Genomic DNA, 72,089 nt, shown 5'->3' on the forward strand with positions numbered 1-72,089 from the left:
ACATTCTCCCGATGTGTGAGTTAACTAAATAAGATGAATTAATCATGCATGACTAGGATAGAAAGCCTATGATCTCAATCCATTGCCATGAATGTCTCTCTTTATTACTTGCTTTCTTTAATTGCTCTCTTTACTTTTCTTGCCATTTATTTTCTTGTCCTCTTATCAACCAAACCCCCCTTGCATCTTCATAGCCAATAATTGACCACTTCATTGTAACTCTTTATGAGACGACCCAGAGTCTAAATACTTCAGTTATTTTTCATTGGGGTTTGTTACTTGTGACAACCTAAATTTTTGCATGAAAGGATTATTGATTGGTTTGGAAACTATACTTTACAACGAGACTTCATTAGTTAAATTCTAAACCGTCAAGAGTCCGCTCATCACTTTTGTATATAACTCATAACTCATAGTTATAAAATCGAACCGGACCGATTAGTTCAACTAAAAAACTGGATCTCTATCCGATTCGGTTTGATATTTTGACCGTTTAAGATAACAAACCAGTCAAAACCGGTACAAATCACAACTAAACCGATCAAACTCATTTTAGACCGGTCAACTACAGCTAGTTTGCAAAAATGCCAAAAGCAAGGTTTAAACCTGGAACCTCAGCATTGCTTGCACATAATTACACCACTAGGCCAACTATCTTCCTACTACATAATGTGTTTATAATTATATATAATCAATATCTAGTGCAACTTACATTACAATATAATTCTATATAATTCTATATCTTCTTACTTTTAATATGTTTATATATTTGTTCATATAATATATATAAACTTATATTATATTATAATTTATATATAATTTAATTAAGTCAAATTTAATTTATATCAAATATTAATTTTATATTTCAATAATAATATTGTATTTTTAATTTTTATTATTAATATTTTTGTTTTATTATAATTTAAATATATATTTACATATTAAAATGTTAGTAAATGTATGTATTTTAAATTTTAATTTTACGTTTTTTGTTATTTTATATTTTTTATTTACGTGCGACTGATTTTATCAATTCAACTAATAACTTTTTGGGCAATTTACCCAAATAAATAAACTAGGAGAAATGTTTACCCAAATACAAAAAACTGAATCATCATACGTGCATGTGCAAAAACCATTTCTATGTAATCCGTGGCAACCAACCACGGTTTCTGAGTTGTACATAAACCGTGGGAGGTTCTAGCGGTTTATGGGGAAATTTGGTTGTGTATAAACCGTGGGAGGTTCCAGCAGTTTATGAAGTGGGCATGCAAGGTATAAAACGTGGTAGGCTACCACGGTTTATGAAGCAAATGCAATGGTCATAAACCCTTGTGGTCTATAGCGGTTTATGAAGGATCAATTACGGCGAGAAAACCTTGTAAGTTCCCACGGTTTACAATAAGGGGAACTCTATATATATGTGGGTGATTCAAGCTCCATTAGAGATCATTCTCACAATGGCAAGTGAGGAAGAGAGTTTTCTTGCCTTAGTGCATTGCTCTGGGAAAATTAAAAAAAGCAAAAGCTATGGTGTGAAGTTCACTGACAGAGAACCACTGAGTATTTTTATCAGTTCGTCAATGAGTTTGTCAGATTTGAAGAACAGCATCTTGCAGAAGCTTGGCGTGTTGGGTAGCAAGTGGGTGAAGAAACTATTCTACAAGATTTCCATCGCAGTTGTCTCGACCGGTGTTCAGTATGATACCTTTGCGGTTAAGGCTGATGAAGATATTAGGGTTTTGTTCTATTGTGTAAGGAGTTTTCCGGAGATCAGAATCCATGAGTTGTTCGCGAAGTTGGAGGTCGATGTCGATAGTTCTGGGGCATCCGCTCCAGTTCCTAGCTCTACTGCCGCGGGAGGTGCATCTAGTTCAATGCCTGCGGTCAGACCGTATCTTCCGCCAGTTCCATCACCTTCATTCGCTGCTGATTTAGACCGAACAGAGGTTGTTGGTTCTGTACCTTTGGAGAATGCAGCAGTCTTTGAGCCTCCTACGTTGTGGGCACCGGTGGTGGCCTGTTACCTTATATGGAAGGGTTTGGTGGACCTGATCAAGTAGAGAATGCAATGTGTGACGATGACTCTGACCAGGAGCCTGTTGATATCGTAGGTGACAGCGACGATGATGCAGGTGCCGATCCACATGCGCAGCATCGGCCTTCAAGTTCTGCTTCTCAGAAGTACCCTCCACACTTCTCCACACTAAACTTGGATGCTCTTGGTCAACAGGAAGACGGTGGTAACACAGTGGGGGGCTCTTCTACAGAATTTCAGATTGGGCAATCATTCCAGAATAAAGATGAAGCTGTGCTGAGTGTCAAGGACTATAGCATCCGGCGAGGTGTTGAGTACAGAGTCATCGAATCAGATCATTTGAAGTATCATGGAAAATGCAAGGAATTCGGCAAGGGTTGTAGTTGGTTGATTCGTGTAGCGCTGCGTGCACGAAAGGGCACTTGGGAGGTTAGGAGGTACAACGGGCCACACACATGCTTGGCAACCTCTATTTCAAGTGATCACCGTCAGCTGGATTACCACGTTATCTGTGCGAGGATTCTTCCTTTGGTTAGGGCAGATGCTGCGGTTACGGTAAAGGTACTACAACAAGCGACAGAAGCCTACGGTGCTGGTCAACTAGTATCTCCGGATGAATGACATCAGCAACCTCAACAGAAGAATAAGGCTCCCACACAAACTATATCGAAACAGTAAGAGTTTCATCAGACAATGACATTTAACAAAAACCAGTTCAAGTATCAGCAATAAATAAATGACTCACATCGTGGACACGCAATCGATCCAATGCAAGGCGTGCGGAAACTAATCTTTGTGCCCCTGCATCGTTCCTCGGCATAAAATTGGCCCACCTACAATTTTAATTGAAATGATGTCAAAACAAAGCATAACACATGATGTTCAACAATTTATGAATCGAAAATAATAAACCCTACCTGGAAGCAAGGGGAAACCCGAATCGGTCAAACCCAGTGGGCCTCAGAGTGGAAAACCTCAAGAAAATCCAAGACTGTAGCAGCTGTAGCGGCCCAGCCAAGTTGACAACGTTTCGATTTGTCCCACGACAAAGACATCTATACAAGCAGGCCAGTGCAGCCGAGCCCCAGCTATATCTACCCAAGTCGTCCAACGATGCCAAATAAGGCAACCAGCGAAGGTGGACCCGGTTTGCATTCTTGTCCGCAAACAGCTGAGACGACAACAGCATCAGAATATAAGCACGTGCGTATATACGCACGGTCTCATCACTAGCATCTGCTGGGAGAACCCGGAACCTCTCATGGAACCATGTGTAGCACACTGTCATCTGCTTTACTTTACTCTATGGAGGTAACTCCCCAAACAACTCCCGGAACCACACCCATGCTGGTCTACCGTGTTCCATCAGATTCTCAAACTCAGTCAGGCACCCACTAACGGGCGCACCATCGATCGGCAAACCCAGCTGATATGCCACATCCTGCAAAGTAATGGTGCACTCACCAAAGGGCATGTGGAAGGTGTGGGTCTCAGGACGCCACCGCTCAATAAATGCGCTAAGGAGAGGCTCATCAACCCAGAACCACTGACTGTTTAGCCTAGCCAAATGATACAAGCCCGCGGTCTCAAGATACGGTATAATCCGGTCATGTAAGGGCATATTCTGTTGTCTCCTAAGGGCGCTAATAACCCTACTAGGCTGCAAGATGTGGGTAACAAAATCACTCAACATACAACCATTACTAATAACATCAAATATAATTTAAAAAAAATTATTAGAATACTCACATTAGTTTTATTGATTCTCTTATTATGATATTAACAATGAAACTACGAGTACTATGTACTCATGATTACAATAAAAATAAAGTAATAAAATATTTTAACTAACAATAACCATAATAATAGCGATATTTACAAAAATACTATTAATCAGAATAACAAAATAAATAAACATAATAAAATATTTTTACTAACAATACCGATAATAATATCAACATTTATATAAACAATATTAATAACAACAACAATAAAAATAAAAATAATAAAATATTTTTACTAAGAATAACCATAAAAATATTGATTTTTATATAAACAATAAAATTTTAATTTACAGTAACCATAATAATATCAATATTTATATAAATAATATTAATCAAAATAACAATAAAAATAAACATCATAAATTATTTTTACTAACAATAATCCTAATAATATCAATATTTATATTTATAAGAATTTTAATAATAATAATAATAACAATAATAATAACTAACCTCTTCGTCGATATATCTTGCCACGTGAGCAACGCCATTTAGTCGGTACAAGCGATCCTCACCCTCTATTGGCTCCACCACCCACGCCTCGTTCAAACCTTCTAAGCTTTTCCCAAATCCTCTCAACACAACAAGCTTCAGAATTTTTTTGCTGGGACAAATGATCTGTGCCGAGCTTCAACGGATTAGGTATTTATAACCCCTAACACATAAATCGTGGGAGGCTATAGGGGTTTCTGTTTATTGCGCAGTATTCATAAACCGCGGTGGGTTACAGGGTTTTATATTTAATTCGTTTTTTTCATAAACCGTGGTAGCCTACCACGGTTTATGCCTTCCATTCCAACTTCATAAACCGCTGGAACCTCCCACGATTTACAAAGAACAAAATTTTCTCATAAACCGTCCCTTGCAGCCACGGATTATGTATAATTCAGAAACCGTGGTGGGTTGCCACGGATTACATAGAAGTGATTTTTGCACATACAAATAACATGATTCAGATTTGTGTATTTGGGTAAACATTTCAAGTACTTTATTTATTTGGGTGAATTGCCCTAACTTTTTGGTTGAACTAATAAATCAATAAATCAATAATTTAACCAATTCGACTACCGATTCGGTTCTAACAACTAAAGTATAACTCCTTCACCCTTAGCCGTTTTAGAGTATATAGGGTATAGGGGGAAGGAATATAATAATATTATATTATTATTACTTCTAAATCACGTAAGTAAAAATTATTTTTTACATTAATACACATTTATTTTGTGCAATTGTGCATAATCATTGTAAAAACAAAGTAAAAATTCACGTGCAGTACTTTAATAGCAACTGAAAATTATTACATAATTTTACATATTTAATTAAATTATTATTTAATAATTTTTAATTATTAATTTTATATAAAAAGTAACTACATATAAATTTTTGTCTTGTAAAACACATACGATTAGATGTTTGAATTTTTTTAATAAAAAATTCAATATTTATATATTTGCTAAAGTTTAGAAATTAGAATGATTTATGTTCTAGGTTCCTATGTATTTTTCCTAAATTTTGCAGGTTTCTTGAAAATGTTTTAAATGCGAAAATGACCAAAATATTTGACTGGAGTTTCTTTACATAGTCTAGGATTATTATATAAAAAGTGGTCCACGGTTATATAAAATATTTTTTATTTTATTAAAATTAAATTAAAAATTAATTATTGTCACAATCCACAACAGTAGTGCTCACATATGAACCAATGAACCATATATTAAAGAGGTGATAGTTTTGTAATTAAAAAAATATTATAAACTATCAAAATTTATTAATTTTTGTTATTATTTAATTATTAATTTAATTTTTTAATTTAATTCTTTTAATTTAATAATTTAACAATATATTTTATTTTATATTTTTAGAACTAATAAATTTTAATAATATTTTAATATATCTCTTGTAATTGTATTAATTTATTTTAATATACATATAAACCATATTCTTAATCAATTTATATATCTATAAGATTTTTTTTTTTAATTTAGCGTCTCTTTTGAAAAACTTTTGTGTGTTTTTACTTTTTTTTCTTGTGTTTACTCGAGAATTTAATTAAATTCCTTAATTTGAAAGTATAATAAGATTTTTAAATATTTTTATATAATTATCTAACTTTTAGATAATCGGCTATGCTGTTAGAAAAATAATAGAAATCAACTCCAATCTCATTATCATGGTTCTTTGCTTTGGTGTCAACTATCAAGTCTCAACCAACCTTTGTTTCCATGACAGTGATTGTTTCCACCATTCAATTCGCTCTTTTCTCTTCCAAATCCTTCTTCTCATTTGATCGGATTTTACACAAACATGTTGCGAGCAGCATCATTCTCGAGGTTCAGCTTCTCTCTTCATATCCCCTCTTTTCTTGTGCCCTATGTTTTCCCTTTTCGCTTTCCTTCCTGTTCATGTTCAATGTCAAGCCTTCACTCTCATTCTGAGCTCACATCCCCTCGCCATGTTGATGAAGCTGTTGATTCCTTCACTCGCATGCTCTCTATGCGTCGCCCTCCATCCATCATCCAATTTAACCAGATTTTGGGGTCTCTTGCCAAGACGCACCATTTCCCCACCGCCATTTCCCTTTTTCAGCAATTGCAAGCCAGGGGAGTTGCGCCCAGCATAGTTACTATGAATATTTTAATCAATTGTTACTGCGGCATGGGTCGGACCACTCTCGCTTTCTCTGTATTCGCCATGATTTTCAGGATGGGTTTTCAGCCAAATACAATAACATTGACTACACTCATTAAAGGTCTCTGTCTATGTGGTAAGGTTGAAAAAGCACTGCACTTTCACGACAGAATGCTGGCTCAAGGATTTCAGTTTAATCAAATCACTTATACCACCTTGATTGATGGGCTCTGTAAGACCGGACACACAGCAGCTGCTATTCAAGTGTTGAGAAAGATCCCACAGTATGGCATTGTTCCTGATGTCTTCATGTATAGCGCAATTATTGATAGCCTGTGCAAGGATACACTTGTAAGTCAGGCTTTTCATTTCTATTCTGAAATGCTTGCTAAGGGAATTTCTCCTAATGTTATCACCTATACCACTCTAATTTTTGGATTGTGCCTTGTGGGTCAACTTAAGGAAGCCATTGATTTACTAAATCATATGATGCTGAACAACATTACTCCAAATGTTCATACCTATAATACTTTGATTGATGGACTATGTAAGGAGGGAAATATCAAAGATGCTAAGAGTGTGTTGGCTGTGATGACAAAAGATGGTGTGAAAAGAGATGTGGTTACTTATCATTGTTTAATGGACGGGTATTGCTTGGTTAACGAATTAAACAAGGCAAAATGTATATTCGACACAATGACCCAGATAGGAATGGCTCCTGATATCCGAAGTTACAATATTATTATTAATGGCTTGTGCAAAAGTAAATTGATGGACGATGCCTTGAATCTCTTTGACGAGATGCGTCGCAAGAACTTGGTTCCTGACACGGTAACTTACAATACTCTAATTGATGGCTTGGGAAAATCAAGGAGAATCTCTTGTGCTTCAAAGCTTCTTGTTGAGATGCATAATAAAGGTCAACCTGCTAATATAATCACTTACAATTCCTTGTTGGATGGGATGTTCAATATCAAACAACTTGACAAGGCACTTGTGTTATTTAATCAAATGAAAGAGAGTGGCATTGATCCAGATATATGCACGTATAATATACTTATTGATGGCCTATGCAAATGTGGAAGACTTACAGATGCAAAAGAGATTTTTCAAGATCTCTCCATTAAAAACTATCATCCAAATGTGAGGACATACAATATTATGATCAATGGGCTCTGCAAAGAGGGCTTATCTAAAGAAGCATTGGCCCTGCTGTCAGAAATGGAAGACAACGGTTGCTTACCAAATGCTATGACTTTTGAAATCATTATTCGTGCTTTGTTTGGAAAAGGTGAGAATGACAGAGCGGAGAAACTTCTTCGGGAAATGATTGCTAGAGGCTTATTGAATGGATGAAAGAAAGGAAGATACATCAACTCAAATTGAAATCACATCTCTATTATTGCTGAATATGTATCATAGTTCTGTAAATTCTGTATCTGTTGGGTCAGAGAACTTTGGCAATGCCATAACATCAATACCACTGATGTCTTGACTATCTCATTTTTATTCAATTAATTTTGAGCTTTCAATTTTTGTAATTGTTATCATCCTTTTTAATCCCACTATGCTTTATTGATTCTTTAGAGGATATTCCTAGTTGTAGCTTACAGGTTTAGTGTTTAAGATCTCTTTATAGTAAGAGTAATACCCCAAATAGGTCCCCAAGAAATTTATCATCCGACAGTTTTGTCCCCCACAAAATTTAACTAAGATTTCGATCTTGAGGTTCTCAGATATCCCCCAGATACGCCCCCAAAACCGTTTGATTCGGTTAAAGTGGTGACGTGTCAGGTTAACCGTGACATGTTACCTTTAGGACATTTTGGTCCCCATCTACGCTGGATAAAACGACGTCGTATTGGAACCAGGGGCAAAACGACGTCGTATTGGAACCAGGGGCAAAACGACGTCGTTTCGGGAAGGACAAATTCGTCCCCACTTAGACAGAAAATGCAAACGGCGCCGTTTTCATGTGGGGGACCTATTTGCCTTATAATAGTATCTTAGGAGACCTATTTGACCTATAATTCGTGATGTCAAAAGAAGTTATATTTACTTCAACGCAAACCTTAAAAACACATTGACATTGATCTGTTCATTTATCAAAATGGTAACATAAACCTGAGAACCCAAACATGTTAACCACACAAATATTTGGCTTCAATAGCAACACAAACCAAATCAAGTCAAAAGAAGGTTTATTTTCTTCAACACAAACTAAACGAAACCATTCTAAATAACATAACATCTTCGTCCTCCAACATAACAAAAGGTGGTAATATAACTAAGACAACAACTTTCACACTAATTCTTAGAAGCATCATTTCTTAAAAGACTGGTTCAACCCTCGTGTTGGAATGAATTTAAACAACTTAGATACTGTGCCACTAGTTGCAGGTGATATTGTCTCAACACTAACACTCCCCGAATTCTCGGCCCTAATTACTGTCTCCTTTGAACGTCTAAAAGAAAGCTAAGCTTGGAATAAATAGTATTATTATCACCATGTTTCACACAAAATTTCAGTATTGCTAAAACATGGTGATAACAATACTGTTTATTCCAAGTTCAGCTTTCTTTTAGACGTCCAAAGGAGACAGTAATTAGGGCCGAGAATTCAGGGAGTGTTAGTGCTGAGACAATATCAGCTGCAACCAGTGGCACAGTATTTAAGTTGTTCAAATTCATTCCAACACGAGGGTTGAACCAGTCTTTCAAAAAATGATGCTTCTAATAATTAGTGTGAAAGTTGTTGTCTTAGTTATGTTACCACCTTTTGTTCTGTTGGAGGAAGAAGACGTTATGTTATTTAGAATGGTTTCGTTTAGTTTGTGTTGAAGAAAATAAACCTTCTTTTGACTTGATTTGGTTTGTGTTGCTATTGAAGCCAAATATTTGTGTGATTAACATGTTTGGGTTCTCAGGTTTATGTTACCATTTTGATAAATGAACGGACCAATGTCAATGTGTTTTTAAGGTTTGCGTTGAAGTAAATATAGCTTCTTTTAACATCACGAATTATAGGTCAAATAGGTCCCCTAAGATACTATTATAAGGAAAATAGGTCCCCCACATGAAAACGGCGCCGTTTGCATTCTCTGTCTAAGTGGGAGACGAATTTGTCCTCCCCGAAACGACGTTGTTTTGCCCCTGGTTCCAATACGACGTCGTTTTGTCCAACGTGGATGGGGACCAAAATGTCCTAAAGGTGACATGTCACAGTTAACCTAACACGTCACCACTTTAACCGAATCAAACGGTTTTGGAGAAGTATTTGGGGGATATCTGAGAACCTCAGGGTCGAAATCTTAGTTAAATTTTGTGGGGGACAAAACTGTCGGATGGTAAATTTCTTGGGGACCTATTTGAGGTATTACTCTTATAGTAATTAATAGTTCTTTACTGTTATCCTATGTGATCATATATCTTAACTATTATCATGCTACAAACTAAGAAAAACAAAAAAGAGTGCTATAAACATTTGCAAATCCGTTGCATTCTGTATAAGGAAAATTACATTATTATGAAAAATATGTGGTTCTAAAATATGAGTGTGTTAATAATTCGGTTATGGTTTCCCAACTTCAAATTTTATGTTAGTTTGCTTGTTGATCAATGACTTCTCTATGGAGATTGGCAATATTTGCTTTACACTGGATTTTGACCTGCTTAAATGAGTGTGGTTTGGCCACCTAAGTATTTCAAAGCAGATACATTTCTGTATCAATATTTCTCTTGCCTTGATTTTAGTTTGTAGTTTTGTACATCTAAACTTGTGTCGCAAGAACTTAATTCCTAACACGGTAACTTACAACACTCTTATTGATGGCTTGGGCAAATCAAAGAGAATCTCCGGTGCTTTGGAGCTTTTTATTGAGATGCATGATAAAGGTCAACCTTCTATATTCATTTACAATTTCTTGATAGATGCCTTGTGCAAAAACCGACTACTTGACAAGGCACTTGTGTTATTCAGTAAAATGGAAGAGATTGGCATTAACCAAATATACACTCATACAACATACTTATTGATGGCCTATGTAAAAGTGGAAAACTTAAACATGCTGAGGAGATTTTTCAGGATCTTCCCGTTAGAGGCTATTGTCTAGACGTCCAGACATACAATATTATGATCAATAGTCTTTCTAGAGAGGGTCTGTTTGAAGATGCATTGGCCCTGTTGTCAAAAAAGGAACATGATGATTGCATTCCTGATGCTGTGACTTTTGAAACCATTATTTGAGCTTTGTTTGAAAAAGATGAGAATGATACGGCAGAAAAACTCCTTCGGGAAATAATTGCTAGAGGCTTATTGAATAGATAAAAGGTAAAATACATCTCAAATTAAAATTACATTTCTATTGTTGTTGAATATTTAGAATAGTTATATAAATTCTCTATATGCTGGGGCAGAGGACTTTGGCATTGCCATGACCTCACTATCACTAATGTTTTGACTATCTCAATTTTATTCAATTAAGTTTGCACTTTTGATTTTCACAATTGTTAATAATTTTGTTATGGTTTCCCTGCTATTCCTAAACTGTGCAACTTGTTTTTCTTTATTTATGTAGGTGGAGTATCTAACTAATTCCCATGACTGTTGACATTTATCATTAGCAACCGTGAACTGTTGTTTATTTGACCGAATTCTCCAAGAGCTGTAGTAAAACGAATTTAAGTGGGGATTAAGGATGTATTCATAAGCTATACGGTTTTCTATTCCACCTTAAAAACAAATCCAACTTCTAAAATGTGTGTCGCCTCTTCTGATTTTCCTTTTTATCTTTATTTCCTTTTCAGATTACAACCTAAGCGAAATCGATTTAGGTTATCCATCTAAAGTTTAAACTTCCCAATTTATCTCGTTATCTTTTTTTTTTTTTTTGGTAATTATTATTTATCTCGTTATCTATTAGAAGCAGTTCCACACATCAAAAATTCAAAATTGTCTTTTTTATGCTAAAGCGTGTGATGATGACACTTGATGTCAAAACAAAAGATATCGCGTGTGAAGAAAAGATAGAGAACATGGAGAAGAAGAAGAAAATGAAAGAGGCCATGATTCTTGTTACTATTGTATTTCTGTGGCAATAATTATTGATAGGAGTCGGAGCTGTAATTACTTTTGATGGCTGCCAAATAGCCGAAGGGAGTTTTGGATTTATTTTGTTGAATGCATCTGCTGACTCAGGTTGATTCTTATAGTGGATTTTGGAATGCTGGTTTTTTGTTACTATTATTTTCAAGATAAATATTCCTCCATATTAGTTAGAGTTTAAGGGTTCGACTAATGTGCTCCCTTTTATTTGCTATATTCCTCAATTATCATATTGGGAATATAGCAAGACTAAAACATAACGAGAGAAATAAAAATACTACTCTTTTGCTTGATCTTACAATTGCTCGAATTGATACTTCAATTGACATGAATTTTCGTCTTCGTATATTTCTTCCTTATTAAGTTGGAACATTCACATTTCACGAGATTCAATCCAACTCCAGATATATTAGTGATGGTACATTACACATCGTTAAATTTGCTTCTAGATCTGTACATGATCATATTAAACATCTTCAATTACATTCAAATAACTCTCTCTGATTATATTGCAGATGTGTATCTTTCTAATGAAATGACTATAAAATAAACTGGAAAGAAAACCCACATTTGACTCCACCATGCAAATGCCGCCCTATGGATCTCTTCATCAATATGATCTTTTCCAAACATGCTCCTCATGCTCATTGGTTGGTTGCTCTTTAGGTCGTTCAATGTTGCACTTCAGACAATTCTTATTTCTTGCATAATTGTAGAAATTACACCTAACCAAGTAATATGAAACAACAAACTTTAGCATGCTAGGAAAAGAGAAGAGACAACAGGATCAGGTGGACTTGTATGCTCCTTAAACACGTTTAATATGTAATTCAAAAACATCTATAGCCACTTATTTTCATTTATGCTGTTTCAAAATTATATAACACAAAATGAGTAGCCATGAATGTTCCTGGAGCACACATTAAGTATGTAAGAGCATACTAGAAAATTCTTGACGATAAAAGAGAAGGAAAGGAGAAGAAGAAGAAACAATAAACTCACTTAGGACAACTCCAATCCCCGGGATGTTGATATTTGTTGGAACTAGGACTTGGCTCTTGACAATGCAAGCACTTCACTTTACTAGCAAAATTCATGAAACCACACCTACATACAATAGAAATCCTATTAACAATTTTTTAAACCAAACTTTGAAAGTCAATATGAATTTCCACATAATACACAAAGCAACATATAAAACAAGAAACTCGAGGGTCAGGTGGAGAAAGAGAACTTACTTGGAGCAACTCCAGTCCCCGGGATGTTTCTTGGGTCTTTGCTCAGAGCAACGCAAACACTTCGATTTACTAGCGAAATTCATGAACCCGCACCTATATAAACGAGAAAATTCTTGAAACTATTGCTTATAAGTCAACATTCACGAATTCTGTTCCTAATCTGTTAGTGCTATGAATCCAGCCTTTGCTGGTACTCAAGCCAAAGCTCCTTTAAGCTTTAAGTTAAAGGATGCTTGCGAATGAGAGCTGTGTGATTACAGATTAGCAATGTTGGTAGCTAGTATGATACCAAATGCAATAGTAGGCAAATGCAGGGCATGGTTTTGTCAATTAAAACAATAATATATATAACAATCCATTCATCCACAAGCTCAAAAGGACAAAACCATCATCCCAACATTATAAAACAAAGACAGCTGAAAAATGCATATAATAAATTACACAGCACAACAATAGAGGATCCACAGAGCTTATAGAAACACACAATTCTACTGTATACTAAAATATTTACATAACATGAGATTGTGTATGTATTCTAGCGATTGGACGAGTATATCATATGAACAAGCTTAATAGATGATAACTTTTGACATCTAAGTTGTATGTTTCACCATTTTAGTGCAAAGAAAGACCGCATCCTAAAATAGTGCCAACTGCAGCTGTTCGATAGGGTTTAGACAATTCAAGAATCCTGGGTTATAAAATATAATAAATAGCATTCTTTGTGGAGTTCTTTGTTCAGCGTGTTCCGAGAATTGTGGGTGCGTCTCATATCACTAGCTCAGTTTCTTTTGATGATGTTTGCAGGTTTTGGGAGAAAGAAAGAGGCTAAATTTTTGTGGCAATGTGCAATATATTCCACTATTTGGAGCATTTGGCTAGAACAGTCTTCGTACATTTCATGACAGATTCACAGGAAAAGTTGTTTGTTTGGGTTAGAAAAAGGTGTTTAGCATCTATGTGTCTAAAATATATTATTTTTTCAGATGACTTTCCCTCTCAAACATGATGAGAGATTGGAAGTTGCAGTTCATTGAAGCTTCCGAACTTGTTTGTATTTCCAATGGTTTGTAGAAACTCTTTCCTCCACCCATTTGTACTTTTCTCTCAATATAGTAATGATATTCTTTCTTTTGTTATCAATTAAAAAATATATAAAATAAATAGCTAGAATGATGGTATTGAGAACTCCGAAATAAATGTTTGTAACATTTATCGGTGGATTTATCTATCTATAAAAAAATAGAGTTGTGTTTAGTTTCAAAATGATCCCAACCAAAATGAGAAACAGATGAAGCATGAAAAACTCTAGAAGAAATTAAATGCAATATATATTATCAAAAGGGTTAATGAGTGCAAAGTTATCAATGTGCCCAAGTTATAGTGTTGCTATCAATATGATTTATTCACCTTTGATCCAGGAAAGAGATAATGATTCATTTTCTATCACAAAGGTATCCTAAGGTATAAACAATTCCCTGGAAATGTAACAGTTAGCAAAAATAGTAAAGCAATATAAAAGATAGGAGACTCACTGTGGACAATTCCAATCTCCTTTTTTCATTTCAACTTCATCTAGATTGATCCTCTTGGGCCCGGTTGTCTTACATTTTAGACACTGAAAATTTCTGGAAAAATTCATAAAACTGCATCTGCAGCAAAACCAACAAGAATATGTCAGCAGATCATAAGGAGCAAGTGAAACAGTTACACATGCATAATTGCATATGGTCAACTACAAAAGTTAGAGAAAAAAAGATCATAGAACAGGGTAATTCATATAATGCTATTGTTATGAACCAAAATTATATGACTTCAGAAAAGGAACCTTCATAAATAAATGGAAAACGTGACCATGCCCTGGGATAAAAGCTAGTAAAAAGCAAGTAAAGCAGCTAGAGGACTTACTCTGGACATATCCAATCTCCTTTACTCATTTGATTAGTAGGCAGATCAACATCCTTTGGCTTATTTTTTTTACAATTTAAGCATTCTGTATTCCTAGAGAAGTTCATAAAATTGCATCTGCGGGAAACATGGAAGCAAACAAAAATGAGAGAATCAACTGTTACAAATGAATTATTAGGTGGCCAATAGGTAAATTGCAGATGTCAAAAAGTCATGGAAATATGCACCAAGATTTTGAAAGCTCTTCATCTTGATTCATGTATAGCATTATTAACAAAGGTAGAGTAAAGTATCTACAGGCCTAAATTACTTCAGCTTTCTTCAGAATGAACAATATCTCTTAAAGCAATTTGCTTGAGAGAAACCTAATTAGACAGGTAAAATAGGTAATCATCTGACAACAGATTTTGAAAGAGTCAAAGAGATGACGTTGCTTTAATATATAAAAAAAATAGTAGATAGATCACTTGCTTGAATTCATGAGCAACATGCTTATGAACAAAGAATATCTTCCAAATTTCATGTGGAACTGTGGAAGTGGAGAAAAACTATAAATTCACTGAAGATATGACTGCATCAGCTAGTATGACTCACTTTTGGCAAATCCAGTCATGTTTCTTCATCTCCGCTTCTTTTGAAAATTTACTAGTTGTTGAAGTTAGTGGTTGGCCTTCTGCCACAGCATTTTGGGCAGTGGGCTTTGATCGAGCAGGAGCATGAGGAGCTGGAGCAGGAGATGACTCACTCAACTCAATCAGCTGGGAGAGAAGTTTTCGCACAGATGATTCAACAAGTTCTCTCCCCGAGGGTTTCTCTCCACCAGAAAGAACAACTGGATCTAGTGCGTAGAACAAAAGTATTCTAACTACATCCACAGTTCGAGCATCAACTCCAAGGGTCTCCATAATCACATAAGCCCTATCACAGGAGCCTCGCAGGTGGCAAGCACTACAGACCTGAACAAAAACAATAAACTTGAGTGAAGAATAAAGAACTAAATCGTATGGATTAACAGGAACATTTGAACGTCATGCATTTTAAAAGCTTAAAGCTTGAAACAAAAAATCAAAAAATGAACTGACATACATCCCCTTCATCTAATTGCAGGTGGGCTCTCAACCTTTTAGCCGAATTTACAGCTTTTCGGAGAAGATTAGGACATCCTCCCTCCACGATTGCTTGAAGATCACTCGAGGACAGCAACCTGCATGCATAAGAAGCAAAAGAACTTGATGCTAATTCTAAACTCTAACTCTAACATACCATGATGCTAAATTGCTGATGCTTGAATGTAGTGTGTGTGTTAACATTAGCTTATTTGGAGTTTGAAATAGCTAAATAACCTCCCCTTTAGACCCTCCTCAATGTGCATTTTTCTCAGTTCTTACATAACCAACTTCAGAAACAAATAGAAAACTTCCATTGTCACCAAACAAGTAAAGAAAACTACTCATGAACTCAAGCTAGTTATGAAAAATGTGCTTCCCGCTGCAAACTCAACTTAAAAATTAAGTACTTTCTCGCATTCCAATAATCTAATGAGACGCAAATATATAAATGAGAGAGAGAGAGAGAGAGAGAGAGAGAGAGAGAAGAAAACGCACCTGAAAAGATCGTAGCGGTCACGACCGAAGCTGAGACAGGCATCCTTCAAGAGGTTCATGTTGACGTAAACGGCGTCGTCTCCATCATCGCCAGAAGAAGAGGATTTGGTTAGATAGCCTTTGGTACTCAAACGGTCGACGAAAGAGATCCATTCGGGCCAAGGATGGTGGATTTGGAGGCGGTTGTCCTGGTCGACAGAGGTGACGGCGGTAGCGGCGGATGAAGAAAAAGCGCGGCGGCGTGGCGGGGGTTTGAGAGGGAAAAGGATTGGTTTAGAGAAGGGAAGAAAGGAAGAAGAGAGGAATCGATGGGTACGGAACAGGGTGGTTCCGAATCCGTACAGTGCGAGCTTTGAAGCTGACATGGTTAGTGGTAAGTGGTAACTACTTCTTCCTCTTCTTCCTCAGCTATGCTTAGCTGAGAGGGTTTATCTTAAAGTTGGAGTTCACACTCAGGGTTTTGCAATGCACCAACCCCCCAAATCCCAACGTTTTTGTTTCAGTTAAAAATAAAATCAGAAATTTATGGACAATAATTATTGGAATAATACTATATATTTAAATTTTTTTGTTAAATTTTTTTTTTACCAAAAATAGGAAAACTTGAATCTGACACCTATAAAAAGATTATGCCATTTGAGTTATAACTCATTAGTTAATTAAGTTGGTTTAACATAACCAAATCAATTATAATTAATATTATTCTAAATTTTATTATTTAATTTAGTTAAACTTAGTTCATAAAAGACTTGAATATATAGTATTATTCTTGTAAATAATACTGCACATTAAAATTTGTTTACTAACCGAGTCTAATTAAGTTGATCGAATATCAATAAAAATTAATTATGAATAACATTATTCCAAATTTTATTGTTTAACTTAGTTTATAAAAAAACTTAAATGCATAATATTATTATTTTATTTATTCGTTTAAATAAGTGTTAGAGACTCAAATCTTATGTATGTAATAATTTATTGGTAAAATTTAGATATAATGTATATACACAAATAGGTCCTGAAAAATTTTGCATCAGACATTTTGTCTTTAAAAATTTTTTATTACATTTAGATTCTTGAATTTTATAAAAGTAAAATATATGAGTCCTGACTTTAGTTATATATGTTATTTTTATTTGGACAAATAGATCTTTAAAAGTATGACGCAAAGACCTATATATCTTATTTTTATAAAGTTTAAAGATTTCAACATAATTACCTTTTTTTAAAACAAAAATATCCAATGCAAAATTTTTTTAAAAACTTATTTGAATGTATATTCTAAAATTTTTTTTTGGTGACAATGTATATTCTAAAATTTAAATTCATAATAAATTAGTCTTTAATTTATCAAATTAAATAATATTATAATATATTTTTTACGTAAACTTTTGGTATTGTATTATATATAAATTTATAAAAAAAATAACATTATCAAAATAAAAAAGACATTATCATTTTTATGTAATATAATATATAAGTAAATAAATAGATAGATAGATTCAAAATTTCAAATAACATTGTTTAATAACAAAAGGATTGGTAATAATTTATAAAAAGATGTGTTATGCATAAAAATTGAGGTAAAAAACATGATTGGGATCATACGGTAGGATAAGATTCATAAAAAATTAGTTGTAAAGTGGATATTACTCGATGATCAAAGACTTAGTATTCCAAAAATATTTTTAGAGCAATAATAGGGCCAGTAACTTTTGTGATTGATAGTCATCAAATAGTCATTAATGATGATTTAATGGTGTGATATTGGTGTGAGATTTCATCCAATGGCTCACCTTTCTCTGCTGGTTACATGCTGGCCAAAATTCAATAAAATTGTTGGTCCCTAGACTTTTCCATATTTTTATATTTAGAAAAAATAATAAATAAAACCTTAATCTTTTGATTCACCAATATTTAAATTTTTAAAAATTTAAAAATATATTTAAGTCCTTGATATTTTCAAAATTTAAACACATTAATTTTTCTGTTCACTTGAATCTATCAAATTCAACGAAAAAATTAAACGTGGCTTCTGTTGTATTGACATTGCCGATATACGGATACACACATGGGAGAGTTTTTAAAATGAAATAAATTAGATTCAGGAATTGATATGTCCAGATTATGAGAAAGTCAAAACTTAAATATATTCTCAAATTTTTGGAGACTTAAATATCTCCAGACTAAAAAGTCAAGAATCTATTTATCTTTTTTTCTTACATTTATAAATAAAGCTAGTGTATTGTAATTTTTTTCATAATATTACAAATAGAAACTTTTAATAAAAAATATAAATTATTTTAAGTCCTTTATGCATTGAATATGCTAAAATAATCAAAATCCTCTACTTTTAACTGATATCCTTAAGCCTTAAAGCACCATTTAATTAAATCTACCATTTAAATATCTCAAATTGAAGCTTATCTTTTAAAAACATGTTTTGGTAGGCTCAACAAGTACCAAACTACCAATTATCCCTATTTTTCTTTACCATATGTGCCATTATTATTCTGACAAATTATTTGCTTTTATACCTAAATAACAGAAATCTTGCCTTAATTTGCTCGAGGCATTACACTTGGAATTAGGCATTTCAAAATGTACATAATGCTCACAGTTTGAGCAGGCCTAGCAATCTTGTGCACCAAGAAAATTATCTAATAGGAGAATTAATTCTTTGTCCATAAGCACATTAGTGCTGAATTCAAGCAAGTGATCTATCTCCTATTTTTTATATATTAAAACAACGTCATCTCTTTTGAAAATCTGTTGTCAGTGATTACCTATTTTACCTGTCTAATTAGGTTTCTCTCAAGCAAATTGCTTCAAGAGATAGTGCTCGTTCTGAAGAAGAAGAAGAAGTATTTTAGGCCTGTAGATACTTGTCTATACCCATGTTAATGATGCATTTATTATAGCATGATGAATATAGATAAAGAGCTTTCAAAATCTTCTTGGTGCATACTTCCATGACTTTTGACGTCTACAATTATATTGGCCACATAAAATTCATTTGTAACAGTTGATTCTCTCATTTTTGTATGCTTCCACATTTCCTGCAGCTGAAATTTTATGAACTTCTCTAGGAATAGACAATGCTTAAATTGTAATGAAGATAAGCCAAAGGACGTTGATCTGCCTACTAATCAAATGAGTAAAGGAGATTGGATATGTCCGGAGTAAGTCCTCCAGCTGTTTTACTTGCTTACTAGCTTTTCGATTTATTTCTGAGTTCTCAATGCCATCATTCTAGCTATTTATTTTATATATATTTTCTCGTGATAACAAAAGAAAGAATATCATTAATGTATTGAGAGAACATTACAAATGGGTGGAGGAAAAGAGTTTCTCCAAACCAATGCAAATACAAACAAGATCACAAGCTTCAATGAACTGCAACTTCCAATCTCTCAACATGTTTGAGAGCGAAAGTCGTTTGAAAAGATCATATGTTTTACACCGTATAGATGCTAAATGCCCATTTCTAAAGCAAAAACTTTTCCGGTGAATCTGTCTTTAAGCGTACGAAGATTGTGTTCAATTAGTTATAGTTTGTAGCATGATAATAGTTAAGATATATGATCTCATAGGATAACAGTAAAGAACTATTAATTACTATAAAGAGATCTTAGACACTAAACCTGTAAGCTACAACTAGGAATATCCTCTATAGAATCAATAGAGCATAGTGGAATTAAAAAGGATGATAGCAATTACAAAAATTAAAAGTTCAAAATTAATTGAATAAAAATGAGATAATCAAGACATCAGTGGTATTGATGTTGTGGCATTGCCAAAGTTCTCTGACCCAACAGATACAGAATTTACAGAACTATGATACATATTCTGCAACAATAGAGAGGTGATTTCAATTTGAGTTGATGTATCTTACCTTCATGGCTTCATTCATCCATTCAATAAGCCTCTAGCAATCATTTCCCGAAGAAGTTTTTCTGCCATGTCATTCTCACCTTTTTCAAACAAAGCACGAATAACGATTTCAAAAGTCACAGCATTTGGTAAGCAACCATTGTCTTCCATTTTTGACATCAGGGCCAATGCTTCTTCAAATAAGCCCTCTTTGCAGAGCCCATTGATCATAATAGTATATGTCCTCACATTTGGACGATAGCTTTTAATGGAAAGAGATTGAAAAATCTCTTTTGCATCTGTAAGTCTTCCACCTTTGCATAGGCCATCAATAAGTACATTATATGTACGTATATTGGGATCAATGCCACTCTTTTTCATTTGATTAAATAACATAAGTGCCTTGTCAACTTGTTTGATATTGAACATCCCATCCAACAAGGAATTGTAAGTGATTATATTAGCAGGTTGACCTTTATTATACATCTCAACAAGAAGCTTTGAAGCACAAGAGATTCTCCTTGATTTTCCCAAGCCATCAATTAGAGTACTGTAAGTTACTGTGTTAGGAACCAAGTTCTTGCGACGCATCTCTTCAAAGAGATTCAAGGCGTCATCCATCAATTTAATTTTGCACAAGCCATTAATAATAATATTGTAACTTTGGATATCAGGAGCCATTCCTATCTGGGCCATTGTGTCAAATATATATTTTGCCTTGTTTAATTCGTTAACCAAGCAATACCCATCCATTAAACAATTATAAGTAACCACAGTTGGTTCCACAGCATCTTTTGTCATCACAGCTAATACACTCTTAGCATCTTTGATATTTCCCTCCTTACATAGTCCATCAATCAAAGTATTATAGGTACGAACATTTGGAGAAATGTTTTTCAGCATCATATGATTTAGTAAATCAATGGCTTCCTTAAGTTGGCCCGCAAGGCACAATCCATAAATTAGAGTGGTGTACGTGATAACATCGGGAGAGACTCCCTTAGCAAGCATTTCAAAGTATAAATGAAAAGCATCGCTTACAAACGTAACCTTGCACAAGCTATCAATAATTGCGTTGTACATGACGACATCAGGAGCAATCCCATACTGTGGGATCTTTCTCAACAGTTGAATAGCAGCAGATGTGTGTCCGGTCTTACAGAGTCCATTAATCAAGATCCCATAAGTGACTTGGTCGAATTGAAATCCATGAGCCAACACTCTGTCATGAAAGTGCAGTGCTTTTTCAACATTACCGCATAGACAGAGACCTTTAACGAGTGTATTCAACGTTATGGTATCAGGCTGAAAACCCATCCTGAAAATCTTGGCCAATGTAGAGAAAGCGGGAGTGATCCGACCCATGCCACAGCAACAATTGATTAAAATATTCAGAGTAACTATGCTGGGCGCAATTCCCCTGGCTTGAAATTGCTGAAAAAGGGAAATGGCGGTGGGGAAATGGTGCGTCTTGGCAAGAGACCCCAAAATCTGGTTAAATTGGATGATGGATGGAGGGCGACGCATAGAGAGCATGCGAGTGAAGGAATCAACAGCTTCATCAACATGGCGAGGGGATGTGAGCTCAGAATGAGAGTGAAGGCTTGACATTGAACATGAACAGGAAGGAAAGCGAAAAGGGAAAACATAGGGCACAAGAAAAGAGGGGATATGAAGAGAGAAGCTGAACCTGGAGAATGATGCTGCACGCAACATGTTTGTGTAAAATCCGTTCAAACGAGAAGAAGGAGTTGGAAGAGAAAAGAGCGAATTGAATGATGGAAACAATCACTGTCATGGAAACAAAGGTTAGTTGAGACTTGATAGCTGACACTTGACACCAAAGCAAAGAACCATGATAATGAAATTGGAGTTGATTTCTATTATTTTTCTAACAGCATAGCTGATTTTCTAAAAGTTAGATAATTGTATAAAAATATTTAAAAATCATATTATATTTTCAAATTAAGGAATTTAATTAAATTCTTGAGTAAACACAAGAAAAAAGAGTAAAATAAAAAAAGTTTTTCAAAAGAGACACTAAACTAAAAAAAATATTCTTATAGATATATAAATTGATGAATATGGTTCATATGTATATTGAAATAAATTTGTACAATTACAAGAGATATGGTAGAAGATTATTAAAATTTATTAATTTTGACTATCAATTAGCTATTAATATTTAAAAATATAGAATAAAGTATATTGTTGAATTATTAAATTAAAAGAAGGGATAATGATTGTTTTGGTCTTTAATGTTGAGGGTCAGAATCGAAACCGTCCCCAACTTAATTTTTTATTTAGAATCATCCTTAACGTTTTTTTTTTCATATTTAAATCGTTCTTTTAACTTTTTTTAGACAAAAATGCCCTTTACTACCATCAACACCTTTACTTCCACCACCACCACCACCTTTACCTCCACCACCAAGAAAAACAACATCAATAAAATCAACACAAATTCAACAAATCAGAAATTCAACTCAACGACCAAATCAACACACAACAACAATAAAATCAGAAAACAACAAATTAAAATAAGAAGAAGAAGTAGAAGCTCAAGCAGAGGAGGCAGAAGAAGAAGCAGAACCATCGGCGCTTCCCCGACGGCAGCTTGTGGGCGAATCAGCAGTGACGGCTCAGCGGCGTGGTCTCCCGATATCGATGCGACGGCGGCGGCGAACCCTAGCAGCGCCGGCGCATTTCCTTTCCCTCTTCTCTTCTCCCCCGTCGCAGCCCCTCTCCTTTCTTCTTTCTTTCAGCGACGGCAACGGCAGCTCCAAGCTTCGCCAGCGCCGTCCCCTTCCCCTTCCCCTTCTCCCTCTTCCTTTTACCTTTCTTCTTTCCCTCCCCTCCCCCTTCGCGTTTCCTTTCCGCCCCTCTCCCAACGCATTTTTTTTTAATTTTATAAATTTTTTATCAAAGTAGGGGTAATTTAGAAATAAAATTAAAATTTTTATTAAAAAGGACAATTTTAATACGAAAAAAAAGTCAAGGAAGATACTAAATAAAAAATTATGTTAGGAATGGTTTCGATTCCGATCCTCAACGTTAGGAACCAAAACAATACTTATCCCTTAAAAGAAATAGACTAAAGAGATTGATTAATGACTAAGTAATGACAAAAATAATAAATTCTGATGACATTTAATTTTTTTAATTTCAAAACTATCCTCTTTTTAATATATGGTTCATTAGTTCATATGTGAGCACTATTGTTGTGAATTGTGACAACAATTAATTTTTAATTTAATTTTAATAAAATAAAAAAAATTATATAATCGTCGACGACTTTTTATATAATAATAATTCTAGACTATGTAAAGAAACTCCATTAAAATATTTTGGTCATTTTCGCATGTAAACATTTTTAAGAAACCTGCAAAATTTAGAAAAAATATATAGGAACATAGAGCATAAACCATTCTAATTTCTAAGTTTTTGCAAATATATAAATATTAATAAAAAATCCAAACATCTAATTGTATGTTTTTTATAAGACAAAAACTTATATGTAGTTGTTTTTACATAAAATTAATAATCAAATATGTAAAATTATGTAATAGTTTTCAGTTGCTATTAAAGAACTGGATGTGAATTTTTACTTTGTTTTTTACATAATGTAAAAAATAATTCTTACTTACGTGATTTGGAAGTAATAATATAATATTATTACATTCCTTCCCCCAATATCCCCTATATACTCTGAAACGGCCAAGGGTGGAGGAATTATACACAAAAGCAGCATGTCTATTCAAGCAAGCATCATGATGTAAACGTAATAAAAGCTCATACTGAAATAAAACTGTCAACAATAGGGGTGTCAAAAATCCCCAGGAAACGGGGATCCCCGCGGGGACCACCCCGAATGGGGCCCCGTTTGTGGGGAATTTTTCCCGTGGGGATGGGGATGGGGAGCAAAATTCTCCCGAGACAGGCGCGGGGACCCGAGCGGGGATCCCCGCCCCATCCCCGATAATTCCCCGAATGTTTGAAATTTCTTAAATAACCTTACTTTATTTCTAACATAGGTAGATTTTTTAGTAATTTTACCAATTAAAAAAACCCTAACCCTATTATTCAGTCTTCTCTACTCACTGTGTTGTATAATTTTGATTTTCTCTCCTTTTATGTATCTAAAGCAATTAGACATATAGTGTTTATAATTTTGAAATAGTTAGGGTTTGATTTTGAAATAGTTGCTTGATTTTCTCTCCTTCTATGTATCTAAAGCAATTATGATTTCTCTTGCTGAGTATGCTGACCATCAAAGAATACTTAATGTTAAAGACTATATCTTATCGCTTTTTTTTAGAATGGAAGTTGTATTTTAAGATTTTATTTTATGGATTATAATTTGTTATGTTGTATTTCTGGACTTATAATCTTGAATAAGATATGTTTGTGTGTTTATAATAGTATTTTGTAGTTTGTTTTTTATTTTTTTGATATTTTTTACTATAATTTTCATATGAATGTTAAATATAAGGGGATGGGGAATGGGGTCCCGCGGGAAATATGGAGAACGCGGGGAATGGAGATGGGGACAATTATCCCCCCATGGCGGGGATCGGGGCGGGGATGGGGATTAATTCTGGGGGCGGGGACGGGGAGCAGGGAGGCATCCCCCGCCCCCGCCCCGCCCCATTGACATCCCTAGTCAACAAACACCAATAAATTTATAAGTGCACAAGATAATTACAACTCATTTCTACAATTCAAAACTAGCCATGTCCCAGTTTCTTTCACAACAACAACAACAACAACACAAGAAGAGAAAAGAAAAGAAAACTTCATTTTCAGAGAATGAAGGAAAATTGCTCTTACAATCAGGTGCGCTTCGCATTTCTCGTCTCTGCCTTTGCTTCACTGGAACAACAACCACCACCATGCTCATGATGATGATGGTGGTGGTGGTGGTGGTGATGACCCCCACTGTGATGATGCTGATGCGTCTGCTTCCCCTTGAGTTGCTTCTTCATGTCATAAGCATTCTCCGCATCTACATAATACTTCGCCTCCATATCATGAATCTTATAACCCAATGTCTTCGTGTACAAATTAAATGCAGCACGATTGCTCTTTCTAACATGCAGGGAGACGTACTCAGCACCAAACACCTATGTCACATTTGGTAAACATAATTAGTCATTCAGATACTAAGCCCCTTTGTAAAGCTAACTAGTGATTACAGAATCTAACATCTAATAAACTTGTAATTGAACATGAATAACTTGCTAACTGAAGCTGCAAAGAAAGGGAGGAAAAAAGTGAAAAAACATTTTATTAAACCAAAATTTACAAATCAAAGATTATTTTTATCTTTGACAGTATTCACAAAGATGGTATGAAGTATGAACAATCAACTATGCATTGTTGTAAATAGGAAGGCATCTTGAAGGTTCAACCTTTGGTCTTCACCCTAAAGACCAACTTGCTTACCACCATGCTTAACCCTTACTGCTTATATGCATACCCTTACAACATCTCTAATTTCATGGTAACCAAACTTGTAACAAAAGAAACCAAATCCTAACAAACATTTTTAACTTGCAATTGAAAGCCACAACTGGCTCACCAAAAACCAAACAGATTGAAAGATAAGCTAAGGAGATAACTCCACTTGTGAAATTTCCAATAGCAACAAGATTAAACCCTTAAAACATTTTTCTTTTCATGCACAATCATGCTATTGCAAAAACTAACTCTTATAAGAAACTTAGAAACCTGTAATTCAATCCCAAAAATTTGTTAACAGAAACAACTATGTTGGGCAGCAAAATCATTAATGAGATACCAAAGTGACATTCATTTTCGTTTTCAACGATGATTAATTACAAAGCTTCTTTTATGATTTTGCAAAGGAATCGCCACAAATCCCTACATAATGAATCAAAGTAACAATTTGTAATTAAAATGGGGACATAGATTGCAGTAGAGATACAAAATGTTTCTTCTCTTCTACAGAAACCATGGTGTTCCAGCAACTTCAGAACAGAAACTACAGTAACACTATTCAGTAGCAAAGTGATTAATCGGATAACAAAATGACATTATTTTTGTTTTCAACATTAACTAATTACAAATCTTTTTATTTTACAATTTTGCAAAGGAATAGCCACAAAAAGACTGAAATCAACGTAACCATTTTGTAATTTAAATGGGGACACAGATAGAAGTACAGACATAAATCGTCTCATAAAGAAACCATCAGTATCTCAATTCCAGCAAGTTCAGAGCAGAAATAACATACCAAAGTGTCAGTCATTTTTGTTTCTCAACATTAATTAGTGCATGTTTGGGTTCCCCCAATTTGCAGCACCCATAATCAATTATGGTGGACCAAAATTTGTACATCGTATGACATTAGATTTCCAGTTAACTAAAATTTTGTAATTGAATATAGGTCAAAATCAATTATATCATATGTGAAAATTTATCACTTCTCCAGTTAAAATGTTTGTTGATTTTAATTGTCAATTATAAAAATTTACCAAACATATATGACTTTACTTCAAAAGAAATTTTCACATAATCAATGCTAGCTGAAATCAATCCTACAAAAGAATACAAACTTATTTTTTGTGATTTTGCAAGGGAATCACGACAAAATTGCAAACAAAATGAAATCAAAGTGAAAATGTTCTAAATAACACGGGGCACAGAGTCATAAGTAATTCAAAACAACCAACTTGACTGTTCCATGGCGTTCTGAGCAGCTTTCATGAGCTTGGTGCAGGGCCAAGCTTGAGGTGGGTATGGAGGACGGCGAGGGAGGTGATGTGGCCATGGCACTCAGAAGTCTCCTCCTCCAACTTGGCAAGGACGTAGCCAACAATGCGGCCATTGTAATCCTTGGCAATGTAGAGGAGCTGGGGCCAGGAGAGGATGTGGTAGAGGTAGTATTTCATCTGGTAGTTCTCTGGCAGGAGAAGAGCTTAAGCCTGCATAGCCAGCAGGTCATCCACCGTTACCTTCCTTATGCACACCATCGACCCTGTTGATATGCCTCAACCAAGGATTAGGAACTTTGCATTCAAGTTTCCAAACCCGGCTTATTCACCTAATTGACAAGTAAACCATCAAAACTTACTCCGAAATATTCTTAACAGGAAAAAATATTCAATGGCCATTAGTTGTTTATTGGATAATATATCATATATAAGTAGTCTTATAAAGAAGATGTAAATTACATGTATGTGTAGCTAGATTTTTGACAAGTACTAGGACCAAACTTAAGTAATGTGAGATTTTCTTAAAATAAACGTCAAACTTTTTAATTCTATAATAAGCACAGATGAAGGATTGGATATTCATCTAATAAGAACAGTATCAATTCATTTTATTATTGTCTTTGATAAATAAAATGACAAGCTTAACTTAAAGGAATAAATCATAAACACACAAAAATCCATCAAAGGTTCAGAGTGTAAAAACATATTTCCACAATACCAATAGAATCCGCTTCTGTATGTTACATAATCATCATAGCAATTCTAAATAACAAAGATCCCTCACAGCTAAAATACCACAACTCCTCTTGTGACCATCTTCAAAACTGTGTTGCATACCATAAGATTCCATGACTTCAAACCCCAGAACCCACTCTCCATTATCTTAAATCGATTTAGCACATAAATAACATTAAGAGAAACATCTATCAATTCATTTGATATATCTATCGGTAACAAATTAATTATATATTACCCAAATGTTTCCATAAAATGTATGCAATTTTTATCAAAAAATAAAAAATTAAAAAATGTAGAAAATGTTGACTCGTTCATCAAGATTCTTCATCAAGCTATTGAAACCTACAAGCTTCAATTAAGATGATACCAAAACAATAGCATACATCATAATGCACTTCAACAGAACACACCTAAACATGGAGCACAATTCGAGTATTTAACAACCACATCTTAGCAACACACCACAAATATCATGATTCATGTATAAGTATGACATGAACCAAAACCTAGAAATTAAGTGACTAACACAGGAAAATTACAAAATTAAAAAGCAGAACGAGACCAGAAGGTGTGTGGAAACAGACAGAGATACGAGGAGGGATATGATTGGATGACTGAGCAGGTGCGAGAGACAGAGAACTTACCGTCGAGTGAGAGGGTGATGGAGAGAACAGAGAAGGCACACCGTGACTCTACTCGAGTCGAGCCGAGCCGAGCCGAGAGTTTGGGTTGGGGTTGGCTTAATGTGAGAGTGAACCAAACTACCAAAGTTAGGTGGGTCGTGGGACGGTGGGAGTATACTCCTATTTGGTAATGGGCTAATATTCAGTTGGGTTGATGTACGAAAAGGATAAGTTTAGGCTTAGTTTGGTATAGTTTTTATTTTTTAAAAATAATTTATAAAAATTAATTTTTAAAAGATAGTTTTTTAAAAGTTATAGTATTTATGTTTGGTAAATCAAATTAAAAATAGCTTTTAATAAATATAAGAAACATCAATTATGTTTGGTAAAATAGTTTTTAAAATTTAAAAATATTATAATAAATATAAACGTAAACATTAAATTTAAAAATTAGTTAACATATGAGGTTATATTAGACTTTTAAATTTTGAAAAGTACAAGCCAACTTTAAAAAGCTCTATTTTAAGTGCTTTCAAAAGTACCTCGATCTTTTAAAAACAAGCACAAACACATGATCTTTTTTTATTTATCAAACACAAAATGAGGAACTTGAGCTTTTAAAAAACACAAGCACCTCTCCAAAAAGCTTTACCAAACTAAGTCGTAATATTGAATATAAATTTTTAGAAGTTATATTGGCTTTATTTTAATATTATAGATTATAAAAAAATTAAAAAATTTATAGAATCAAATTATTTTTACACTAAAATTATATTAAAAAATTTCTACAAAAAAAATATATAAATTAAAAAAATAAATAATAAAATTTAAAATTAAATTAAAAAATTAAAAAAATTATGCATATAATAATAATAATAATAATAATAATAATAATATATTTTTATGTGAATAATATTAAAAAATTATTTTTTAATTATAAATTTAATTTATTTTTTATAATTTTATAAATTTATTTAAATTATATTATTTTATTAATTTTATTTTTTGTAGAATAGAAATATAAAAAGAGAAAGAATGAGAGAGAAAAGAGAGAGAATGATAGAGGAAAAGGAGAGAGGGAGTTTATTAAATTTGGAGAAAAGATTTTATTATAATTATAATGAAAGAATACTTTGTCACACATTTTAGTTTATCAAATTAGTAATATATAATAAAACGAAAAGAGTACGCAAAGATAATAGAATTGTGAAAGAAAAAGATGAAGAAATTTTATTGATTGTTAATTGATTGAATTGTAAACTATAAAGGTAAAACTAAGTATATATAGAGTATTGGCCTATGAAAGATAAAAGTAGATAAAGATAAGATAAAGATAAAGATAAAGATAACTATAAGATAAGATAAAGATTAAAATTATAATTGAATTTGTGTATTCTGTTGGGTTGAATTTGTGGACCGTGAGACATCTTTATTGTTGTCATGGATTAAGGTGGAAGAGTGGTTTAATACGCCCCCGCAAGCTGGAGGATGAAAGATGTCAAGAACACTAAACTTATTCAGATTAAGATGAAAGGGTTGAGGAGATAAAGGCTTGGTGAAGATGTCAGCTAGTTGCCCAAAAGAGGAAATTGGGAGAAGTTTCATCACTCCAGCTTGAGCTTTTTGTCGAACCAAGTGACAATCAACCTCTAAATGTTTGGTCCGTTCATGAAAAACCGGGTTAGCAGCAATATGAAGAGTACTCTGATTATCACAATATAAAACTGGTGGATGGATATGAGAGATGCGTAAAAATTGTAACACATTTAGTATCCATTGAAGTTCACAAGTTGTGTTGGCAAGTGCACGATATTCTGCTTCCGTGGATGAGCGGGCAACGGTGGTTTATTTCTTGGTCTTTTAAGAGACTAAAGAACTGCCTAAGAAGAAACAATAACCTGTTAAAGATTGCCGAGTGTCAGGACATCCCACCCAATCAGAATCACTGAAGTCGAGAAGCTGAATTTTTGATTCCCTTGGAAAGAAAAGTCCTTTACCGGGACTAGTTTTTAGATATCGTAACACATGCTTGGTAGCTTGAAGATGAGATTCAGTAGGAGATGCCATGAATTGACTTAATTGTTGAGTGGCATACATGATGTCCGGTCGAGTAGTGGTGAGATAGATAAGACGGCCAACCAAACGACGATATATAAAAGGGTCGGATAGCAGGGGACTTTTGTCTTGATGTAGTCTTGTGGTACTATCCATTGGAACAGAGGCAGGTTTAGCACCTAATAAACCAGAATCCTCCAAAATATCAAGACAATATTTTCTCTGAGAAAAGCAAATTCCCTTCTCTGATTGAGCAACCTCAATACCCAAAAAATATTTTAATGGGCCCACGTCTTTAATTCGAAAGTGTTGGTGCAAAATAGACTTAATGGAAGCAAGTTCAGAAATGGAATTACCAGTGAGAACAATGTCGTCAACATAGCCTAAAAGAATAGAAATTTGATCACCAATGAATTTGACAAATAAACTATAATCAGATGAGGTCTGCTGATATCCATGAGATAGCAAAAGATGAGAAAGTTTATCATATCACATACGACTAGATTGCCGTAAACCATACAGTGACTTTAGTAGCTTACAGCATTGATTAGGTTGAGGAGATATAAATTTGGGTGGCAGAGTCATATAAACATCCTCAGAAAGATCCCCATGTAAGAAAGCATTATTGACATCCAACTGATGTATAGGCCAATGCTTCATAGAGGCCAATGCCAAAACTAATCTGATGGTGGCAGGCTTGACAACAGGGGAGAAAGTTTTCAAGAAATCAACACCTTCAGTTTGAGTGAACCCTTTAGCCACAAGGCGTGCTTTATATCGATCAACTGAACCATTAGGCTTGCGTTTGATGCGATAGACCCATTTACAGCTAACCGGCTTAACCCCTGCAGGGCAATCAACAAGACGCCAAATTTTGTTCAACTCAAGAGCATCCAACTCATCTTTCATAGCACTACGCCAATTAGAGTGTTGATTGGCGTCCTTAAAAGACTTTGACTCAATGTCAGAATGCAGAGATAAAAGAAACTTTTTATGTGAAGATGAAAGAGAAGAAAAAGACATGACTGAAGATAAAGGATACTTGCACTTTGAGGGAGATTGATTTGTAGAGATGAGAGAGGAATTACACAAGTAATCAGAGAGATATGCTGGAGGTCGGTGAGGCTGGTCGGAATGACGAAGATGGGGTTGCTCAAATGGTGAAGAAGGTGACGGGGGATGAGAAGGTGATGGTGGACTAGTGTCTAGTGTTGAAAGTGATTCGGTGGTCATGGGTTCAACTTGGTCAGGAAACGATAGTGAGGAAGAAGGAGAGGTTGTTGGAGAAAATAAAGAACTAGGTGGAGTTGGGTCGATGGGTATAGGTGAGGGTTCAACTGGAAGACTAACTGAATCTTGTTTTTGAGAAAGTGTGTTTGGCAATGTTGAGCTGAGTGTCTGGAATTGGACATTTTTTGTGACTAAGGGCAAAATCATTTCATAAAAAATCACATTTCTAGAAATCTCAATTCTTTTATCTTCTAAAACATAAACAATATACCCTTTAAAACCAGGTTGAAAGCCAATAAATACAGCCTTTTTGGCTCTTGGATCAAATTTTGATCTGTTTGCCATTTGAGTAGAAACAAAACATAAGCATCCAAAAACTTTAAGGTCATGATAATTTGGTGGATGATTGAATAAAATCTCAAATGGTGTTTTAAAATTAATTGCGGATGATGGAACTCTATTAAGTAAATAAACAGCATGTCTAACAGCATAAGACCAAAAAGATGATGGTAAATTAGATTGAAACATAAGAGCACGAGCTATATTCAAAATATGTTGATGCTTGTGTTCTACCCTTCCATTTTGTTGAGGAGTTTCAACACAACTACGTTGATGAATAATGTCCTTTGAAGCATAAAAATCATGTAAAATAAATTCTGGTCCATTATCGGAATGAATAGTTTTGACTTTGGAGTTGAATTGTGTTTCAATTAAAGTAATAAAATTTTTTATTTGATTTTGCATTTCTCCTTTTGATTTTAATAAAGTAACCCATGTAAAGCGGCTAAAATCATCAACAATAGTAAAAAAATATTTATGATTATGAATAGAATTTTGTCGAAACGGACCCCAAATATCAAAGTGTAATAAATCAAAACTTGCATTGGCTTTGTTAAAACTTTGAGAAAATGAAAGTTTCTTTTGTTTAGAAAGATGACAAATATCACAAGCCTCGTCATGATGCATAGAGATAAAAGGAAATTGTTTATGTAAATGATTAAGTCTTTGTCCAAAAAGGTGTCCTAAACGAAAATGCCATATATTGGAAGGTGTAATGGGTGGAGATTGGATGAAATTTATGGAGTGTGTAGTGGATGAATTTTTACTGAAATTGGGTTCAAAGACATATAATCCCTCTCTCATTCTGGCCAAATCAATTGTCTCCAAATTGTTGCCCTGTAGAGTGCAAGAAGAAGATGAAAAAGTGAGTTCACATATAGTGCTGAAATAATTTTTGAAACAGAGATAATATTAAAGTTGAAATGAGGTAAATAAAGAACATCATGAAGAACCAAGTATGGTGAAAATTGAACGATGCCTTTATAAGAAACAGTAGTTCGAGAACCATTTGGTAAATGAACAATAATAGGAGACAAATTTGATACAATGTGATTTGTGGCACCAGAATCAATGATCCAAGTATTCAAGAATGAATCTTGATTTGAAGAATTGTTAACAGTAGAAAAGGTATTGAACAAAGATAATGAGTAGTTGAACTTGACAAAAGTTCAAGTTGGTTTGACGGACGAGCTTCTTCGTTGAAAGGAAGTGCCATGAAAGAAAAGTGTTGGGCTGACGAAAGGTCCAAAAGAGGCTCCGGATGAAGTTGTTGGTGTGCCCTTTCTCCTTGATCCATGGATGTCAGCTCTGATATCATAATAAAACGGAAAGAGTATGCAAAGATAATAGAATTGTGAAAGAAAAAGATGAAGAAATTTTATTGATTGTTGATTGATTGAATTGTAACTATGAAGGTAAAACTAAGTATATATAGAGTATTGGCCTATGAAAGATAAAAGTAGATAAAGATAAGATAGAGATAAAGATAAAGATAACTATAAGATAAGATAAAGACTAAAATTATAATTGAATTTGTGTATTATGTTGGGCTGAATTTGTGGGCCGTGAGACGTCTTTATTGTTGTCATGGGCTATGGTGGAAGAGTGATTTAATAATATAAAATAAAAATTATAAGTTATATATAGAATAGGAAGGACAGAGAAAAATAAAAAATGGGAGAGAAGTAGATAAGAGGATGGGAGAAGGGAATTTATTAATTTCGGAAAAAAATATTCATCTTAATTAATGATTGTTATATGACATATTTTGGTTGTTAAATTAGTAATATAATATAGATATATTTCAATTTTAATTACAATTAGAGAATATTATATTAGATATTTTGATTGTCAAATTTGTAATTAATCATGATAATAACATATATAAAAGAGATAAAATGGGTATAAGAATAAGAGAGATAGAATGTGTGCATAAATGAGAGAGATAGAGAGAGAGAGAAAGGGAGAGGAGGAGAGAACTTTTTAATTTTGGAGGGAAATAGTTGATTTTAATTACAATAAAAGAGTGACATATGGTATATTTTAATTTTAATTCTAGTTTTAATTTAATTTTAATTGTAAATAGAAAATATTATGTTGCACATTTTGATTGTCAAATTTATAATTAGTTATTGATAATGATATATAAAAGAGAAAATGTGGGTATAAGAATAACTGAATAAGAGAGGTAGGGTGGATCAAGGAACGAGAGGAATAAAGAGAGAGATGAGGGAGGAGAGAACTCTTTAATTTTGGAGGAAAAAATTTGATTTCAATTACAATGAGAGAGTGATACGTAGCACATTTTAGTTAAAAAATTAGTAATATATAATAGAATATATAATAGATAGATAAATAATATTGTATATTTAAATTTTTTATTAACTAAGTCTAATTAAGTTGATCGAATAGCAACAAAAATTAATTATGGATGATATTACTCCAAATCTTATTATTTAACTTAGTTCATAAAAAAAAATTGAATGCATAACATTATTATTTTATTTATTTGTTCAAATAAGTGTTAGAGATTCAAATCTTACGCATGTAATAATTTATTGCTAAAATTTAGAGTATATACACAAATAGGTCCTGAAAAATTTCGCATTAGACATTTTTGTCTTCAAAATTTTTTTATTACATTAAGGTTCTTGAATTTTATAAAAGTAAGACATATGAGTCCCTATCTTAGATATATCTGTTATTTTTATTTGGATAAATAGGTACTAAAAAGTGTGACGCAAGGACTTATATGTCTTATTTTTATAAAGTTCAAAGACCTCAACGTAATAATTTTTTTTAAAAAACAAAAATATCTGATGCAAAATTTGTTAAGGACTTATTTGAGTTTGTATTGTGAAATTTAAATTCTTAAATAAAATTTAAATTCGTAACAAATTAGTTTTTAATTCATCAGATTAAATAATATTATAATGTCATTCTTTACGTAAACTTTCTGTATTGTATTATATATAAATTTATTAAAAAAAAAGTGACATTATCAAAATAAAAAGACATTACCATTTTCATATAAATGAGTTATAGCTTAAATGACATAGTCTCTTCATACTCACTTAAAAATTGTAAATTCGAATCTCATTTCTAAAATTGGAAAAAAAATATAATATATAAGTAAATAAATAGATAGATTTATTCAAATAACATTGTTTAATACAAATTTATAAAAGGATGTGTTATTTATGCATAAAAATTGAAGTAAAAAAACATGATTGGGAACATGCAGTAGGATAAAGATTCATAAGAAAATTAGTTGTAAAGTGAATGTTCCTCGATGATCAAAGACTTAGTATTCCAAAAACATTTTTACATTTATAAATAAAGCTAGTGTATTGTAGTTATTTTTTCAAAATATTGCAAATAGAAAATTTTAATAAAAAAATATATATTATTTTAAGTCCTTTATGCATTGAATATACTAAAATAATCAAAATCCTCTACTTTTATTCTTTTAACTGATATCCTTAAGCCTTAAAGCACCATTTAATTAAATCTACCATTTAAATATCTCAAATGGAAGTTTATCTTTTAAAAACATGTTTTGGAACGCTCAACAAGTACCAAACTACCAATTATCCCTATTTCTCTTTACCATATGTGCAATTATTATTCTGACATATTATTAGCTTTTATACCTAAATAACAGAAATCTTGCCTTAATTTGCTTGAGACATTACACTTGGAATTAGGCATTTCAAAATGTACATAATGCTCACAGTTTGAGCAAGCCTAGCAATATTGTGCACCAAGGAAATTATGTAATAGGAGAATTTCTCTTCAAATACTTGCAGAAGTAAGCTTTTTCTGCTAATGTTTTGCATTGGGAAGAAACTAATGAACTAGGACCATCCCTAACATCTGTCTGTTTCACAATAAAGAATTGAGTACTACTATACTATACATTCTGCTTACAAGACTTAATAAGTAGTAATACAAAAATGGTAGTTCATGATTCATGACAATGGAATCCTATATTAAAGATTCTTGTACCAAAAAGAGTGTAGAATTTCTATGCAATCTTTCCAAGTCATTGTCGGTTGAAACGAAAAACTGTCTTTGAGAAAAAGGGAGCATATTAAGGCCTCTGAATGCATGAGGGTTAGATCAAAATCATGATTCAAGGAGAGAAATGCATAATTGGCTCCAGCGGAAAATGGAATAATACCAACATAACAAGGAGAGAAATACATGCAAAAAGTTCTATTTGAATAATGTGTCAGGAACCAACTTTTTTCAGTTAACTTTTTTAAAATTATTTTGTTTATCTTAAATTCTGTATCCTAAATTAACTCTTAACCCTAAATCCTAAAGTCATTTAATGTTGGCTAATTTAAAGTTTGTTCCCTGAACTTTTGCATCTAATTTTGAATACATACATTCATACCATTTGACTATGGTTATATGCAAATACACCAATCAGGCCAAAATTTCAAATGAGGGAAGGGAATATATAAAACGCTCATTTGTTAAAGTTTCAACGTTCTTATATACAAACTCTGATTACCAAGATGTGTAGTATGAATGAGGAAAATCTGAATATCATACTACAATTTCACTTGGTAGAACACAAATCATGGTCACCTTTTGGATATTCTAATGATTACGAAATCTTGGCAAGAGCCATTTTCCATTTTCTCCTAAACAAGGACTAAAAAATATACAACAAAGCGAGTTATAGGTTTTCTCCATTTTCACATTAAATTTTGAAGACATTCTTAATTGTTAATATGCAAGCAGAACTAATTCTTTGTTCATAAGCACATTAGTGCTGAAAACAATGTCATCTCTTTTGAAAATCTGTTGTCAGATGATTACCTATTTCACCTGTCTAATTAGGTTTCTCTCAAGCAAATTGCTTTAAGAGATGGTGCTCATTCTGAAGAAACAGAAGTAGTTTAGGCCTGTAGATACTTGTCTATACCCTTGTTAATTATGCATTTATATAGCATGAATATATATAAAGAGCTTTCAAAATCTTCTTGGTGCATATTTCCATGACTTTTGACGTCTACAATTTACATATTGGCCACTTAAAATTCATTTGTAAAAGTTGATTCTCTCATTTCTGTATGCTTCCACGTTTCCTGCAGATGCAATTTTATGAACTTTTCTAGGAATACATAATGCTTAAATTGTAATGAAGATAAGCCAAAGGACATTGATCTGCCTACTAATCAAATGAGTAAAGGAGATTGGATATGTCCAAAGTAGTCCTCCAGCTATTTTACTTGCTTACTAGCTTTTCTCCCAGGGCACGGTCTTGATTTCCATTTGTTTGTAAAGGTTCCTTTTAAAAGTACTACAATTTTGGTCCATAACAATAGAATGATATGAATTACACTGTTCTATGATTTTTGTTCTCTAACTTTTGTAGTTGACCATATGCAATTATGCATGGCAAACTGTCCCACTTGCTCCTTATGATCTGCTGACATATTCTCGTTGGTTTTGCCGCAGATGCAGTGTTATGAATTTTTCCAGAAATGTTCAGTGTCTAAAATGTAAGACAGCAGGGCCCAAGAGGATCAATCCAGATGAAGTTGAAATGAAAAAAGGAGATTTACTATTTTTGTTAACTGTTACATTTCCAGGGAATTTTTTATAGCTTAGGGCTCTTTTGTGATAGAAAATGAATTTTTATCTCATTCCTGGATCCAAGGCGAATAAATTATACTGACCCCAATCATATAACTTATGCACATTGATAACTTCCCACTCATTAACCGTTTTGATGATAATTTCTTCTCCTGAGCATGTTTAAGTTTTCAACTTTTGCATAGGCCATCAATAAGTATGCTGTATGAGTGTATATTTGGTTAAGGCCAATCTCTTCCATTTTACTGAATAACACAAGTGCCTTGTCAAGTTGTTGGTTTTTGCACAAAGCATCTATCAAGAAATTGTAAGTGAATATAGAAGAAGGTTGACCTTTATCATGCATCTCAATAAAAAGCTCTAAAGCACGAGAGATTCTCTTTGATTTGCCCAAGTCATCAATAAGAGTGTTGTAAGTTACCGTGCTAGGAACTAAGTTCTTGCGACACAAGTTTAGATGTCCAAAACTACAAGCTAAAATCAAGGCAAGAGAAATATTGATGCGGAAAAATATCTGCTTTGAAATACCTAGGTGGCCAAACCACACTCATTTAAGCAGGTCAAAATCCAGTGTAAAGCAAATATTGCCAATCTCCATAGAGAAGTCATTGATCAACAAGCAAACTAACAATAAAATTTGAAGTTGGGAAACCATAACCGAATTATTAACGCACTTATATTTTAGAACCACATTTTTCATAATAATGTAATTTTCCTTATACAGAATGCAATGGATTTGCAAATGTTTATAACGCTTTTTTGTTTTTCTTAGTTTGTAGCATGATAACAGTTAAGATATATGATCTCATAGGATAAAAGTAAAGAACTATTAATTACTATAAAGAGATCTTAAACACTAAACCTGTAAGCTAAACCTAGGAATATCCTCTAAAGAATCAATAAAGCATAGTGGAAGTAAAAAGGATGATAGCAGTTACAAAAATTGAAAGTTAAAAATTAATTGAATAAAAATGAGATAGTTAAGACATCAGTGGTATTGATGTTATGGCATTGCCAAAGTTCTCTGACCCAACAGATACAGAATTTACAGAACTATGATACATATTCTGCAACAATAGAGAGGTGATTTCAATTTGAGTTGATGTATCTTACCTTCATTCATCCATTCAATAAGCCTCTAGCAATCATTTCCCGAAGAAGTTTCTCCGCCATGTCATTCTGACCTTTTTCAAACAAAGCACGAATAACGATTTCAAAAGTCACAGCATTTGGTAAGCAACCATTGTCTTCCATTTTTGACATCAGGGCCAATGCTTCTTCAAATAAGCCCTCTTTGCAGAGCCCATCGATCATAATAGTGTATGTCCTCACATCTGGATGATAGTTTTTAATGGAAAGATCTTGAAAAATCTCTTTTGCTTCTATAAGTCTTCCATTTTTACATAGGCCATCAATAAGTATATTATACGTGAATATATTCGGATCAATGCCACTCTTTTTCATTTGATTAAATAACACAAGTGCCTTGTCAACTTGTTTGATATTGAACATCCCATCCAACAAGGAAGTGTAAGTGATTATATTAGCAGGTTGACCTTTATTATGCATCTCAACAAGAAGCTTTGAAGCACAAGAGATTCTCCTTGATTTTCCCAAGCCATCAATTAGAGTATTGTAAGTTACCGTGTTAGGAACCAAGTTCTTGCGACGCATCTCTTCAAAGAGATTCAAGGCATCATCTATCAACTTACTTTTGCACAACCCATTAATAATAATATTGTAACTTTGGATATCAGGAGTCATTCCTATCTGGGCCATTGTGTCAAATATGCATTTTGCCTTGTTTAATTCGTTAACCAAGCAATACCCATCCATTAAACAATTATAAGTAACCACAGTTGGCTCCACAGAATCTTTTGTCATCACAGCCAACACACTCTTGGCATCTTTGATATTTCCCTCCTTACATAGTCCATCAATCAAAGTATTATAGGTACGAGCATTTGGAGTAATGTTTTTCAGCATCATATGATTTAGTAAATCAATGGTTTCCTTAAGTTGGCCCGCAAGGCACAATCCATAAGTTAGAGTGTTGTAGGTGATAACATCGGGAGAGATTCCCTTAGCAAGCATTTCAGAGTATAAATGAAAAGCATCACTTACAAGCGTAACCTTACAGAAGCTATCAATAATTGCGCTGTACATGAAGACATCAGGAGCAATCCCAGAGCGTGGGATCTTTCTCAACACTTGAATAGCAGCTGCTGTGTGTCCGGTCTTACAAAGCCCATTAATCAAAGTTGCATAAGTGACTTGGTCGAAGTGAAATCCATAAGCCAACAATCTATCATGAAAGTGCAGTGCTTTTTCAACCTTACCAGAGAGACAGAGACCTTTAATGAGTGTATTCAACGTTATGATATCAGGCTGAAAACCCATCCTGAAAATCTTGGTCAATACAGAGAAAGCAAGCACCATACGACCCATGCCGCAACAACAATTAATTACGATGCTCAAAGTAACTATGCAGGGAGCAATTCCCCTGGCTTGCAATTGCTGAAAAAGGGAAATGGCGGGGGAGAAATGGTTGGTCTTGGCAAGAGACCCCAAAATCTTGTTAAATTGCATGATAGATGGAGGGCGACGCATGGAGAGCATGCGAGTGAAGGAATCAACAGCTTCATCAACATGGCGAGGGGATTTGAGCTCAGAATGAGAGTGAAGGCTTGACATTGAACATGAACAGGCAGGAAAGGGAAAAGAGGGGATATGAAGAGAGAAGCTGAATCTGGAGAATGAGAGTGATGAAAATGATGCTGCACGCAACATGTTTCTGTAAAATCTGATCAAATGAGACGAAGGAGTTGGAAGAGAAAAGAGCGAATTGAATGGTGGAAACAATCACTGTTCATGGAAACAAAGGTTGGTTGAGACTTGATAGTTGCACCAAAGCAAAGAACCATGCTAGGGTGTCAGCTAAATGGTATGATTTGCAATTCTATTATTATTAAAGATTAAAATAGGGTAAAACACAACATTAAACCAAATCTAATTCAATATTACATAATTTATTCAAATAAAAAAGTTACATAGATTTCTCCGATAATTTCTCTATGTAAATAGAACGAATGAGTTAGACTAAATTTAGTTCTTTATATAAATCGAAATACGTTGGTTCAATTTTTGTATCCATACTGTCCTAATAAATTTAATCATCTTATTCGATTTACTAGGACAGCATGCATAAATCAAAACAAGATGATTAAATTTACATAAAGAATTAAATCTAGTCTGACTCATTCGATTTACATAAAAAAATAATTAGGGAGATCTATGCAATGTTTTTTAATTTTAATAATTATAATTTTTTTATTCATTTGATAATTTAAATAATTATCAATAATTATACACTACTCACATATGGTTTCTACCTTCTTCGATTTTCTATATTTATGATTGCATTAAATTCTCGTATTCAATTTTTTTTCGTTTTAGTTAAGTTTAAAATTTTAAACATTATTTTAGATAGTAACGTACACGAACAAAAATTACTAATTTCTACAAAAACCGATGTGATTTAAAATTGTTCATTTGAAACTAACATTATTTTTATAAAAATCAACACATTTAAATTAGTATTAAAAAAATTAGTATTCCAAAAGAATAAAAAATTATAAAAAAATAAAAATTTTATTTGATCATATATAATAAGAAATTCAAATGAGTTGGTTTTTAGAAATATAATAATTTATTGGTTTTAAATGGATAGTTTTAAATCACTACTTTTACGTAAATTTATCTATTTTTTTTTAAATTAGTGATTTTTTTAAGTGTATGCTAGTAATTTAAAACTAACTATCTATCTCTACTGTTATTTGAAACCATCTATTTTAAAAAGTTCAGTACAAATAAATATGAAAAAGTTATTAATTTAAAATTTAAAATATAAATAAGATATAATTTAATTAAAGTCGATCTAAATTTCTAAATAGTAACAAAATATATCAATTTTTATTTTTTAAATTGGTCTAAATTAAATTATTAATATTATTTTATTATTTTAAAAAATTATATTTTTATATTTATAACTTCATATATCTCGTTTATGATAAAAACGAGATAACTATGAATTTATCTCATTATGTGTATTTTTTTTAATTCTATTATCTTGTTTGTAAACAAGATAATGCCAAATAAAATAGTGTCTTATATCGTTTACAGTGTAAACGAAATATAAGCAATTTTAATTTGTTTACACGACAAACAGAACATGTAAAAAAATAAAAATTGGTAAATATGCTACAAATTATCTATATTCATAAATAAAATATTTATTTAAAAAATTCTAATGTATGTGTATGTATAGTGTATCAATATTTTAAAGAAATAATTTTTATACTTAATTTCATAAATTAAATGATAATATTGTTGATATAGTATTTTAATTATTTTTCTCAAATTATATATTATAAATCGAAATATACTAGTTCGATTTATTTATGAATGCATGCTCTCCTAGTAAATCTAATCACCCTATTTTAATTTATGCATGTATGGTGTCCTAGTAAATCTAATCACTCTGATCTGACTCATTCAATTTATATAAAGAGGTGATTGAGAAGATCTATGTAACGTTTTTTATTTGGGTTAATTGTGTAATATTGAGTTAGGTTTGGTTTAATTATATGTTTTACCCGATTAAAATATGAAAATTATCTTTAATAAATTGAAAATAAATAAATAAATAAATAAAATACAAAGATAGAATAATAAAAAATATAAAATTTATTTTATTCCTATAATTAATTTTTTAAAATTATAAAGTTAAATTTAAAATAAAATTAGAATTTATGCTTTAATATAAATATTTTTTTTACTTTAATATTTTTTAAATACAATTATTTATTTTTTTGTGGGAGATAATTTCTTTATATTCGCACATCATAGCTGATTATTTAAACGAAGAAAATTTATAATTATATTTTTTGTTGTCTGAGTAATGGTCTATGGAAAAAAAAATGCTAAGGAAGTGGAGTTTTTTTTATTGGACTATTGTGTTCAACTCATTTTAAGTAGAAACTAAGTATAAAAATACGTTAAAATTTAAATTCAGAAATTTAATTAAATTCTTGAGTAACCAGAAGGATAAAAAATAGTAAAATACAATTTTTTTTTTCTCAAGAGACATTAAACTAAAAAAATATATAATATTCTTATAGATATATAAACAAATTAAGGTTATAGCTGATTTGTATATAAAGTAAAAGAGGCAAATATTAAATTGGTACTCGAAAGATTTTGACACTGATAAAATGATACATGACTTTTGTTATTGATAAAATAGTCCTTCAATGATTTTAAAATTTGACAAGTGTATCCCTAAATTCGCCGGAACACATTTTCGGTGAAAACGATACTAAGGTGGCCACCGTGATTTGATGACAAGGCAACTTTATTTTGAGTTAGAATTTTTAATTAAATAAATTCTAATCCTACCTGAAAAATCTCTAAATCAATTTAGATTTGCCTTAATTATCTACCCTTATTATTAGTTACTCTGATTAAATCTCCCATTTTTTCACTAAGAGCTAAACTAAAAGGTCACATAAAGAGTGAGAAACGTTTGCTGTGAAAGTCAATCTTGGTGCGAAGGAGAAGGAAGAGACGTGACACGTGAGAGACATTGATGAATCTGGAACTTTAAGTGCAAGGGATTGCAAAGAGCATCATCGCGACTCCATTCTTCGCTGTGAATGACCTTACGATGGTTTTATGTACATTGCCTTTATAGACAACTTTATGATGACTTTGATTGTTTTGGCAGTTTATCATGTTTGTTGTTTGTTTTCTGCACTTACAACATTGCTATAGTCGTTAAGGATGTAAACCCCTCTTTTTTTTGCCACTATCAAAGACATATGACTATACTTCTAGTTTATTCATTCTATCTTCCTTCTACAATTTTTTAGATGGATCGTCTAATTACATTTGTGTATCATCACATAGGTTCTTTACAAAGGGGTGGGGACGGTAATGTCACATACGAAGGGGGTTTAGTAACTGAGATTCATAGGGTGAATGTGGAGACATGCAATTTATTTTTTATTGAGGGCTTATTTCTAGACTTGGGGTTACTCTGGATATAATGAAGTTTATTGGTTGGAACCTGATCTAGATTTAGCCAAAGGCCTGAGAGTGCTTAGGACGGATACTGAAGTTATGAGAATATATGAAAGATGAAGAATGACAACATTGTTCATCTTTATTTTGACCACCCTATTAATGTCAACCTTGACATTATTGAGGAAGATGTGGTCTCTGATGGTAGTAGTAAGACTGTGTATGAAATCAATCCACCTGCTGATAATATGCACGAAGATGAAGTTACTAATAAGAAAATTGGTGAGACTAATGAGAAGGAGAATGAAGTTAATGTTGAAATGAATAAGGGTAATGAAGTTGTGAATGAGCCCACTGTTGTAGTGAATGAGAGGAATGTTGAGGTTAATGAGTTGAATGAAGGTGTGAATGGTTCTATGAATGAAGCTGTGAATGAAGTAAATGGAATAATGAGATCGGAATTGCATCAACTCTAGAAAAGGGTGTTAAGAAGGTTAGAAAGAGGCATCCAAGACCACCACCAAATGGTTTACCCCAACAAAAAAGGAATGGTGAATCTGGACAAGTTAAAACAGTAGATGAAGCCACACATGAGAATGATGCTTATGATGTTAATAATGAAGGTACCAACGAAGACCGCAATCAAAGTGCTTCTCATGATGCTAACGAAGGTGCTAATTTAGACCAACCAATTGTGGATGAGATCGTAACAGAAGTTGTATCAAAAAACACAATAGGTAAACCTTTTTATTATGTTTACTTAGATAATTTCTCCGAAAAATGTTGTACCATTGCTGTGAAACATGTTTATATCATTGCATAAGTTGCACGAGTTGTTTACCTTTCTTAATTAGTTTTGTGACAGATGATGTTACACAAACAAATGAGAATCCAAACAGAAGAAGAAATCATCTAAGGCCTCAATCTTCTTGACAGAGAATTGTTCTTGGAAGGGATAATGAAGCACCAAGGGTAGAGGTGCCTAATCCGAATAGAGAAGCTGGAGACAGTGGACCTGAAATGTATCAATACGAGTATGAAGAACTATGTAGCCCTCCTGGGTTAGATGATGAAGCGAAAGCTATATGTTCTCAACATAACCCGTACACACCATATGAAAAATTACTCTAGAGTTGAACATGGAGTTTGAGACAATGGACCACTTCAAAGCAACAATGCAAAAGCACAACATACAAATTGGGAGACAGATCTTCTATCTTAGAAATGAGAAGAAGAGGTGCAGAGTGATATGCTATGACACCAACTGTCCTTGGTTGTATTACTGTGCTAGGACCAAATATCTACCTTTGTTTCAAATTAAGACCTTTATAGATGAACATACTTACCCAAAAAGCAACAAGAGCAAGTCAGTCACATGTGTTTGGGTTTCTGAAGAGCTGGTATCAAAGTTTCGAATCAATCCCAACATGTTACAGAGAGAGGCACAAAAGTAGTTTAAGATTGAGTATGATATTTCTGTGGGTCAGAAGATGATGTATAGGGCTATGAAAAAGGCAAACGATATCATTGAAGGCACGGAAAAGGATCAATATATACGGTTGAAAGACTATCTGCATGAGATAATGAAGGTTAATTCTGGGTCAAAAGCAAACATAGGAACACCCTAAAGCCGGATAGGTTACCAAAGTTCATGAAATTGTATGTTTGTTTGACTACTCGCAAGAATGGATTTAGGGCAAGATGTAGACCCTTTATAACATTGGATGTGACTTTTCTAAAAAGTTACTTTGGAGGACAATTACTAACAATCATTTCTCAAGATGCGAACAACCAACTGTTCCAATTGCATATTGGATTGTGAATGTAAAGAGACAAAGAAAAATTGGAGATTCTTTCTTGAGGAATTATATATCGACATAGGGGACTATAATGAGAGTGAATGTGTTTTTATGTCTGACCAGCAAAAGGTGATATGCACTATGAATTCTTATTTGTCATGTTAATTTCTTTATATCATTGCATGAATATCTTTCAATTATTTAATCTACTCTTCAATGCAGGGACTAATACCAGCATTACAGGATATCATGCCGAGTGTTAAGCACAAATTTTGTTATATACACATAAACCTGAACTAAAGGGTAAAGAACTAAAGGGATCATTTTCGCAATGTGCCAAAGTAACCACTGATCAAGAGTTTAATGATGCAATGAGCAATATGAAAAGGATCAATTCACAAGCATGAGACACTACAAGAAAAACGCTGAAAACTGTAGGATTTACTGTCGAAATTATCAAAAAAATTTACCAGTATAAACCTCGTCAGTAACTATTTACTGGAGGATTTTTTCGTCCGCCGCTAATTACCGGCGGATATAAAATTTTAATTGCGAAATTCTAGAGCTTGTTACTTGTTAAATCTGACAATAAACTCGACGGTAAACTTAAATTTAATAATTTCAAACAAAAAATTAGCAAAAAAATTATTAACAAAAACTAAACAATTATTATAAAAAAATTGAAGTAATCAAGAAAAAAAGCAGCAAATAAATTCAATAACAGCTAAGCAAATAATTTAATATATAACTACATAGCAAAAAAATTAATAATACCTAACAAAAAATTAGCAAAAGAATTATTAGCAAGAATTGAATAATTATTATCAAAAAAATTAACAAATTAATAAGAACAATGACAGCAGCATTAACAATCATTAATAAATTAATAAGAACCATAACATCAATAACGACAAAAACTAAATAATTATTAGCAAAAAATTGAAGTAATAAAAAATAATAATAGTTAGACAAATAAATTCAATATACAATTACATATCAAAAAATTTAATAATACCTAACAAAAAATTAGTAAAAGAATTATTAACAAAAATTGAATAATTATTATCAAAATATTTAATAAATCAACGAGAACAATGACGACACAAGAATAATAACAGACTGGCGATGATAACAGAGAGAGATTAGAGGTGGCGCATATTTTAGCAGGCTACATGTCCACCATATGAATGCGGTGGGGGTAACTATTTAAGATACATAATGTTTATAGATATATAGATTAATAATTTAATATTAGAAGCAAAGTAGTAACAGTAATTGCAGAGACTTTGAATCTAGAAAAACGGAAAATGGAAGCGCCAGTGATCAAGTATGTGTTGGTGCCTCCTGCTTCCTCAACACACGCACTTAAAGAGGACAGAAAATGAATCATTATCTCTTTCCTGGATCAAAGGCGAATAAATCATATTGATAGCAACACTATAACTAAGCACATTGATAACTTCCCACTCATTAACCCTTTTGATAATATACATTGCATTTAATTTCTTCTAGAGTTTTTCATGCTTAATCTGTTTCTCATTTTGGTTGGGCCCATTTTGAAACCAAACACAGCTCTATGTTACAAACATTTATTTCGGAGTTCTCAATAGCATCATTCTAGCTATTTATTTTATATATTTTTTTCTTGATAACAAAAGAAAGAATATCATTAATGTATTGATAGAAAAGTACAAATGGGTGGAGGAAAGAGTTTCTCCAAACCATTGGAAATACAAACAAGTTCGGAAGCTTCAATGAACGGCAACTTCCAATCTCTCATCATGTCTGAGAGGGAAAGTCATCTGAAAAAATCATATATTTTAGACACAGATGCTAAACACCTTTTTCTATCCCAAACAAACAACTTTTCCTGTGAATCTGTCATGAAATGTACGAAGACTGTTCTAGCCAAATGCTCCAAATAGTGGAATGTATTGCACATTGCCACAAAAATTTAGCCTCTTTCTTTCTCCCCAAACCTGCAAACATCATCAAAAGATAAAGGGGAGCACATTAGTCGAACCCTTAACTAATATAGAGGAATATTTATCTTGAAAATTATAGTAATAAAAAACCAGCATACCAAAATCCACTATAAGAATCAACTGAGTCAACAGAAGCATTCAACAAAATAAATCTAAATTAAAACTCTCTCTGGCTATTTGGCAGCCATCAAAAGTAATTGCAGCTCCGACTCCTATCATTAATTATTGCCAATACAACAGTAACAAGAATCATGGCCTCTTTCATTTTCTTCTTCTTCTTCTCCATGTCCTCTATCTTTTCTTCACACGCAATATCTTGAGTTTTGACATCAAGTGTCATCACATGCTTTAGCATAAAAAAGACAGCATCTTGATGTGTGGAACTTCTTCTAATAGATAACGAGATAAAATTGGGAAGTTTAGACTTTAGATGGATAACCTAAATCGATTCTGTTTAGGCTGTAATCTGAAAAGTAAATAAAGATAAAAAGGAAAATCAAAAGAGGCGACACACATTTTAGAAGTTGGATTTATTTTTAAGGTGGAATAGAAAACCGTATAGCTTATGAATACATCCTTAATCCCCACTTGAATTCGTTTTACTACCGTTCTTGGAGGATTCGGTCAAATAAACAACAGTTTACGGTTGCTATTTGCTAATGATAAATGTCACCAGTCATGGGAATTTGTTAGATACTCCACCTACAAAGATAAAGAAAAACAAGTTGCACAATTTAGGAATAGCAGGGAAACCATAACAAAATTATTAACAATTGTGAAAATCAAAAGTGCAAAGTTAGTTGAATAAAATTGAGATAGTCAAAACCTTAGTGATAGTGAGGTCATGGCATTGCCAAAGTCCTCTGCCCCAGCATATAGAGAATTTATATAACTATTCTACATATTCAACAACAATAGAAATGTAATTTTAATTTGAGATGTATTTTACCTTCTTTTATCTATTCAATAAGCCTCTAGCAATTATTTCACGAAGGAGTTTTCCTGCCGTAACATTCTCATCTTTTTCAAACAAAGCTCAAATAATGGTTTAAAAAGTCACAGCATCAGGAATGCAACCATCATGTTCCATTTTTGACAACAGGACCAATGCATCTTCAAACAGACCCTCTCTAGAAAGACTATTGATCACAATATTGTATGTCTGGCTGGATGTTTAGCCTCTAACAGGAAGATCCTGAAAAATCTCCTGAGCATGTTTAAGTTTTCCACTTTTGCATAGGCCATCAATAAGCATGTTGTATGAGTGTATATTTGGTTAATTGCAATCTCTTCCATTTAACTGAATAACACTAGTGCCTTGTCAAGTTGTCGGTTTTTGCACAAGGCATCTATCAAGAAATTGTAAATGAATATAGAAGAAGGTTGACCTTTATCATGCATCTCAATAAAAAGCTCCAAAGGGCGAGAGAATCTCTTTGATTTGCCCAAGCCATCAATAAGAGTGTTGTAAGTTACCGTATTAGGAACTAAGTTCTTGCGACACATGTTTAGATGTACAAAACTACAAGCTAAAATCACGGCAAGAGAAATATTGATGCAGAAAAATATCTGCTTTGAAATACTTTGGTGGCCAAACCACACACTCATTTAAGCAGGTCAAAATCCAGTGTGAATCAAATATTGCCAATCTCCATAGAGAAGTCATTGATCAACAAGCAAAATAACAATAAAATTTGAAGTTGGGAAACCATAACCGAATTATTAACGCACTTATATTTTAGAACCACATTTTTCATAATAATGTAATTTTCCTTATACAGAATGCAATGGATTTGCAAATGTTTATAACGCTTTTTTGTTTTTCTTAGTTTGTAGCATGATAACAGTTAAGATATATGATCTCATAGGATAAAAGTAAAGAACTATTAATTACTATAAAGAGATCTTAAACACTAAACCTGTAAGCTAAACCTAGGAATATCCTCTAAAGAATCAATAAAGCATAGTGGAAGTAAAAAGGATGATAGCAGTTACAAAAATTGAAAGTTAAAAATTAATTGAATAAAAATGAGATAGTTAAGACATCAGTGGTATTGATGTTATGGCATTGCCAAAGTTCTCTGACCCAACAGATACAGAATTTACAGAACTATGATACATATTCTGCAACAATAGAGAGGTGATTTCAATTTGAGTTGATGTATCTTACCTTCATTCATCCATTCAATAAGCCTCTAGCAATCATTTCCCGAAGAAGTTTCTCCGCCATGTCATTCTGACCTTTTTCAAACAAAGCACGAATAACGATTTCAAAAGTCACAGCATTTGGTAAGCAACCATTGTCTTCCATTTTTGACATCAGGGCCAATGCTTCTTCAAATAAGCCCTCTTTGCAGAGCCCATCGATCATAATAGTGTATGTCCTCACATCTGGATGATAGTTTTTAATGGAAAGATCTTGAAAAATCTCTTTTGCTTCTATAAGTCTTCCATTTTTACATAGGCCATCAATAAGTATATTATACGTGAATATATTCGGATCAATGCCACTCTTTTTCATTTGATTAAATAACACAAGTGCCTTGTCAACTTGTTTGATATTGAACATCCCATCCAACAAGGAAGTGTAAGTGATTATATTAGCAGGTTGACCTTTATTATGCATCTCAACAAGAAGCTTTGAAGCACAAGAGATTCTCCTTGATTTTCCCAAGCCATCAATTAGAGTATTGTAAGTTACCGTGTTAGGAACCAAGTTCTTGCGACGCATCTCTTCAAAGAGATTCAAGGCATCATCTATCAACTTACTTTTGCACAACCCATTAATAATAATATTGTAACTTTGGATATCAGGAGTCATTCCTATCTGGGCCATTGTGTCAAATATGCATTTTGCCTTGTTTAATTCGTTAACCAAGCAATACCCATCCATTAAACAATTATAAGTAACCACAGTTGGCTCCACAGAATCTTTTGTCATCACAGCCAACACACTCTTGGCATCTTTGATATTTCCCTCCTTACATAGTCCATCAATCAAAGTATTATAGGTACGAGCATTTGGAGTAATGTTTTTCAGCATCATATGATTTAGTAAATCAATGGTTTCCTTAAGTTGGCCCGCAAGGCACAATCCATAAGTTAGAGTGTTGTAGGTGATAACATCGGGAGAGATTCCCTTAGCAAGCATTTCAGAGTATAAATGAAAAGCATCACTTACAAGCGTAACCTTACAGAAGCTATCAATAATTGCGCTGTACATGAAGACATCAGGAGCAATCCCAGAGCGTGGGATCTTTCTCAACACTTGAATAGCAGCTGCTGTGTGTCCGGTCTTACAAAGCCCATTAATCAAAGTTGCATAAGTGACTTGGTCGAAGTGAAATCCATAAGCCAACAATCTATCATGAAAGTGCAGTGCTTTTTCAACCTTACCAGAGAGACAGAGACCTTTAATGAGTGTATTCAACGTTATGATATCAGGCTGAAAACCCATCCTGAAAATCTTGGTCAATACAGAGAAAGCAAGCACCATACGACCCATGCCGCAACAACAATTAATTACGATGCTCAAAGTAACTATGCTGGGAGCAATTCCCCTGGTTTGCAATTGCTGAAAAAGGGAAATGGCGGAAGGGAAATGGTGCGTCTTGGCAAGAGACCCCAAAATCTGGTTAAATTGGATGATGGATGGAGGGCGACGCAGAGAGAGCATGCGAGTGAAGGAATCAACAGCTTCATCAACATGGCGAGGGGATGTGAGCTGAGAATGAGAGTGAAGGCTTGACATTGAACATGAACAGGAAGGAAAGCGAAAAGGGAAAACATAAGGCACAAGAAAAGAGGGGAAATGAAGAGAGAAGCTGAACCTGGAGAATGAGAGTGATGAAAATGATGCTGCACGCAACATGTTTGTATAAAATCCGATCAAATGAGAAGAAGGGGTTGGAAGAGAAAAGAGCGAATTGAATGGTGGAAACAATCACCGCATGGAAACAAGGGTTTGTTGAGACTTGAGTTAGACACCAAAGCAAAGAACCATGCTACGGTAGTACGGTGTGTTAGCTAAGTGGTCTGATTTGCAATTTCATTATTATTGAAAAAAAAAATTCTAAACGGTTTTTTTGATAATTATTTCAAAAGATAATAATATTTTTAATAAAAAATATATTTTTTTATTTTTGATCTTTATTTTTATGAGATTATTTAATTTTTTTATTAATATTTTTGGATTAAATATGGTTTTAGTCTCAAAGATTTTCAACCAGAATCGAAACCGTCCATCATCTAATTTTCGATTTAAAATCATCTTTAACGTTTTTTTCGTATTAAAATCGTCCTTTTAAATAAAATTTTTAATTTAATTCCTAAACTACCCCTATTTTAATAAAAAAAATAAAATTAAAAAAAAACGCGTTTTAGGGAGGGGGACAAAGGAAACGCGTTGGGGGTGGGGGTGGGGGGAAAGGAAACGCGGGAGGAAGGGGAGGAGTCCATCGCCATAGCCGCCGCCACCATCGCCGGTCCGGCCACGAGCTGCCGCGGGAACCACGACCAGAGGAAGACATCGCCGCCTTCCCTTCATGTATCTTTCTGCCACCACCGTGGAGTGTGTCGCCGGGAAGGGGAGCCCGAGCTGCCGATCTACCCAGCCGTGGAGTGTGTCGCTGCCGTTCATGCATGCTCCTGCCACCGCCGATCTACCCAGCCGCCGTCGCTCCGTCACCCACGAGCTGTCTGCTTTGCCTTCTGCATCTGCTTCTTTGTGCTTTGAATTTCTGATTTGGCTTTGTGCTTCTCTGTTGATTTGGCTTTGTGCTTGAATTTATTGATTTGGCTTTGTGTTGATTTGTTGATTTGTTATTTTCTGTTTTTACTTTTTACTTGTGTTAAATTTGTGTTGATTTGTTGATTTTCTGCTTCTCTGTTGATGTTGTTATTCTTGGAGGTGGAGGTGGGGTGAGAGTGGGGGGAAGGGAAGATGGGGAGGGGGAGGGGACGCGGGGTGGGGGTGGGGGGAAGGGGAGGCGGGGAGGGGGAGGGGGAACGGGAAAGGGGGGGAGGGAGACGGCGGCGGCATTGGTGGTGGTGTTGGTGCTGGTGCTGGTGCTGGTGGTGCTGTTGGTGGAGGTTGTGGCGGTGGTGATGGTGTTGGTGGTGGAGGAGGTAATTGTGTTGGTAGTGGTGAGGGTATTTTTGTCCAAAAAAAATAAAAGGACGATTTTAATACGAAAAAAAAAACGTTAAGGATGATTCTAAATCGAAAATTAGATGTGGGACGGTTTCGATTCTGGCTGAAAACCTTTGGGACCAAAACCATACTTAACCCTAATATTTTTTGTCATTGATATGTGAACTATTCAGTCTCATAAAAATAAAAATTTAAAGTCAAAAAATATATTTTTTTTTGTTTAAGACCTCATAATTCTTTTGAAAAGATTATTAGAAACTGAGTTGAGTATTCTTTTTTTTTTTCCAAAGATAATAGGTTATATTTTATTAATTATTAAAAAATAAAATACAAAGATGTCCAAAAGCAGGACAACATAATAAAAGGTGGGGGTTTCCCAAAAACACTACACTGAAGGTATTCATCCAACGGTGCGTGGTCGAAAAACGAAGAAAAATCTTAAAGAAGAAATAATGATAAATCAAATTGAATGCAACTAAGAGCTTGTCTCATGGAGATGACGACCTAAACTGGGAGTTCTTTGGATTTTACGGAGCAACTTGACAGAGCTTGCTAGAATGGCAGACGGCATAGCAGTAGAACCTTCAAAAATCAACTGGTTGTGAGCTTTCCAGCAGTTCCAACAAATGATAACAAGCAATTGAGGATTACGATCAGCATTCTTCAACGGGTTAAGTATCTCTGTTGATGCAGTCCACCATGTCCAAAAGTCGTTAGAACTCTGAGGGGGAAGACAGTCACGAAGATAACTCTGAGACCATACGTCTTTAATTCTAGAGCAATCGATCAAACAATGAGTGACTGTTTCCGTTGCCTCATGACAGCAAGGGCATATTGGTGATATAGATGGGATGCGGTGATGAATCTGAGCAAGCACCGGAAGTCGGCCATGGAGAGCTTTCCAGATAAATAGCTTAATTTTGTGAGGCAAGTTCAACTTCCATAGATCAATCCACGGCTTTTTCTGCTGCATATAATTAGGGCAAAGCTCCAAAGGCGGATGGTAAAATAAATAGCCAATTCTGTAACCTGAAGCTGTATCATATTGCTTGGATTTGTTCAAATCCCATTGCAATTTGTCCCTACTCTGCTGAATTTTAACTGACAAAATCCTGTTTGCAACGTCTTGGGGAAATAATTCTTGAATGAGATTCTAATTCCAATTTCTATCTTCAGTAATTAGATCTTTAACTCTTGGAACCAACTCAGAAATAGCCTGTCTATTTGGCATGTCAGAAATCATTAAAGGATACGGAGGAGGCAGCCAAGGATCCTTAAAGGTTCGGATATTCTCACCAGTACCCACAGCCCAATTAAGACCTTTTTCAACAATCTTTCGGCCTTCCAGTATGCTCCTCCATCCCCAAGAAGGTAAGACTCCAATTTCTTCCGTTATAGCATTACCATTGCTAAAGTATTTACCTCTTAAGATTTTGGATAATAAGGAAGTAGGCTGTGTTACAAGTCGCCAAAACTGTTTGCCTAAAAGCGCTAGATTTTGGATTCTGAGATCTTTAAATCCAAGGCCTCCTTCTTTTCGTGGGCGAGTCATAGTGTCCCAACTAATCCAAGCCATCCTCCTTTCAGAACCTTTTTGTCCCCACCAGAACTGAGAAAGTAGAGAGTGAATTTTCGAAATTAAACCATCAGGCAACTTGAAGCAAGACAATGTATAAATAGGAATAGCTTCTCCCACTGCCTTAAGCAATACGTGTCTACCACCTGATGAAAGAAGATTGCGCTTCCACCCTTGGATTCTTTTCCGAACCTTTTCTTTGATCATACTAAAAGAAGCCTTTTTCGATTTAGAGACTGTAGAAGGCAAACCAAGATATTTATCCTGAGCCCCAATATGATTAATATTCATAGAGTTAGCCAGTAGTGTACGAGTAGTGGACGGAGTGTTGTCGCTAAAGAATACAGCAGATTTATTAAGATTTATCCTCTGGCCACTGATACTTTCATAAGAATTCAATAAATGCAGGGTATTTGAACATGCTTCAGGATTAGCCTTACAGAATAAAATGGAATCATCAGCAAACAGGAGGTGGTTGACCTTGGGACATCGCCTATGTATCTGAAGACCCTGAATTAGTCTGTTTTGTTCTGCCTTGTGTAGCAAGAAGGAGAGACCTTCTGCACAAAAAAGAAAAAGATAGGGGGATAGAGGATCTCCTTGTCGAATACCTCTATTTGGTTTGAAGAAACCATAAGGTTGTCCTTCCACAATAACAGAATAAGAAACAGTTGTCACTAATTCTCGAATCCACATGATCCATCGGGAGTCAAAACCAAACTTCTCCAATATAAACCAAAGAAAGTGCCATTCCACCCTATCATATGCCTTACTCATATCTAATTTTAGCGCCATTTCATTTTCGAGACCCCTTTTTTTGTTCTTCAAGTAATGCATACACTCGTGAGCAATTAGGATATTATCAGAGATTAATCTGTCTTTAATAAAAGCACTCTGCGTAGGGCTAATTAGTCTATTCATCATACCCTGAAGCCTATGTACAAATACTTTGGAGATAATCTTGTAAAAGACTGAAGATAGGCTTATTGGTCTTACCTGAGTCATATCTTTAGCATCAGAAATCTTGGGAATAAGACAGATCTGAGTGTGGTTAAAACCCTTCAAGATTCTGCTCCCAGAAAAGAAGTTCTTAACTGCTCGAAACACATCGCCACTAAGTATGTTCCAGAAGCTTTGAAAAAATTTTGCTGTCATACCATCATCTCCTGGAGCACTTTGAGGATGAATGTTAAATGTTGCGCGTTTCACTTCCTCCATAGTCACTGGTCTTTGAAGCCTACGGTTCATGTGAGCTGTAACCTTAGGTTCAAAATCAGTAAACAGAGGTTCAGGGTTCTCATGACAAGTGGAGGAAAATATGTCCTTGAAATAAGATTCAGCCACAGAAGCAATACCAGCATTTGAAGTAGCCACTTCACCATCACTGCCAGTTAGTTGCCAAATTCTATTCCTTCGGGTTCGATTTCTAAATTTCTGATGGAAGAAAGCTGTATTCTGATCACCAGATTTGAGCCATTTGACTCTAGACTTATCTTTCCAATAAGATTCCTCATTTTGCAAAGCTTTTTCAAGTTTGTCTTCTATTTCTGAAATAATGTCGCCTCCATGAATTCCTGCTAAACGAAGTTCCTCTAATTCCGACTGTAGTAAATCAATCTCCACCTTCGAATTAGATCTGTGTTCTTTCTGCCATCTGACAATCTTATGCCGACAACGCTTTATTTTTTGAGCTAGGATATACATGGCTGAACCATCAATTTGTTCATGCCAAACCTCTCTAACAATCTGCCTCATTTCATCATTGGAACACCATCTTTCTTGGAATTTGAATCGGCATTTAGATCTCTCAGTTCTCGGATTAGAGTCTAGGAGAAAAGGGGCATGATCCGAGCCTGATTCTGACAGTCTAAGAACCGTTGCATTGGGATAGAGTTGCTGCCAATCAACTCCTACCAAGAATCGGTCCAGTCTTTCCTGTATCAACTGAGTTGAGTATTCACTCAAGATTAAAATATAAAAATTATCTCTAATAAATTGAAATAAATAAATATAAAGATAAAATAATAAAAAATAAAAAATTTATTTTATTCATGTAATTAGTTATTTTAAATTATAAATTTAAATTTAAAATAAGATTGTAATTTATTTTTTAATATAAATAGAATTTTTTTATTTTAATGTTTTTCAAACACAGTTATTTATATTTTTTGTGGGAGATATTTTTTTTATATTCGCACATCATAGCTGATTATCTAAAAAAAAATTATAATTATATTTTTTGTGGTCAAACTAATGGTCAATAAAAAAAGAAGGTTAAAGAAGTGGAATTTTTTTTTTGTATTGGACTATTGTGCTCAACTCATTTTAAGTAAAAGCTAATTTTATAAAAATACGTTAAAATTAAATTGTATTTTAAATTCAAAAATATAGTTAAATACTTGAGTAATAAGAAGGACTAAAAAAAAGTAAAATATAATTTTTTTTCTCCTAAGACATTAAATTAAAAAAAATATAATATTCTTATAGATATATAAACGGATTAAAGTGTTGGTTGATTTGTATATAAAGTATAAGAGTTATATACCAAATTGGTATTCGAAAAATTCTGATGCTAATAAAATGGTAATTAACTTTTATTATTGACAAAATGGTCTTTGAATAATTTTAAAATTTGACAAGTGTATTCCTAAACTCGTTGAAGCATATTTTCAGTGAGAACAATACTGAGGTAATCACCGTTACTTGATGACAAGGCAACTTATGTTTTGAGCTGAAATTTTTAATTAAATAAATCTTAATTCTATTTGAAAAATTCTTAAATCAATTTGGATTTGTTCTAATTGTCTACCCTTATTACTAGTTACTCTGACTAAGTCTCCCATTTTTCCACTAAGAGTCTTAAAGGTTTCGCAGTCTATTAGTGAACTATCTCTCCAAGAATTGTAAAAGATGTTCCACTAAATATATTCTTGTTATTGCTTCGATTCATATTCCCCAAAAAGTGGATTCAAAAGTGAAAGATGTCAAAGTCGATCTTGGTGCGAAGGAGAAGGAAAGCATGTGACACGTCAGAGACCTTGTTAAATCTGGAGTTTTAAATGCAAGGAATTGCAAGGAGCTTCATCGCGATTCCACTCTTTGCTGACCATGAAGAAGTAGGTTTTGCTTCATTCCATGGTTTTATATATATTGCCTTTATGGACAACCTTACGATGACTTTGATTGTTTGGTAGTTCATTATGTTTGTGTATGTTTGGATTGAGATTTGTCAAATTGAAGTTTGAATGAAAGTGATTTTGTAGAATTAATTTTGAGTAGAAGTGAGTTTATGCCAACATGATTTATTTTTAACAATTTTATATTAAAATTGATTTTGATAAAATAAATATTTTTTAGATAATATTAGTTAAAATCACTTTTAGATAAATAATTAATTAATTACTAAAAAAAATAATATTAAATTATAATATTATTTTTTTAAGTATATTTAATTTTTTTTATACTTTTTTTAGTATTTTTTATATAGTATTTTCTATAGTGCTCTATTTTAGTATGTTATAATATTTTACTATTATAATAACATTAATATTTATTTATGAAATTAAAAATAACATATAAAAATTGACAACTTTTTAAGTATTTTTTTATAATGAAAATTAATATTTATTTATTAAATTAAAAATAATATATAAAATAACATATTTTAGTACTTTTTTAAATACTATCAATAATTTTATTTTTATTATTATTTTTAAGTTTTAACTTTTTACTAGTTATATTTTTTTAATTATTTATAATTAATTTTTTATTTAATTTATTATTTCTAATAGAAACAATAATACATATTATAAAAAATTAGAATAATAAATAGTGCACAAGAATTACAATGATAAATTTTACAATATCAAACAAAAAATATTTTATAATTGTTTTAATTTCTTAATATTCTTTTATTTAATATTATTTTGGACGATAAAATTTTATTACTTATGACTCTATTTTTATGTATGACCAATTTTTTGTTTTCTTTGTCTTTTTTAATAAAATTAATAATTTATATTATAACAAAATTACAATAAAAAATTAATAAAAAAATTAAAATATGAAAGAAAGTATTAAAAGTGATAAAAAAATTATGAAAAAAACTATTAAAACCAATAATGACCAACAATAAACCTAAACGTACGTTGAGTGAACGCAGGAACTATAATTTCTTACTTCAAGTGAACGGACTTTTGAGATGCAAAATCATGTCTGCATTTAGAGCAGAAAAGTTGCCAAACATAAAAAAACAGCGTTCCAAAAACTTTTAAACACATTTTTATCATCTCCAACGTGTTTGCCAAGCATACTCTTTGTTTTGTGTTTTCTGCCCTTACAATATTACTATAGTCATTGCCTGTAAACCCTTTTTTTTTGCCATTGTCAAAGACATATGCTATGCTTCTGGTTTATTCATTCTATCTTCTTTTTACTATTTTTCAAATGGATAGTCTAATTACATTTGTGTATCATCACATGGATTCTTTGTAAAGAGGTGAGAACAGTAATATGACATACGAAGGGGTTTATTATCTGAGATTCATCAATTAATGTGGAGACATGTAATTTATTTTTTATTGAGGACTTATTTCTAGATCTGGGTTATCCTAGATATAATAAAATTTATTGGTTGGAACCTGATTTAGATTTAGCCAAGGGTATGAGAGTGTTTAGAACAAATGTTGAAGTTATGAGGATGTGTAAGAGTGCTATAAAAAAAGACAACACTGTTTATCTTTGTTTTGACCTCCTTATTGATGCCAATCCTGACATTATTGAGGATGATGTGGTCTCTAATAATAGTAGTGAGAGTGTGTATGAAATTAATCCACCTGCTGATAATGTGCACGAATATAAAGTTATTAATAAGGAAGTTGGTGACACTAATGAGAAGGAGAATGAAGATGTTGAAGTGAATAAAGGTAACGAAGTTGTGAATGAACCCACTGTTATAGTGAATGAGCCCACTATTATAGTGAATGAGAGGAATATTGAGGTTAATGAGTTGAATGAAGGTACGAATAGTGCTATGAATGAAGCTGTGAATGAAGTGAATGGGAATAATGAGATCGGAGTTGCATCAACTCCAGAAAAGGGCCTTAAGAAGATTAGAAAGAGACATCCAAGACCACCATCAAATGGTTTATCCCAACAAAAAAGGAATCGTGAATCTAGACAAGCTAAAATAGTAGATAAAGCTACATATGAAAATGATGCTAATGATGCTGATAATGAAGGTGCCAACGAAGACCATAATCAAAATGCTTCTTATAATGCGAATAAAAGTGCTAATATAAACCAACCAACTCTGGATAAGATCATGATAGAAGAAGTTATAACAGAAAACACAACATGTAAACTTTTTTATTATGTTTACTTAGATAATTTCTTCGAAAAATGTTGTATAACTGTTGTGAAACATGTTCTATCATTGCATAAGTTGTACAAGTTGCTTATCTTTCTTAACTAGTTTTGTGACAAACGATGTTACACAAACAAATAAGAATCCAAATAGAAGAAGAAATTGTCTAAGGCCTCAACTTTCTGGATAGAGAATTGTTCTTTGAAGGGACAAAGAAGCACCAAGGATAGAGGTGCCTAATCTGAATAGAGAAGCTGGAGACAATGGATCTGATATGTATGAATACGAGTCTAAAGAACTATGTAGCCCTTCTGGGTCAGACGATGAAGCAGAAGCTGTATTTCCTCAGCATAACTCGTATACACTGTATGAAAAAATTACTCTAGAGTTGAACATGGAGTTTGAGACAATGGACCACTTCAAACCAGCAGTGCAAAAGCACAACATACAAATCGGGAGATATGTTTTCTATCTTAGAAATGAGAAAAAGAGGTGCAGAGTGATATGCTATAACCCTAACCGTCCTTGGTTGTATTATTGTGCCATGACCAACTATCCACCTTTATTTCAAACTAGAATGAGACCTGCGCAATGCATGGATGGTAAATTAATAATAGTATATAATAAATATTAAAAATGATTATATTTTGTAGAATTAAATTAAATATGTGTAAACTAAAGTTAAATTTGAAAGGTGCTTTGTTTAAAATAACTTGTAGTACAAAAGATTTGGATGTTGGAGTTGTACAAAGTGACATTTTTATTTAGTGATTTGATTTTTGCATATGTTTTAGTTGATGGACTTAGCCTTCTTATGTGGCGCTCGTCCTCCTTTTTCTTTATTGGTTATTGTTAGAATTGTTGCTTTCTTCTTTCTGTCGTAGGTTCTTGTGAAGGCATGTTATTTATGAATTGTTGAGTTGTATGCACTTTCTATTATGTTGTTTGTTCCATCTTTGCATGTATATTTTTCTTCCGACGATGTGTCTTGAATTTGTATGTTTTCTTTCTTCTTAATCTCTTGATGTAGTTTTCCAATGACATCTACAATAAAAATAACAAAAATGTGTACATTTTTTTGAATAAATAATTTTTAATAAGAATAATTAAAATAGTATAAAATAAAATTACTTGTTAGTATTTTTCTTTGACCCACTCTGTCAGATAATGTCTCAAGTGATGCAAATTTAAAATAGTCTTGGAAAATGTTCAAAATTGGATCTTTAATTTCTTTCACAGTTGTGAGTAAAAAGTTTACTTTCATTGTATCTTTAATTGGCCTTTACAAATTTCTTTGACCCACTCTGTCAGACAATGTCTCAAGTGATGCAAATTTAAAATAGTCTTGGAAAATGTTCAAAATTAGATCTTTAATTTCTTTCACAGTTGTGAGTAAAAAGTTTACTTTCATTGTATCTTTAATTGGCCTATACAAATCATTTGCATTTTCTATTTTTAATTTTTTTATAGTATAGACTTTTTCTTCTTGTAACAAATGTTTGAATTTGTTCATCACATTTCTCTTCACAATTATATGAAGATGTGTTCCTTGCAGTATTAGTAAATCATAGTTAATAATTAGTTAAAAAGGAACAATTAATAGCATATTAAAAGAAATATAATTTTAACGATATTAAAATACAATTATATATAAAGTATTATAAAATAATATAAAAAGTATAAAAAGTAAAAATAATTAAAGTATTTTTTCGTAAATTCAATTTAAAAATATAATAAATATGTTTATTTTGTACCTTTTCATCTAATATAATCATTTCTAAGCAAAGAGACTCTTCTTTATTTGTGGGTGTTAATGTTTCCCATAGATGAACCACACGAACTTTGATAAACCAATTGTCTTTTTGTTTGGTGATATTGTCCAAAGAATGATGCTCCATTGAGTAAGTTTGAGTTGTGTAATTTGGAAATAAATTTTTTGTGCTAAATTTGATATAATTTGAAGGAATAGTGATAAGAAACTTATATAAGTAGTTCAAATAATATGGAATTTGAATATTTGTAACGTAAAATTTATTATGATTATTAATATTATTATTACATTTGTAATATGAATGTTTATTATATTTAATGAGTTATTTATAGAGATTAACAAATTAATTATTTGAGTTATAAATTTATTGTATTGTTTATAACGGTGAGATATAATAAATCTATGGATATGATTGAATGCCTTTGTAGGTTACAAATTTGATTACAAATTTTTGTATATATATATATATATATATATATATATATATATATATATATATATATATTTTTTTTTTTTTGCTGATTTGGAAATAATAGTTGATTTGGCAAAAATTGAGTGGTTGATTCTAATGTTTTGCCAAGTAAGCGATATTGCTGACATGGCATTAGTAGAAAGAAAAAGATGTTTTAAAAGTAACATGGGTAAACTTATGTATCTACTTTTATATATTAAGAATAGATAGATTAAGACCATTATAGATGAACATACTTGTCCAAGAAGCAACAAGAGCAAGTCAGTCACATGTGCTTGGATTTCTAAAGAGTTAGTGTCAAAACTCAAAATCCATCCCAACATATTACAGACAAAGGCACAGGAGTGGTTTAAAGTTGAGTATGACATTTATGTGGGTCAAAGGATGATGTATAGGACTAAGAAAAAGATAAAAGATGTCATTGAAAGCACGGAGAAGGATCAATATCTACAATTGAGAGACTGTCTGCATGAGAGGCTAATCCTGGGTCAAGAGCAAATATGAGAACACTCCAAAGCCAAATGGGTTACTAAAGCTCAGGAATTTGTATGTTTGTTTGACTGCTGTCAAAAATGGATTTAGGGCAAAATGTAGACCCTTTATAACATTGGATGGAACTTTTCTAAAAGGTTACTTTGGAGGACAATTGCTAACAGCCGTTACTCAAGATACGAACAACCAATTATTCCAAATTGCATGTGCGATTGTGAATGCAGAGAGACAAAAAAAATTGGAGATTCTTTATTGAGGAATTATATATCGACATAGGAGACTATAATAAGAATGAATGAATTTTTATATCATTGCATGAATATCTTCTAATTATTTAATCTACTCTTCAATGTACGGACTAATACCAGCATTACAGCAGCAAACAATTTCCACCCACTATCAATGCTTCTTCCATTCAAGCTACAACTCCAACATCTCATAATTTAATAATTTATGCACATCAAAATTTAGAATTGATTATAACAAAATTACAAAAGAATTGTTTACAAACAAATGGTACAACCTGATAATGATTCCACTGCAGATTGCAAAGAACATTTTAAAAGAAAATGGAAAGAAAGAAACAAAAAAGGAAAGGAAAGGGACAAGACTGAAAAGAATCACAGGACTGAATGAGCAAAAATACTATACATCTTGTCTTCCCATCATTTACTTTATCAGCAAAAACGAACAAAGATATGGTTAGCTGTATAATTGTTTCCTATCCTGCCGAGTCTGCACCAACTCTTGATGACTGAGCCTTCTCATGCCTACCCGGTTTCGGCACTTGAGATTGAGAACCAATGATCGGCTTCTGCAACGGCTTCAGCGCTGCCATTATTTCAGCGAATGTAGGTCTTAACTTTGGATCTCTACAATACAAAAAGAGTATCATATAGTCACACCAAGCATCATGTGTATTTCATTCATGTAGCTTAAGTATTCTAAAAGTTCCTAAAGCTTAAACATTGCAAGGACATCGCTGTATATGCCAAACTATTTTCGACAAATCCCTATAGTCTAGAAGTTTTCGATTAAGTCCATATACTATTCAAATATTTTTCAACCAAGCCTTTCTAGATTAAAAATTGTGTAATCAAGTCTTTCTAGTTTAAAAATGATTCAAGAATGATGCAAGAGTACACTCACGTCTGCCAGCATTGCTTGATAATATCCGCGATGGCAGGATCCATATCATCTGGAATGTCAAGGCGGCGATGCTGGAAACCAACAGCACCCACAACTTGCATCGGATTCATTCCACCCCAGGGCTGTTGCAAAGTAGAGAGCTCCCATAATATGACTCCAAAGCTATACACATCGCACCTGGATATCCAATCACCACTTGGCATAGTCATAAATTGTGAAGGGCTTAAAAGGGTGGCAAAGCCAATGAGAAGATCGACGAGACAAGGAAGCCAAAGAACAATAGTTATATGTAATGAAAATTCAAATTTAATTTTCCCTATGCCAGATGATTCAGGTCAGAGAGGAAAACAGACTATGAAATTCTCCTCCAAAAGAAAAATAAAGAAAAACTTAATGATGAAAACTAAGGATAACCGAGCTTACTTTTCATTTGAAGGTTCATTTCTTAACACTTCAGGCGCCATCCACTCGGCCTGCAACATATTATGAAAAATGAATGTATTGCAATGCCAAACAAAGCCTTAGGAAAAAAACTAAATACATGCAGAATATCGGAGCTGATCACACATACGAAAGAGAGGAGATTGAGGTATAGATGAAACGCATGTAGCTACACTAAGGCCCCATTTGGTAATTATCAGAGAACAAACACAAAACACTAGAGGATACAGACCTATTTGAAAAGGAGACATACAGATATGCACAAAATTTGCACAATTATCTCTTTCTCCTGTCTTTATATGTTTTGTCCAAAAACTCTTACCAAACAATAACTTTAGTAAATTTAATTATAACAAGCAAAATTCAACAATTTCATGTTTAGGCCTCAACAAAATTAGAAAAGATTTGCTCATTTGTTACCAAAGAGGCAAAGACCATTCATCATAATAGAATGAGCTGGTAAAGTCTAGAGAAGAGTTACAAGAGTCAGTTATGAGAGAAATGTTGGCTGTTAGAACAGTGCCAGCTACGATAGGACAGCTGTAAGTTAGTTACAGCTATCATAACTAACTTAAGAATGAAGGGACTGTTCTGCCTTTTGTACTAGCTTGCACACCAAGCTACTCTTCTCTATATATAAGCACAGATTAGCGATAAGCTCACTAGTAATGCAGACCATACATTTCTTATCTCTCTCTCAATTCTCCTTTCTTTCTCTCTCCATGTTTTCTTCCTTCTCTCTCTATGTTTTCTTCCTTCTCTCGTTCTCTCAAACCTTATTCAATCGACATTTTCTTGGCCCATAGAACTAGTAATTGTATTAAAAATTGAAGATAGCATAAGCCGAGGCTGAAGATAGGTATTCATCATCACAAAAGGATTAATATAAAATGCCAAACATAATGAATATTTAAGTGGCAAGAAGCTCCTGCCTTTTCAAACTTTCTGTTAAAAGATAATAGCAAGTGTCTCCATTTGTGTATGTTTATATATCTTCAAAAGAATATAAAGCACAACGGAAATAAAAATATATAGCAAAATGAAAAACAAGAGCATCAAAGAACGAATAATTCAGAAGGCAGAGGGTATGACACAGTATTTGAGCTTAGAAATGAGGGTTATGACAGCTTACTGTTCCTGCAGTTGATCTGGAAGAAAGGAATGTACTGTGCTTCATTCTTGATAAGCCAAAATCACATACCTATTCGAAAGGAAAAAAAGGGTGAAAAAAAAAAATAAACCATATCTACAGGTAGCATTCAGCATGCTATCAAGAAAATTCAATCATGACAATTAGTTGGCACCTTCACAACCCAATTTTTATCAACAAGAAGATTTGGTGACTTCAAATCACGGTGTACAATCACTGGAGTGCAGTTGTGCAAATAGTTCATTCCTCGGGCCTGAAGATTCAAGAGATATATGTCACATCAACTGAATTTCACTGATTATGGCAATAATTTGCTTAATGAAACTACATTGCAAGAAAAGAAAACAGAATCTTACAGTATCGAGGGCCATCCTCAACCGCCTTCGCTCATCTAATTGATTGTTTGGTCGATGAATTAGTCTGTACAAACTTCCTCTGCATAGGAAATATACAGTTCAGAGTCATTAAAAGTAATCTTTCCAGAACAACATTAATCAAAATAATAAAAACTCCTGGAAAAGTGTTAAGCGTCCAATTAACCAAATAATAACTGAAATTTTCATCTTATTTTTGCTTATTAGTTCTCAATTGACATTTGAGCTATTAACAACATACATCACATATTTTAGATGTTCATTTAGAAGTAATCTTTTTGGCCTGCATGGCACTATTCCGTACCATATACTAAGATCTATTTGCAATCCACAGTCTCATATGAGTCTCAGGAAATAAGGAATCTCAAGTTACCTGGGAAGAAATTCAGTAACAATAGAAAGATTCGGAGGTCGAGTAACGGCTCCCATGAAGAGAACAACATTTGGATGCCTCAGTCTTTTCATTATTTGAACCTATGGCAACTTACATCATATGTTAAATATGCAGTAAAATCATATAAAAAATTCATGAAAATGCACAACTAGTTTTGGCATTCATAAAAGAATTAAACAAAATAATTTTTCGAATAAGTATAGTCAACTACATGAACTAAATAACTCTAATGTGCTAACCCTACTTCTTAGTCTCCATCTAATATATTCTTTCCATATATATATGTTCTCTTATATATACATTCATGCACCACTATATTCTCAAATTGCATTAGGAAATCTATTCATAGAGAGATGCACACAAGATGGAAGTATATAACAAAATAATAGAAGCTATAAAATGTTGGAGAAATAAAACAAGGATTACATCAAAGGGCTTTGAAATGGTCAATCTTCATCAAGAACTTCTAAAAAAATGCAATTCAACAGGAAAAAGTATTTAATCCAAATTTCAAATTAGCCTGGGACAAATACAATAACAATCTAAATAAAGTATTGCAGCTATCTGATATATCATTATGGAGCATAAAAATCACATCTGATAGTTGTAAATGTGTACTAAATGAAATCATTCATCAACAAAATAAACATGAGTAGAAACTACAAAAAGAGACACTGTACTGAAATATTACCTCACTTTTGAATTCTTCAAGTGATTCACCAGATATATCTTGATCAAGAAATCTTTTTACAGCAACTTCCTACAAACCAAAGCAGAGACCTGATGTAAATGTAAGAATTCAAAAACCTACAGCCTAACAGAAAAACACAACCAAAAAGAATGACAAGCATAAAAGGTAGTCAAATATTGATTACTTTTGTTAAGGGTAAAAGTGAAACTGAAGCCAAAAATTTCTTGGGCCTTGCTCAGTTAAGAAAAAAAATTACATTTTATAATTTGTTTGTTGAAAATACAGTTTGAATTGTAAGATAGATATGGAATGTATGCCTGAGTAGGAATAACACAATTAATTATGATCAAGAGTATAAAACTCACTGTTCCACGCCATTCACCACGGTATACCTCCCCATACGATCCTGAATGCAAAAAATGGGCCACCAAAATGTAAGTTTAGTCAACATATGTGAATTTATATCTATAAAATTATAAATAACACCATCTAACAAAAAAATGTAACCAAATCTTATAGAGCAAAGTACAGTTAATACCAAGTCCAATACGTTCACCCAGTGTGATTTCCTCCCACGGAATGTCATACTCAGCAACATCATCTAATGTAAAATCAGATTTTGTACTGTCATTGCTTACTATAGATCTATCAGATATTCTGTCACCTTCTGAATTTGCTCCTACCACAATATTCTCACCATCACCACTACCCTTTGGCTCATAACCAGTGCCATCCATGTCCCCATCACTTCGACTGCCTTGCTCATACTGTTTGCTGACAGCTGCAGTCGTTGCTACTACAGCTGCAGCAGTTGCAGTGGCTGCTGCAGCTACTGGAAGATCAATGTTCGAGTCAGTGTTTGACTTTGCTACAGCAGCTACCATAGAGGAAGCAACAACAGCAGCAGCTGCTGCTGCAGCCGCCGCAACTGGAACATTTTTCCCATATGTTACCTGGGATGGTGTATGTTGTACAGCTGCTAACTTCGGATCAAGAGGAAGGTTTATTCCTAAACCTTCTACAGGCTTAGAGTGCTCCGGCTGGCTGCTTGAACTTCCTTTCGGATGAACTCTGTGGTGAGGCAAAGTAGGACCGAGACTTTCATCAACCTGAGTCTCTTGTTGTCCACTTTCTGGTTTGTGTTCATCTTTTTCTTCAGTTGGGGAGCCTAACTCGTGATAAATTTCAGAAAATAAATTTGGAGGAGCAATGACACCACTTTCAAGTAAAACATCATGTAATTTTTGAGCTAAGTGAGGATTTTCCTTGGCAGCATCAATCATATATAATGAAACATCTTTGACTTTCATTCTGCGCACGGCAGGGGAACTAATCCCTTCAGTCCAAGAAGGAGATCTTGCATGTGCATATCGTTGATTCGGTCTATTTGGAGCTTCCCGCCCGGTGATCTTCTCAACATTATGGGGACTAGTTGATTCACTCAAGGGTCCTACTGAATCTTCAGTCCTCGTAGCAAGTCTGCTCATACCAGATTCTTTCCCTGAATGCAAAAAATGTTTAGATATATTGTTCCCTTTGTCCAACATGCCGAACTCTGATGTTTCCTCAGATGAACTTTCAACACCACTGTTCAATGATGCTACATGAGAGGAATCAAGGTTTCTTGATGAAGGAATTGCCACAAAAGAAGATTCAACATATTCAATGTGTGATCCAGTTGCATCGGATGGAATAAGTGTCCCGGGATCTGCCATCAGGTCAACAATGTACTCCCTGAAATATACACCACACACATATTATAGATACTAAACAAATCTTGCAACATTCACTTAAGAAAGACACCGAAATGAATCATATGATATTCGACTACCAGCACTTTAAAAAGATTAGTATTTGAAAATTTGAGAAAAAGCTATGACAGGAAATATAATCCAGTTGCAAAGACACTAGTATAATAAATTTTCTGTCCTTGAATGACATGCAGCCAACGAAGCATCAAGTCCTACCATTTCATGTGTAGTCTACTCGACTGAGTATCAAGGACCAAAACCTCGAAGAAGTTAATACCAATTCAAGAGGAGTATATCATAAAATTTCAACAGAGCAATTCTTCCTACTTAACAAATAGTAGAACTTCAATATCAGTTACCTTCCATCATCAATCTTGACAAAATTTATTGCTACATCGTCAGAGCCGGTATACTGCTGCCCTTTCACCAACCGGCATGGGATGCCCAAACTATCCGCTAGAACCTGCATTAACATAAAAAGCAGGATATTTTTATTACATGTACTGAAATTCAGGAAAGTGAAGTGGAATTCTCCAAAAGCAAACACAATGCACAATCTAAGTCCTATTAACTGAAATTCAAGCAACAACAAAAAAAAAATGGTGTGGTAAGTACCTTAAATAACAATGCACGATGCCTGGCCAATCCAATGGTTAGAGAACCGAGTGGCAAAACCATACTGCCAAGGGTTGCTTTCAGACTATAACTAAGACTCTTCCATGCTCTTGTCATGCTTTCTGGATCTCCAACTGGACCACCCATATAATCAGCCACTAACACCGCAAGCTTGCCCACTAAATTGCTATCTATAACTACTTCCATGCTGGGTCCCGTTGGCGTGATTGTCAACTCCAGGGCTCTTTCCTCGAGTTTCAACAAATTAGAATCAGCAGCCCTGTTGACCAAGACAGCTTCCCATGTGACACTACCTGAGGCCAGTGTTCCTTGCAGATCGACAAGCGAAGGCATTCTATAAGAGGTTGACTCGGTTAAAATCCCATAGAGATCATAGAAACCATCCAAGATCTTGTCATCATAACCAAGAGCATTGTAATTCTGTGAAGCACGGATAAATCTACGATATGAGATAAGTTAGAAAATAATTATGTAGGACAAAATTATAGTGAAGTAGACCAAGTGACATAGGAATAGTTCGTTCAATATCAAGACCATCAAAAAAATGGATCATCTAAAGCAATAGCCCTCTAAATGAGTCCTAATCCCTCTAATGTGTAGAACCAAAAAACTGAAACTAAAACAAATGTATTTCTATGAAGGGGAAAATCACATGCAAAAGTATATAACCAAAGATCTTACAACAAGGCTCCCACACTATTTCAAATGTAAAGTCTCATCTCTGAGGAAACCAGCCCAACAAAGTATAGAATATACTAGGCTAGCCATAATGCCATATCATGAGCCAATAATTTTTGTGTGACAAATGATGGAAAATTAGACAGTAAACAAGGTAAACTTAGAAGGCCTTTTGAACAAAGGTTAAAACAAAATAGAAAACAGAAAAGCCGTTCTTGATGCAGAACTGTATTTGACCAAAACTTAAATATACCTTAACTCTAAGAGGATAGTTTCCACTTTCTTCTTATCAAGGTGCCAACCAATTTTTTATATTCTGAACTCCCAATTAATGTCTAGGAAGTAAATCAGATTCATAAAATGCTGAAACTGAATAATATTGGAATTTTCAACCCAAACAGCATAGTTTAGAATGCTATTAATGTATTTACCAATGAAGATTCTATATGGCTACCAGATATCATGATTTGCTATCCCTGTCATTACACATGGGTGAGAGGAAGGTTAAAGGTAAAACACATTATTTTTTTTGTTAATTATTCTTTATTCTAAGGAGGGTCTCTTCTCCTCCAATCTCTTTCTAATCTTCTTATTAACAAAATTCTTCTTTTATCTCAAAAAACATGAATTAGGGCAAAACAAGATTTAACTATTTAAGCACATTCCTTGATCATTAGTTCCATTCTTTTTTTTCATTCCTGGGTCCTCCTTTTTTTATCCTAAGGTAGATTTATACCCTCCATGCTTATGCAAATGAAGCACCATTTCCTCATCAAAAATTCTTCACACAATTCCATGGAAGTCTTATACTTCTCTAAGAACAATGCAATAATCAATCTTATGTCTTCCAAAATCTTCTCTTCCAGCAGCAGCAGTGGCTTAACAAACAAGAATGTGACTTCAACCTAAAGTCAATGTTCTTAAAAGGTGAATCAGAGTGACTTACCCAGTATCGGTAGGCCACGACTTCAGCCGGCGTATTATCAGGATCACAAGACCCTAAACTGATCTGCTTAACAGCTTCAATCTGCACAGCCTCAGGATCCTCCTTTGCACTTAGCTCCAGAGCCAATTGTATCTGATACTCCTCCTCCACTTCTGGATCCCTGGAGTTACTAGACTCCGAATCGCGCCCAGCTGAGGCCGAAACAACCTCTAAACCGGCACTACTCGCTGTATCAGATTGCTCCATTCTCTCCCCTCCTGCTTGGTTTGAAGATGGAGGACTAGGACTCTGCCTATTAGCAACAGAATGCAACCAATTGGAGAGGCCAGAGAAGGGTTTATGCTCAGAACTTTGAGGGGACCGAGATTCCAAAAGCTTATTATTCTTAGAGGATGAAGATGTTCCACCACTGGACTTCTTGTTGTTGCTGTTGCCTTTAGATGATGAAGAAGAAGAGGAACCTTGTTCATTCATGATATGAAGCTTCTTCAGAATATTCTTCATATCTTTCCACTGAGCTATTATAGTTCTGAATGCTAGAGAATTGGAAACATCTCCATAATGATCTTCGACCAAGCATCAAATCCAAAATCTTATTTCTCAAAGAAGGGTAGCCAAATAACTATGCAAAGAAGCTTCTTTTCTTCTTTTTTTTTTTTTTATGGTTTTGCAAAAAAGCTCTTAAACACAGATACAAAACAACATCAAAATCCAAAGAGCAATATTCAGGGTTTCTTTCTCCAAGCAATACCCTTTTGAACCTTTTTTGGTTTTTCTAATCAAAGAGGGGGATTCTGGATTCAGATTCTTGTATTGAAATGGAGCAGTTCCCTTTGCACCAGACAAGAACAATGGATAGATGCTAAATGTTGAAGACAACAACAGAGAAATATCCAAAGCTAGCAGCATGTGCAGCCTCAAACTACACCAACTTCAGTTGTTGTTGTGCACCACCACCACCACCTTTATAAAAAGAAAAATAAAAAAGAAAAAGAAATAAGAAGAATCAGTGAGCACACCCCAGATTGAGAAAGAAATGAGCTTTTCTAAGCAGAACGGAAAACTAGTAGGAACATGCTATGAGTGTAGAAGAGAGCATTAAAGGTTCATTCATCAGTAGAACAGGCTAAGACAGCACAGAGAGAGAGAGAGAGAGAGTAGCAACCAAGTGGGGGGAGTAAGGGGGGGGGACCACAATTGATGGGAAATATTTAAAAAGATTTATAATTATTTATTATTATTTTTATTTTAATTTGTAAAGTCTAAAAATATATAAAAAGAAAAGAATAAAAAATTGGATAAATATTCTTTAAAAATACTATTTGATCATTTGATAGTCCCACTTGAGCCTATAGGAGCAGTAAGCACTAAGCACAGCGTGCTGAAGGTCCCAAGAAAAAAAATTATTAAAAAAATAACTAACATGCATATTAAGAATATATATTATAATTATTTATTAAATTTTTTTAAAAGATATGTATATAATTAAAATTTTATATACTTATTAAAATAAAAATTTAAAATTTCTATGAATAATAATTTTAATACATTAATTAAAAAAAAAAGAAAAAGAAAAAGGTGAACTTGGTGGGAAACACAACGGCCAATTAAAACCAACTTGGTACTCTTATTTTTCTTCTCAGCCTCTTGTTTGTTTTTAACTTATTATTATTA

At 33.4% G+C, this 72,089-nt stretch overlaps 5 protein-coding genes and 1 pseudogene across 19 annotated transcripts; all 6 read right to left on the reverse strand.

The window, feature by feature from the left end:
• Positions 1-2,753: 2,753 nt before the first annotated feature.
• LOC140179378 (protein MAIN-LIKE 1-like) lies at positions 2,754-3,326 on the reverse strand. The gene is made up of 2 exons (XM_072218241.1): positions 2,956-3,326; positions 2,754-2,871 (listed from the first exon to the last, which is right to left on the reverse strand). The coding sequence occupies exons 1-2, from the start codon at positions 3,324-3,326 to the stop codon at positions 2,754-2,756; spliced, it is 489 nt and encodes a 162-aa protein (XP_072074342.1).
• An 8,616-nt stretch (positions 3,327-11,942) lies between these two features.
• Positions 11,943-16,829, reverse strand: LOC112751013 (uncharacterized). The gene is made up of 8 exons (XM_025799986.3): positions 16,305-16,829; positions 15,787-15,904; positions 15,295-15,656; positions 14,701-14,817; positions 14,328-14,444; positions 12,793-12,885; positions 12,557-12,661; positions 11,943-12,279 (listed from the first exon to the last, which is right to left on the reverse strand). The coding sequence occupies exons 1-8, from the start codon at positions 16,667-16,669 to the stop codon at positions 12,165-12,167; spliced, it is 1,392 nt and encodes a 463-aa protein (XP_025655771.1). The 5' UTR covers positions 16,670-16,829; the 3' UTR covers positions 11,943-12,164.
• Positions 16,830-20,063: 3,234 nt separating this feature from the next.
• Positions 20,064-21,968, reverse strand: LOC112751014 (uncharacterized). 2 transcript variants are annotated; one of them, XM_072217074.1, is made up of 2 exons: positions 21,868-21,968; positions 20,064-21,733 (listed from the first exon to the last, which is right to left on the reverse strand). In XM_072217074.1, exon 2 carries the CDS (start codon positions 21,711-21,713, stop codon positions 20,214-20,216), a length of 1,500 nt encoding a protein of 499 aa, XP_072073175.1. In that variant the 5' UTR covers positions 21,714-21,733; positions 21,868-21,968; the 3' UTR covers positions 20,064-20,213. The 2 variants fall into 2 exon arrangements, with proteins under 2 accessions (XP_072073175.1, XP_072073173.1); XM_072217072.1 differs by having other exon boundaries at positions 20,064-21,968.
• Positions 21,969-24,840: 2,872 nt separating this feature from the next.
• LOC140179005 (N-terminal acetyltransferase A complex catalytic subunit NAA10-like) lies at positions 24,841-27,243 on the reverse strand (annotated as a pseudogene).
• Positions 27,244-46,980: 19,737 nt separating this feature from the next.
• LOC112751015 (uncharacterized) lies at positions 46,981-51,405 on the reverse strand. 13 transcript variants are annotated; one of them, XR_011872416.1, is made up of 5 exons: positions 51,208-51,405; positions 49,548-51,101; positions 47,984-48,079; positions 47,476-47,843; positions 46,981-47,371 (listed from the first exon to the last, which is right to left on the reverse strand). XR_011872416.1 is itself a non-coding variant. In XM_072217078.1 (3 exons), the coding sequence occupies exon 2, from the start codon at positions 51,051-51,053 to the stop codon at positions 49,554-49,556; it is 1,500 nt and encodes a 499-aa protein (XP_072073179.1). In that variant the 5' UTR covers positions 51,054-51,101; positions 51,208-51,405; the 3' UTR covers positions 46,981-47,371; positions 49,548-49,553. The 13 variants fall into 13 exon arrangements, 4 of the variants coding, with proteins under 4 accessions (XP_072073179.1, XP_025655777.1, XP_072073177.1 ...); XR_011872414.1 differs by adding an exon at positions 48,327-48,572 and having other exon boundaries at positions 47,476-48,079; XR_011872411.1 differs by adding an exon at positions 48,327-48,572 and having other exon boundaries at positions 49,548-51,389.
• Positions 51,406-62,647: 11,242 nt separating this feature from the next.
• Positions 62,648-71,756, reverse strand: LOC112751018 (probable serine/threonine-protein kinase SIS8). 2 transcript variants are annotated; one of them, XM_025799994.3, is made up of 13 exons: positions 70,416-71,756; positions 68,771-69,211; positions 68,515-68,618; positions 66,943-68,138; positions 66,770-66,810; positions 66,405-66,473; positions 65,693-65,793; positions 65,302-65,380; positions 65,100-65,198; positions 64,928-64,996; positions 63,778-63,827; positions 63,355-63,531; positions 62,648-63,077 (listed from the first exon to the last, which is right to left on the reverse strand). In XM_025799994.3, exons 1-13 carry the CDS (start codon positions 70,917-70,919, stop codon positions 62,927-62,929), a joined length of 3,081 nt encoding a protein of 1,026 aa, XP_025655779.1. In that variant the 5' UTR covers positions 70,920-71,756; the 3' UTR covers positions 62,648-62,926. The 2 variants fall into 2 exon arrangements, with proteins under 2 accessions (XP_025655779.1, XP_025655780.1); XM_025799995.3 differs by having other exon boundaries at positions 68,771-69,230; positions 70,416-71,739.
• Positions 71,757-72,089: the final 333 nt, after the last annotated feature.

This window comes from Arachis hypogaea, chromosome 15 (assembly GCF_003086295.3).
Source record: "Arachis hypogaea cultivar Tifrunner chromosome 15, arahy.Tifrunner.gnm2.J5K5, whole genome shotgun sequence".
NCBI lineage: Eukaryota > Viridiplantae > Streptophyta > Magnoliopsida > Fabales > Fabaceae > Arachis > Arachis hypogaea.

Coding starts and splice junctions, on each gene's coding strand:
- LOC140179378 (XM_072218241.1), bottom strand. CDS start 3,326: ATGACAGTGTGCTACACATGGTTCCATGAGAGGTTCCGGGTTCTCCCA. Junction 2,872..2,955: donor GGGTTTCCCCTTGCTTCCAG/GTAGGGTTTATT, acceptor TTAAAATTGTAG/GTGGGCCAATTTTATGCCGA.
- LOC112751013 (XM_025799986.3), bottom strand. CDS start 16,669: ATGTCAGCTTCAAAGCTCGCACTGTACGGATTCGGAACCACCCTGTTC. Junction 15,657..15,786: donor TGCAATTAGATGAAGGGGAT/GTATGTCAGTTC, acceptor GTTTTTGTTCAG/GTCTGTAGTGCTTGCCACCT. Junction 14,445..14,700: donor GGAGATTGGATATGTCCAGA/GTAAGTCCTCTA, acceptor GTTTTGCTGCAG/ATGCAGTTTTATGAATTTTT.
- LOC112751014 (XM_072217072.1), bottom strand. CDS start 21,893: ATGTTGCGTGCAGCATCATTCTCCAGGTTCAGCTTCTCTCTTCATATC.
- LOC112751015 (XM_072217076.1), bottom strand. CDS start 51,248: ATGTTGCGTGCAGCATCATTTTCATCACTCTCATTCTCCAGGTTCAGC.
- LOC112751018 (XM_025799994.3), bottom strand. CDS start 70,919: ATGAAGAATATTCTGAAGAAGCTTCATATCATGAATGAACAAGGTTCC. Junction 68,139..68,514: donor GTCAAGATTGATGATGGAAG/GTAACTGATATT, acceptor TGTATATTTCAG/GGAGTACATTGTTGACCTGA. Junction 63,532..63,777: donor AATGAACCTTCAAATGAAAA/GTAAGCTCGGTT, acceptor TTGGATATCCAG/GTGCGATGTGTATAGCTTTG.